Source organism: Corvus moneduloides, chromosome 15 (assembly GCF_009650955.1).
Source record: "Corvus moneduloides isolate bCorMon1 chromosome 15, bCorMon1.pri, whole genome shotgun sequence".
NCBI classification, from domain to species: Eukaryota; Metazoa; Chordata; class Aves; order Passeriformes; family Corvidae; genus Corvus; species Corvus moneduloides.
The window spans coordinates 9,201,952-9,272,951 of NC_045490.1; the positions used below are offsets into that span (position 1 = coordinate 9,201,952).

Below are 71,000 nucleotides of genomic sequence, written 5' to 3' on the forward strand. Positions count from 1 at the left end.
CACAAGGCTTTTTTTAGCAGCTGAACACATATATTTAACTGGAAAATGGCACACTTTAAATCACTGACAGCTAAAGATGCCTGAAATTACACCCTGTTGTAATTAGGAGGCTTACTGGTGTATCCATAGCTGAGCTTGACCTCTGTGATAATGCCAGTTGTTTAAGTGTGTAATAATTCCTTTACATCAGATCCTTTTTTTCCATTAAAATGTTGGTATCTGCGTTTTTTTACTTCATCAGATGAGGAGGCCTAAAATAAACATTCTTCTCTATGCTGACACGTGACAGTGTTAACAATTGAAAATAAAATTGCACATAATATGCTCTTTCAAAGAATGTCCTCAAAGTTTCTGGAGAAAATACCAGCTGTACATAGCAGACTAATACTTAGCAGCTCAAGTTATCCCTTGGGGTTACATCTGCCAGATATAAATATTAATGAAAGGGAATTGTGACAGGAAGATTAAGATTCATTAATCATTATTATTAGCCATCATCAGGTGCTAACGGGGAAGATGCTTGGAGTGAGACCCCCTCACGTTCACCCAGAGCACCCATTCATGAGGATGCCATAAGAGAATGAGGAAGGGATCAGCACTCTGCTGCCAGAGGAAATGTACTTAGGGAGTAAATACAAAGCCTGGTGGCTGTGGGTGTGAGCTGGGTCCCTGAAAGGATGTGGTGGGACGAGGGGCACAGTCTTTAAGGGAAAATACAGCCAGAGAAACCAGGAAAAACTGCAGCTCCCATGCTCCAGTGGGATATAGAGGATTTCACAAGCTTCCCCATCTGAGGCGTTGTTCAAACACTCTGCAGCTGTCAGACCCTATTGTTAGGTTTATATTGTGTTGGGGTTTTGATGTCTCAGCCATCGAAGAGCTTTGGAGTGGGAAAGAGTTCACTACCTCCTCCCAGGCAGGTTGATGTCTATTTTCACAGCTCTGGTCAGCCAGGCAAGCTTAACTCCTTGCTCTCCACCACGCCCCCTTTGCATTGCTTGTGTTGCCAGTTTCCGTCAGGTCTTGCTCCTGCAAGAGTTTCCAGTTTATCTGTTTGCCTTTGATAATTTTACTCAGTACAAGCCACCAGTGTGGAGTGTGCTTACTCCTTGGTGTAATTGCAACAGCAGCAGCTCTGTGCCACCTCTAGGCTTTGGCATTTTCTTTTCTCAGCTGAAAACATGAGAAGGTGGCCCAGTTTCCCCCCAGACCACAGACAGTGGCCAGGCAGGTGGCTGTGCCCCCATGCAGTTACTGATGCACAGGAGTCAGGGAATGGGAAGGGACCACTGGAACTCATCTTGTCCAACCCCCTGCTCAAGCAGGGTCCCCTAGACTGCATTACTCAGGATTGTGTCCAGGGGGCTTTTGATATCTCCAGGGAAGGAGACTCCAGAGCCTCTCTGTGCCAGTGCTCAGTCACCCTCCCAGTACAGAAGCTCTTCCTCATGCACAGAGCTAGGTGCTCAGAAAAGCAGAGCACAGTCATTCCCCTGCACAGTGGATATATTTCAAGCATGAGTTTGGAGGAGTCCACAGCTCAGGTGATCCTGATGTTCAGCTGTCCCTGGGGATGCATTTCTCCATTTATATTTACCGGTAGCAGAAATTAAGCCCAAGAACACCAGCCTTGACAAAAGGCTGCAAACTAAAATACATAGCTCATGCATTTTTCCACATGTGAAACTCTTAATGATTGCTGCAGAAGTCAAGGACTACATAATTTGGATCAGGTGCTGGCATTTCTGCCTTGCCCACACCTGCAAATCCCATCAACTTGCGTTCCTGGGAAAGGCAAAAGTGCCCCCAGGAGCCTGGGAGGAGTTAATGGGAACTGGTAGCACTGGGGTAGGGACAAATAGATTTATGGGGGATTATGTAGGTCAGCAGGCTGTTTGCTTTCTCATCATCCCTTCCCACCTGCATCGTTAACTGAGAAAGGGTTGAAGACAGGGCCAGCCTGTGCCTTCACTCCAGCCCACCTTTTCATATTTTGGGGAACAGCTGCTCTGGGCAAGTACCTCACTTGGGTCCAAACATGTTCATTCTGGTGAGATTTAGGATATAGCTCTAGGTCGACACAGAAACATGTCTGTGTGTCAGGACAGACTAATGGAATCCGTTCCAGGGTCCAGATGTGACAGAAGCACAGCTGCTTCCCCTCCTGTTGCATCAGCTTCCCTGTGGATAACCCGACCTTGCATCCCTTGCTTCTTCATTCCTTCCTATTTCCATGTGTTCCTGCTGATGATCAGCATTCAGCACAGCCCTCAGGCACCACCTTGAACCTGTCCCTGCTCTGCAGAATGCAGTTGCTCATCTCTGATGCGGTTCCTAAATTGCATTGGCAAAACACCGGATCCTGGATTAGGCTGTCCCAGCAGGAGAGCTGTGTTGTTCCCCCATCCCTGGGCTTACCCAGTGATGTGTGTGTTCTGGTATTTGCATGGAGGTGTGTATTCAAGGTATTCTCTAGTCACTCACCATAAATACAGTTCTGAAAGGAAGCCAAGTTGTTTCCTATTAATGACTCACTTCCATTCCTTCCCATCATGTTGCTGGGCAGGGACCTGTTTAAGCTTCTTTGTTTCATGCTGAGTTCTGCTTTTCTGTGATAAATGCTAACTTGCCAAAAGCTTCCTTTCTAGCAGAGTTCAAAATAAAGTTATTAAGTCATATGCATTGATACAGTCCAGATTTGGGAGAGGAAGGAGAGCCCAGCTAACCCCAGTCCTTGGGGCAGGGTGCACACCAATACATTTAAATATTGGGGAACTAATTTTCACCTAAAACAGCATTTAGTGGGGTTCAGCTTTATATAAGGAACATGCTGTTCTGTTCCACGTGGGGTAACTGGAGGCCCAAGCTCCACCTTGCTGAGGCTAATGGAGTTCTCTAATTGATTTTAAGAATCTTTGGGTCTAGTGAGGCCTGCAGTGTTTTACTAAAAAAAGCCTCTTGTACCTGACTTCAGAGACAAATTCCATGCCCCACCATATCTCTGTGGTCTTTGTATTGACTTTGAAGTAGGTTTTTCCCAAGGCGTATATAGATCAACAAATATTGTGGCTAGAGTCCTTTCCCCCCTTTCCAAATGAAATCTGACATCAACTGTTGAGAAAGAAGAATCTGTGTTATCAGAAATCCCCAAAGACATCTATGATCATCACCACTTTTTTTATTAAAGGGCATATTTTGCCATGGTTTGTTTGGTTTGTTTTATGAATTAACTTTGTGAATTCATGAGATTAAAAGCTTAAATGGGATCAATGAAGATGACACAGCATGCATCAAAGTAATTGGGGATTGTTTTTCAAACTCCAGAGGACTGTGAGTGTTTAAGTACTGAAGGTTTAGGGCAGTAATTATGAATTTTTCAAATAGAGAGATGAAAGGAAATACATTATCAGTACACAAGGATGAACCAAACTGTGTGACTGGGACCACTCTTGGGGTGAAGGCACATGATGTCCTCACTGAGGCAGGAATCTGATCCATGGAGCAGTTTGAGAAAAATCGTTTGCTGCCTGTGTACAGGATGTTAACTATGTGGAAAAGTAATAAAGTAGCATAAACCTAGAGAGAAACACAGAAGCTTCCAGCACTGCCCTCCATCCTTTCCTTTTTACCTCTGAGCAAGACTGTATGGAAAATACATTAGAATCATGAGTTTTGCTCAGCTCCAGTTTCAAGATGGCAACATATGATATGATATTTGCCAGCTTTTGATTAAAATTCGGCTTCTCTGATCCATAAGCATAAAGCTTGTAATATTCTCATCTCCCAAATCCTTGATTTCTGATGTTCACTATTCCCATAAATTATCAAGTACAGCCAATAGAAAGCTGGCTTTCTATCTAGTAAAAATCAGGCAGATTTGTGGATTTGATACTACATAGTTCAAAGTATTTAAATATGCCAAATTTATGGAAATGCTGAATTTAATATTCTCAGAATAATCCACACCTGCTTTTCAGACAGAATTCCTTCCCTCCTCTGCCTGATCCCTTGAGTTTTGATAATCTCACTCTATTTAGCATGGCTTTCTTTCAACGTACCCAAGGCGTCAGCCTTCTTTGTGCTTAAAACCAGGGGCTGTTTCATACAGTGTGACTTAGTTCATCTGGAATCTGATTTACCTTGTTTTTCAGTGGGAAGGTGGCAGGATGGTACTGAGGTGCCCTTGGGAATGCAGGGATGCCGAAGGCATGCTGGTTGCTTGACTTGCATTCCTGATTCCAGCTGGGGCAGCTGTGTGAGGGCACTGGGATTAATTTTCACCAGTCTGGCTGACTCCAGGTTTTTTAACATATTTTTTACAAACCTGGGGGTGAGGCACCACTTCATCCTCAGCAATGCCTATAAGAAAGACTGGGATCAAAGCTCCCATCTGGGAGCTCTGCTGGTTTCCAGCATCCAACCAAAATCCCTTCCCAACTGGTCAAAACCCACCAAAGTGTGGTGTAAGCAGAAATTATTACTAAAACCATAACGCACCTTGCATGGCTGTAGGGTTCCTGGTCTCAGTGTCACACTTACCACAGGGAAAACTGGTCTACCTATGGAGATGTGAAACAGTGAAATGTGATGTGTTTTTCTTCTTCAATCCTTAAAATAGGTAACACTGGTACATTTAGACACAGCCTGTCAATACACTGTCATACCAGTGTGTAATCATTACAGAAACACTTGAAGATTTACTAAGTGGTTGGAGTAAACACATCTATTTTGAGCAGAATTGGTCTGTGCACAGTGCAGGGATGGGAAAAAGCCGTGTTTCATTGAGTCGTGTGGTGTCTCGAGGAGGTGACATAGTTGGCAGTAAGGAGAGGATGTTGCAAGATTTCACAACTGCAAAGAAAATACTGAGCTGACCCTTTTTGGTTAGATTCTCATCTGGTGTAAATCAGTCAAGATTCACCAATGCCAAAATATTTCTGGATGCTATTTCCCAGTTTTCCAGCATCAAACTGATGTTTATAGAAGCTCCTAGTTGCACATATTAAAGTAATCAAGAGTATTTTCATTACTGACTGTGCAAGTGAAATGAAGACAGACATAATGGAAACGTGCTCAAAAAATCATATTGACAAAGAATTTAAATAAAAATGGGGGTTTTTTTCTCCTGTGTATGGCTGTTGTGCACAGTAACCAGGTCTAACAGATGCCAGTAATACAATGGAAGGATTGTAGTGAGGAGGAAAGGAAATGTATTTCCCAATCCCAATTGGAAATTCTGTCTCTGTTTAATTCCTCCAAGCATCTTAGGTTTAAATAATTCTCTTTTTTTTCCTATTGGCCACTTCCCATAGCTGCGCATCCCTCGAGTGAGTGTCTTGCCTTTGGTATTAGCTACAGAGAAGCACAGTTCTCTTCCTCACCTCTAGAGAAAGTTTATTATTTATTTCCCCAGTTCCTGTTCTGCTTCTTTCTGCTTTCATAATGCAGTCTGGGATTTCACTTGTTGTTTTGTTTGAGAGAATGAATATTTTTATTTTATTCAAATTCATGCAGATTTTCGTGTTGTCATAGGCTTCAAGAGTTTCTCCTTCACATCTGCATTCACAAACCCGCTGCTTTCTTCTCAGGACACCAAGCAGCTGCCACAGAGATTCCAAACATTCGGTCCTCCCCTTTGTCCTCCCTCTTTGGTCTCCAGACCTTCTGTCCTGGTGAAGGACCCTTTTCTTGGAGCTGGGCCAATGCCTGCCTCTGTCCTGTAATAAGGAAAGTACCCACTGGAGGGAAGGGGCTGGTTCAGGTGTGGGAGCTCACTGGGGAGGGAGGCCAGGGGCAGGCAGAGTGCAGAGCTGCTGGCCCCCAGGAGCTGCTGGGCTGGGGGCTCTTCCTTGCTTGTAGAAGAAATTGTCCTCTTGATCTGCTCCACACTTGGCAGGATGCTCTGAAAAACACATGTCCAGAACCAAGAGCTGAGGTGTCAAACGAGGGGATGTTGGGAGCAACGCTGCCTCTGGGAACAGAGCAGGGCCCTGCAGCTGTGGGACAGGTCCCACCCAGAGGCAAGAGTGTCCCACACAGCAGGAGTCTGGGGCCCACACGTTGTTTCAAGGGAGAGGGACCTTGAAAGGACTGCCTCAGGTACCTCCTCCTTACAGATAGCTCTGCTCCTGCATTGTGTTTTCAGAGCACAAGTCACCATTTTGTTCCTAAAGGCCTAATTTTGAGTAACAGCTTGGTGTAAGATATGCCTGCCTCTCTTCTTGCCTTCCTACCCCTTTTAGAAACATTAAAGGTGAGTCCACCTGAACCTAATTTGCAGGTATTTAATCCCATTTAACCATATATGTAGTCCATATGTGAGGGTCAGCCAAGAAGCTCTTTAGATATCCCACAGTATGGAAAATACCCTGTGGAAGTGGCTGAATAACTCACTTTCTCATTCTGCTTAGTGCTAGCCTTTCCTTCATTGGAGCTTTTTTCTCTTTCTGTGCAGATGTGAGATGCTGGGCAGAGACAGACGGGGGATGTTCTGTAGTAGGGCAGATACTCAAGGTCCAACAGCTGGGAATCTGGGCCAGGCTGCTCATTGCAAACCAGGAGGTTGGGATTCGAGTCTTCAGGGCTGTCTCTGGTCAGTGGGATGTTTTCCAAGACTCCTGGGGAGGATGACGGGGCTGTGTTTTTGTTCTGTCTCCACATCCTGAAATAAATTTGTATTTGATCAAACATGATAAAATTATGCTATCAATGGGCAAGAGCTACAAGCAAAGTCAGTCCCCAGTGTTGATCTGTCCTGCTGTACACCCAGGCCATGGCATTTCGGCCACAGCTGAGAGAGAATCAGGCCAGGTAAAGACTGAGGATTGTAAGGATTTCACATTGTCTTTCAGCTCTTACTTTTTGAGTCTTGAAATGTTTTCTCATGTAGCATTTTCAATTAAGTTTAAATACCAGGTTAGTTCCTATACTCTCAAGCAGTCTTTAGTAGTTCACACAGGAAAAATAGGCAATTCGATGTTTTCTCCTTGTTGATTAAGAAGAGCAACAACAAAGCTCAAAAAACAAACCCCCAGTCTCACTACCTGATTTTTCACAGGCTACCGTTCAGCACTGTGTAAAACCATGGCAGAGAGAGTGTTTTTACCTTGTTTGAGGTTAAACTTACATCAGATTTCATGAGTTGCCTTGGAAGATTCCAAGCCAAGGAAAAGGACTCCCACAGGCTTGGGCTATTTAGGGTGATTTATGGTCTTCTGAAAATCTTTGTAGATCAGCAGTGTTTATGAGCATTCTGGAAATAGAAGAACATTAAAATTTGGGTAGAGCCTTAAAAAAAAAATTGTAGAATCCTCCTCTCCTCCAGATATTCTTTTTGAGTTTTCTGTACAACCAAAATGGGCATATGCAATTCAGGTCTTTAAAAGAGTTTGAACTTGAAGTTTCAAATCAATTCTTGTCATAGCTCTGTCTTTATTTGAAAAGCTAATTTAACAGATCACTGCTATTATAAGACACTACTGCACTGGGAAAAAAAGCTCATCTTGCTGTTACAGATAAACACAAATACTTTTGCACTAGAAAATTTGTCTGCTTGGCTATTTGCTACTCACATGCTGTTATTTCCCCATCCACATTTACTTTCTCCTACTTCTTCTCATCTAAAGCCCCGTCTCCAAGGTTTTTTGCATTTTAAGGGTAAATATCTCATTCAAATGGGCCTGAACCTACACATTGGGTAACGTAACTGCCACCCACCTGTTCACCAGGGTGAGACAAAGGATATTTTTATAGTTACCACGTACTCAAGAAGAATCCAAGAACGGGAAAGCCGGCAGGGAGAGCATCATCCTCCTGCATCTCTGGCTGCCATGGTGATGGGGTTCTGGGGGAGCATCACAAAGGGAGAACACCCCACCCACCTCAGCTCCCTGCTGGCAGAGTTGTCCCTTTCCTCCTCCCCAGTACAGTCCTGTGGGCGTCCTGGCTTTACTGGGATGTTTACAGATGGCCTGGCCAATTACTAAAGAAGCATCATTGCTTTTGTCCCTGACAGTGAGGTAATGCGCTGCTGAGACAAGCCCTAATAAACCAGGGATCACCTACCTCTACCTCCTTCTTCTCTGGTGTGGGACAGAATGTTTGATGGGCTTCCAACCATGTGACCAGCAGGCAAAATGACTCCTTCAAAAGGATAAATTTTAATAGAAATAGCATCAGATTAATGCATTTCTTTTTTCATTTTTATGCTAATTGTTGCAAAGACAGTGATAAGTAATGTTCCATTTTATTGCAACATAATCACAGAATCACACAGAGATTTGGGTTGGAAGGAACCTTAAAGTTCATCTCGTTCCAACCTCCTGCATGGGCAGGGACACCTTCTACTAGACTGGGTTGTCAAAGCCCCATCCAAACTGACCGTGACACTCCCAGGGGATGGGGCAGCCACAGCTTCTCTGGGCAACCTATGCCAGGGCCTCACCACCCTCTGAGTAAAAACTTCATCCCAACTTCGCATCTAAATCTCTCCTTTTTTAGTTTAAAACCTTTCCCTCTTGTCCTATCACTTTTGGCCTGTGCACGAAGCTGCTCTCTCAGTATCTGCCCTTATAATAACACATTTCTGGTTTATAAACATAGAAGAAAGCACGAAAATACCTCAGTTGTGCCTTTTAAGGTATTTCTAAGTCATTTATTTCCATACTTTAAAAAAAGAATATATCCTGTAAATATATTGAAACAGACAGACTTAATGATATGTCACACTGAAATAGTTATTGTGTATTTTCCTCCATTTAAACTTAAAATACATTTTGCTACATTATAGATGATTTTTCATATTACTGCATCAACACATATGTATTTCAGAGTTTAGCTGGCGAGTGTAATAGAGTAGAGCAACTCCTCTGACAGTACATTAAAAAATGCTCATAAATACTTGGGTAATGGAGAAATTCTGAGTAAGATTCATTCCTGCATAGTATTTGATCTATTTACTGAAATTCCAGAGCTCTAACACACAGGAACGATTTTGAATGGACTATTATTATTCATCCCATATATTATCCTGGTTGCTGCCTGCAGTAAAAAGTGGTTTATTATAATGTGATTTCTCGGCTGCATCAGTATGATATACCAGCAGCTAATGAAGTGTTCAAGCACCCAAAACCCCAGCATCATTGAAATTCATTACCACGAAGATTCTGCCAGAACTAATTGCTGTCAAGGCTGCTTAGGCACGTCTTAGTTTCATTTCACAGAATGACAGAGCTACTGCTGGTACAAACCAACAGGAACAAACCCCTCCAGCCTGCAGCGCACCCCAGCACAGTGCTGGAGGTTGCTCCGGTGAGTTGACACTCTGGCAGGGCCAAGAATAGCCTGAGGGTTTGGATGTGCTTTTTTCCCTTTAAATTGAAATATGGAATTTGTGTGCAGAAGAAATAACTACTGAATATGGAAGGGATTTGGGGAAAAAATGGGGAGGTCTCTGCTGCCTCCAGTGCACCCTGAATCACTGGGCTTTGGGCAGGGCATGGGCTTTGGGACAAAGAACAACTCAAAGACTCAGACTTGGGATATGCAGATAAGTGGGCAGGGGTGAGCACCAGCCCACGGCTGCTGTGGTGTTCCAGGCCCTCCTGCACCCCTGGATGCTGAGTTCCCACCTCCGGCTCCCACTGCCCTTGCATCCTCCCCTGGCCAAAGCACAGATCCTCCTATGCCCCCAAATTTATACCCACAGGCTGACATCCACACACGTCCTGAGCTGCAAAGGCTCTTTTGCAAAATGAGTGCATCTTTAAAGGTTCTTTTATGGCAAAAAGCAGTACAATTATTGAATCATTAATGTTGGAAAAGACCTTCAAGATCATCAAGTCCAACCTTTGACTGAGTAACCACAAAACCATACTGCGAAGTGCCATGTTTACTGATTTTTCAACACTTCCAGGGACGGTGACTCCACTATTTCCTTGGGCAGCCTCTTCCAATGTTTAACCACTCTTCCAGTGAAGAAATTTTTCATAATATCCAATGTGAACCTCCCCTGGTGAAACTTGAGGCTATTTCCCCTTGTCTTATCTCTAGTTCCCCAGGAGAAGAGGCCAACCCTCACCTTGCCACAACCTCCTTTCAGGTATCTGTAGAGAGCAATGAATGCAATTTTCAGGAAAGAAAGGAAGTTTTGAGCTCAGCAGAAATTTCTGAACCCTGGGACTGCCTGAACAGATTTGTTGAACAGCTCCGTTTACATGCTATTTGCACATTCCTGTTTCAAAAGTCAGCCTACACGGATTGCTCCTGATACGCCTTGCCAAAATACTTGGGAATGATCCAAGGGAACGATCTTGACTGTTGCAGGTGGATTGTGGACCCTTGAGAGGTGCTGGAGGTGTCAAGGAGCTCATTAACTATGGCTCATTACAGCATGGAGGGGAAGGATGTTCTCATCATGGTGAGTTTTGGTGCTTTAACGGGACACCTTTCCAAACACCTCCTGATCTGGGCAAGGTGAGCAGCCTTGGGGGTTCTCTGTCTCAGCCTCCTGCAGTTAACGTTTTGCTGCTGAGATCAGTGGGACCAAAGCTGCCCTTTTGTGGAGCCCTTTCAGTGTTTTCTGCAATGATTTCCCTGTGACTTCAGACCTCTGTGACTTCAGACCTCTGTGACTTGGCCAGTTTGTTTCAACAAAGACAATTTTTATTATCTCAGTGAAAAGTCTGGATGTGCTCATATGTTGTACTTGCTATATACACATTTTCAAGCATTAGTCATGCCATAACATCTGCTTTTTATTGGTAATTACACTATCCCCATTTTAATAAGAGGTAATTCTTAAATTTCTCATAAAATACACATGACTCCAGGGAAAGAAGGTGAAAGGTTTTGCAAGCCTCTCACAGCCACAAGACGAAAATGAGTCAAAATAAATCCTTCCTGAGCAAAACTTGTCCAGCCACTCATGACAGCACAACCAGGGATGCCTGTGTGACTCACCATCCCTTTTTCTCCTAATTGTTCATGCTCTGCAGAACAGACCTGCATAGTCTGTGCACCACAGGCCTGATAGGTGCTGTTAATATGCTCAAAAATGAGAACCTGGTCCTAAAATGGCACGTATGTTGCTACCTCCTGGGTGTAACTCGACTGGAATTAGCATGAAGGGGGTTCTGCGAGATCAGGTCTGAACTGGGGAACAGGAAAAGTTTGTGGCTTGTTTCCAAGCATTTTAGACACTTTGGAATTGCAAATAGGTGTCCGGATTAATGGACCATAGCTTGTTTGCATTCATGTTTATGGTAGACTTGGTATAATAGTGTGCCTGAAAAATGAGTAACATCTGAAGTAGAAGACCAATATGCAGATAAAGAACAATGAAAAAGAATATTTTGGGGCTCCATTAAAAGCTTCCAGCTCCTTACTTCCCACTGCTTCTCCGTAGCCAAGTGCTGCTGTGCTGCTTTGGCCTGTGAGAACTGGGCTCTGCAATTCCATAGCCTGTTTCCAGGGATTTTCCTCGTGATTCTGGACAAGGAAGGCAGTGACAAATGATACTTTTACAAGGTCATCCCTAAATCTTTGAAAACCAGGGAGGTTTTTCAGTGGCTCCTGCCCTTCACTGAATGCCAACAGCCAAGCCCATATGGAGCATTGTGCGCTGAGCTCATTGTCGATGCAAATGCACACAACTAGTTTTGATTAAGAACAAAATGAAGAATTGACTCAATCTGCTTTTTCTTTGTTTGAAATGCTTCAAGCCTCTCATTATCATCAGGGTTTCTTTCAGTGCAGGAAATCGGAATTTCCATAAAATAATGCTGAAAGGCACAGGGTGAAGTCAAAGAACACTTACGTTCCTAACGAATGGATGGATAAACATGCAAAACAAATTTGGGGACACTCAACTAAACATTTGGGGGCATGTTATGGCATGTGGATTGTTTAAATTATTCAATATATATTAAGCAGCCACATACACAAATGGTAAAAGGACAAAGCAGGGGGTTTGAGAGAGGCCTTTTCCCGTTGCACAGTAACTCACAGCTATCCAGAGTGTGATTATTGCATTCAACATCCAAGGAGAGTTTGCATGGTAGAGTGCCCAAATTGCAATGTTTCCATGGGGGGGTTGGATTAGATGACCTTTAAAGGTCCCTTCCAACCCAAACTATTCTATGATTCTGTGATTTATGGGAACAAGGAGCTCCTTCCAATGCAAGGAAGGTCCCATGGCAGCATTTGTAGCCTTGGGGTCACTGAGGTGGGATCAAAAAGACTTTGTGTAACCTCAGGGCTGTGTTTGGAAATGCTGATGCTTGGAGGGATGTGCAGCCGCTGAGCACAGCCAGCACGCAGGTGGTCCAGCACCATTTCCCATCCTCAGGATATGCTGGAGTATTGGAAAATCCTCGTGCCAAGGGAAACTGGAAAGTGGCAATCACATTCCTCTCTCTTTCAACATCCGGATGGATCTGGCCAGAGAGTCCCTGCATTTTTTATGGGGTTTAATCACAGCCAGGGCTGGCAGTGTTCCTTGCAGATCCGGGTGTTTGGTATTTCCAGTGCAAGATCTGGCTATCCCATGTATGATACTGTAGGGCAGTTCTTCTGGGAAGACGGAAATAAAGGGAAGGACATTTTTACCAAGGATGGCATTAAACAGGTATATTGCAAAGACAAGCTCTCCAAAATAAGAAAATGGGGGAATTGAAGGTGCTTTTTCCCTATTTCTCTGCATGGCTCATCATGAAAATATCAATAACAAAACCAGCTCCTGATTCCTTGTGTTGCCTGCCTGCCTCCCCCCGGTGGCATGCAGAGGTCAGCTTCCTTCCATGTGGCTGGAGAGAAGGAGAGCTGTGTTCAAGGCACAGCTTTGCACCTGTGAGCAGGTGAGGGGCTGGCAGGTGGGTGGCCATTGCTTCACTCTGTTCCCAGGGGACATTACTGGGAAAGAAATTGTCTTTGAGACACTTACAAACATGGCTGCCATTTCCAGGAATATCTTATAAATAAGGAACCAAAAAAAAAGTCTTAAAGTCTATTAAAAGCCTAAAAGTAATAAATATGAGGGAGATTAACCATCCGACTGTCTTTTGGCAAAGTTGGTGATTACTATGTGCTGTCTTAACAGCAAATGTTCCCGGTGTAATGTTTGCTTGCATCACCTGGAACACCCCAGTTGAACTATTGTCCTAAACAACACACAAAATACCCCTTTCCTTTGGTTTGATGACTCGAACAACAGCTCCCAGCTTTTTGTGTTGTGGACCCAGAAGAGGTCAGAGCATGGGATAATCCTAGAGACAGGAAAATATTCCCCACAGGAATACTCCCCACCATTTGGGAGCTGGGGGTATGGTGTTAGGGGACCCAGAAGGCAGATTACAGGGTGAGTTTGGGAAAACCTGGATTGAAAAAAAATGAAAATTAAAATATATTTTGTTGTGGTTTGTGCACCTCAATGAAATATCTCTTTAACTGTGCAGGACAACCCCAAATACAGGAAAAAATTACAGCTGGCAACATCTGGGAACCAGAAGAAGCCTAAAGCAGAAAGCAGAGAGGGAGGATGTGTCAGAGATTGATACCATTAGGTTTTCTGAAAGCAAATCTATCTCTACCCTCATAGTGGTAGGTGGCAGTGGAAAGAAAACTCATTGTGTTTAAAAAACAGGTCATCTTCAAGAAATGTCACAGAAACCTTGAGTAGACACGAGCAAACAGCCCTGGGGGAGTCATTTGTCTTTGCTGTCAAGAGGAAAATTAAAACTCCAGGGGACACAGAGGCTGGGTTTGATGGATGCTTAAAGCAGAAGGCAAGCGGGTCGTCATTCCTGTCCCCCAGGGAAACAGGTTCTTCCCCTGGAGAAAAGTGACTGTATCAGGTGTACACCTGTGGGAAGGAGAGAGGCAATGAGAAGATAAATGGTGGAAAGTCTCTGAAATCTCATTTGGTATTGACAGCAATAACCTCACTCATGAGCTGGGGGATGGTTGTTGCTGCCTGACACATTTGTGGGCAGAGCGGGGATGATGGCTACATCAGCATTGCTCTTACCAGTGCCCATGCTGGGGGTTTTGGGGAATTGGTCTCAGTTCTGAGGGGTTTTTAGTGACTCGTGCAGTTCATGTGCTGCAGCTCCACACCATGGCACAAACTGAATTGCCCTGAGGGGAGATGGTTGGGAAATTGGCTTCCAAATTCTGATCCTAACGACAAACCTTACATAGGTATAGCTGGGTACAGCACCTACCTGTTAGGAGGACATTCCTGTGATGGATGATGCTATGCAGCTCTGCAGCCCCCAGACCATACTGTGGGAGACCCAGCCCTGAGAAGGAAGAGAAAATGAAATTTCTGTTTTAATCAATATCCAAGAAAATATTACCTCTTGTACATCCTTGGAGCTCTTCTATATCAAGCATCTTGCCATCTTCTTAACATACAGATATGCAGAGAAGATAACTGCTGATTAATGACCTCCATTTTAGGATCCATTTTAGCTGATCCCTGGTAAGCTGTGCAATATGTATTTCTACTCAAAACCAAAATTTGACTTCTATAAGCAACCTATTTCCATCAGTGAGTTTCCATCATGGTGAATCATGACACTAGTTTTACTAGGGGGGTTTTTCTGTTTTCTAATCAGCCATAAAACAGAATCTGTTGATTAATGTCCAACAGCTTTCATCTGAGCAATCTTTGCTCTTGGGTTATTAATACAAAGAAATAAGGAAAAAATATTCTGATAATATTTCAATATTGTTACCTGCCCATGCTGGGAAAAAAAGCTGCAGACATGCTCCAAGTCTTGAGGTCATCTTAAATAATATTAAACGTTTTCAACTTTTTAATTAAGTTATTTTTCTTAACTACTTTTTCAGTTTAGGCATTGAAGATGTACTGAAGTCTTTAAAGGTACTTTTCCTGCAGTTCTCACATAATCATGGGCTGCAGGAGGGGAGAAGCACCGCAAATAATGAGATGTCCTATTAAGCTGCACAGTTTGGCAGGCACGGAGTTCTCTAAAGAGACTCGAGGTGTTTATAGACATTTCAACTACGTTAGATCTTAAGGGCTACGCTTTAAATTCTCGGCATCTGCAGCTGTTTCTGAGCAGGTAGAGAAGAAAAGGTACCAGTGACACAGAGGGAGGACTGGAAAAAATTGTCCAGACCTGAATAGCAGTTCCTGATCATGGCAGTCACCTCCATCAGTTAGTCCCTGGGAAGGGGCAAGCTCCTGATTGGCAGAAAACCTCCTCATTATAGTGTCCTCTTAGAAACATTAAACTTCCACTGCATCCTGTGACATCCAGCCCTGGAAGGGGAGTAAGAAAGGAAATTACTCCTTGGGTTGCCACCTACATATCCACCTCTGTGTACACATGGCAGTGACCAGGGGTTCATACTTGATGGTTCTGTTCACCATTCAATTTATTTTAGGAATATATTCTTCACTGAGCAAGCTGGACTAGTGGAAGGTGTCCATGTCCATGGCAGGGGGTTAGAACAAGGTGAGCTTTAAACTTCCTTCCAACCCAAATCCTTCTGGGATTCTGTGATTTGGCATCTGTGACTGTTTCCTCAGGGAACAATCCGTGGGTGCAGCAGCAATCTGGTTTCACTCAAGCTTCACTCCTTTGCCTCTGGCAAAGTTTGGATGGTGCAGCTGGGAATTGGGTCCACTCCTGCCCTCGGGCAGTCTCAGATCAGCTGGGCTGGGGGGTTTTGACTTGGGTGGCCCATCCATACTCACTATTGACCACAGCAGCAGCTGCAGGCAGCTGTGCTCCTCCGAGAAACAAGTCCTGGTCCTGGTCTTTCTGCAATTCCCCCATCCCCAGCACGAGGTGTCCCTTCAGAGCAGGCTCAGCCAGCAGAGCAAGGGAGGATGGTCCCAGCAGGACCAGGACAGAGAGCTGAGGGAGTTGGATGCAGCACATCCAGGAAACACATTCCCGGGACATGACGGCACATCCCAGGGGCCCAGGGGCTGCACTTGTGCTGGGAGGGAAAGACTGGGCTTGCATTCAGGCTCCCCTTCTCACTGGGGAACAGGGTTTGAACACATTTTCTAAAGCTCCTTCTGTGTTTTTCCCAAACTGCTGCCTCAATACTTCCACTGTGATTCTGAAGGGAAAATAATCCATCATCAAGGGTCAGCCTGCAAACTGCTGAGCACCTGTGTCACAGCCAGGATCCCCCTGCCTCACTTGTGTGTGTGCACCCACATCTCCCCAATTCGGGGGAAAAGCTCTATGGAAAAGGGGCGTTTTGTCCCACAGCAGCTAACATGTGAGCTGTCCCCAGTGAGCCACAGCATTCCCAAACACCAGGCTAGCACACTAAATAAAGCTCCAGGGACTTCCAAGGAGGATGCTCCCAGGTGCAGCCTCGCCACGGTCCCAGCTCCCAGGTAAAGGAGCCGATGTGGATCGGCCGCTGTGTCCTCTCCTTCTCAGCAGGTGCATGGTCACATTCCTCATGTGATGAGGACAGGCAGAGCAGGGCCAGCATATCCAGCCTCATTTTAACTGGATATACTTTGCCTGCAGTTGTGCTCACTTTTGCCCAAAAAGGTGCTTTCAGGGAAGGAACTGAGTTCACCCACACAATGCTCAGGTGAAATTTGGATTCACCTGTCATGGTCTTCTTGCTCCAAAAACCTGATTTCAGTGTTCACACTTATACAACCCAAGACTGACAAAATCTGCCATTTGTTCTTCTCTGCTGAGCTATACTGGGCAGCACAACCAAACTCTTCAAAAGCATGAAAATGAGACTAATTATTTTAAGTCATGGGTATATCTGAACATATATTAAAAGAAAATGGCAAATGTGGGACAGAGCCAAGAGCATGATCACACCCCAAACAAGATTTGGAAATAAACCATCTAAATGGATGCAGGCTCCCCCCTGATGATGGGCTTGCAAGATTGCAGAGGAGCTCTGGGGCTGGAATTCGCTGCGAGGGAGCTGTGGTTGAATTTCTTATTGTCACTGTTGTTTTGCAATGCCGTAATAAATGTTGGTGAATTTGTAAATCATAAAAGCAGGGACCATGGGTGAGTGCTTTCATCTAAGGACTAGAACAAATATTTTTGGTGTCAGCCCATTCCAGAGAGATTTTCAGTATTATAAATTAACAACAAGGGGGAAAACATTAAAAAGCTAAACAAGCAACAGCTGTTTGGAATGGAGCCCTAAACCCAAAATACATAAATGATGTTCAGACACATGCTGAGAGACAGTGACAAGAAAATGCTCAGCACAAGAACTGCAGGGTCATTTATAGCTGTTCTGCTCACAGGGCACTGTTTTTGTCCAGCCACAAGAAATAAGTCATTTTCAGTGCTCTCAAGAGGCTTTGGTGACCCAACCACTTCCACATTTACCTGGGCCGCACCAGTCAGAGCCCCCTGTGACAACTTTGGGATGTATCCCTGGGGACCGTACAGGGATGTGGCACAGCCTTGCACAGCAGAATAAGAAACATTAAAAACAGCTGAATTAGGAAGGTGTCAATAGAAATTTTAACACTGGGGATAGCAAACCAGAGGTAATAAGAGAATACATATCAAAAGAAAACAGCAACTGCCATTGAAGGCCTTCTATAAGGAGATTGTAGACATGTACACTCTCCGAGATGAATTATGAGAGTTTGTTTGGAAAGGTATTTGCCCTTTGGACAGCCATATTTTTGTTTCGAGCTTCAGAAACATAAATTACAGTAATTTAAACCCCAGGCTTACATTTTACTTCAATGACGTAAATGAGTTCCCAACTTTCAAAGGCCAGCTGTCCCTTACAGCAAGAGGTAGCAATTATATAAAATTCTTTTATTGCATGGAGGTATTTTCAGTCCTTTAAGTTTATGTGCCCCAGGTGAAGCAATATAAACAAACTATAGCTGTCACAATTGTGTTAATAATGGAAACTGCATTTGGGAAGTTTTAGGGATAAAACCTATAACTTTATACTGCTGAGGTGTCAAACCTTTCCAATGTAAAACAGAAGTGCAGCTGTGTAAGGCGCTGAGGAAGGTTTCTGCAAAGCCAACATTCACAGACTCTTTAGGTGTATAAAGGTGGTGGCTTCCAAGCCACAGTCATTAATCAGAATTGCTGCGAAAAATAAGGTTAAAAATACATTTAAATGTCTCTGGGTTTTTGGTAAACTTCAGATACACAAAGTTAAATCCACCCCTAATCTAGTCGCACTGAAATCCATGTTTTACAAATGTGCTTGTGCTCATGGCTGATGGCAGCAATGAAATGCTGAGGCACAGCCTGAGTGTGGACATGTCAGACAGTCTGGCTCTTGGCTCAGAGAATTGCTCCTTCAACCTCAGTGCTGGAGTTTTCTATTGTGGATTCGTAAACATCAAAAACACACCAGGCAAAGCAATTTATTGCAACCCTGCAGGTATTTGGGTTTGGTTTTTTTTTTCCCCTAACCCCAGTAGATGAATAGAGAAATGCTACAACCTTACAGGAACTGTTTGAAGGTTCAGAGCCAACAAAAAACACACCAAAAAGTGTCAGTGTGCCTATAGATGGCTCCAATTTGCTGCCCTGTCCCCCCCTGAGAGCAGAGCACAGTGCAGCTTCCAAAGGAACATGGTGTTCCCAGCTCTGCATGCACCTGGATCTGGGCTGATTCTGATCTCCAGCTCGTTGGCTTTGTACAACAGTGACATCCTGAGCTACATGGAAGACAATAATTCTGCTCTTCAGCAACTTTTAGAACCAGCTTTCATTCTGCAGAAATACTGATTTCCTTTCATGGAATCACAGAATGATTTGGGTAGAAAGGCATCTTAAAAATCATTTTGTTCCAACCTCTACACCGTGGGCAGGGACACCTCCCACTATCCCAGGTTGCTCCAAGCCCCATCCAACCTGGCCTGGAACACTTGCAAGGATGGGACACAGCTTCTCTGGACAGCCTTGTCCCAGGGCCTCACCACTCTCACATGGAAGAATTTCTTCCTAATATCCCATCTAACCCTTCCCTCCATCAGCTTGAAGCCATTCCCCCTTGTTCTGTCACTCCAGGCCCTTGTCCAAAGTCCCTCTCCAGCTCTCTTGGAGCCCCTTTAGACACTGGAAGGGGGTCTAAGGTCTCCCTGGAGCCTTCTCTTCTCCAGGCTGAACACCCCCAGCTCTCTCATCCTGTCTCCAGAGTGGAGGAGCTCCAGTCCAAAACCATTCATACCCACAGTAGTGAGTTCACACTCACCCATGACAAAGTCAGAGCATTTGCTATCAGTCAGTCTTCCAGCAAGGCAAGGCAAAGGTTTGGAGGCAGAGAGGGAAGGTTTGGATGCAGTTCACGTCTCTTGCTTGGTGAACTGACAATGAGGAGAATTGAACTTCAAAGACTTACATTACACAGTCGATGACATTTAGGAAGAAAAGGAAAATTACCGCTTTTTTAGAAGATTTACAAATGCCATCCATGTCCATGGGTGTAATTTTCCACTGAGGAAAAAGAATTTCAGAAGCAACATATGGACCATGCAGTAAAGAAGTTTCCATAGCAACCAGCCTCCTAAAAATCCCTGTATGTGTATACAGAAACCAAATGCATGTAATAATTATGGCCACATATTTAAAGTAATTTATGAGTTCCATCTTCCTAGCTTTTTTTGTCTATTAAAAGTCTAATTCATGTTTTGAATATCTGCTTGCTCTGCTGCCTCTTGAAGCTCCACACATTTTACAACTGAAAGTCAAAAGCATCACAACTGACAGCCACTGACAACAGAGTGAAATCTAATTTAACTAATTCAAAATGTATGCTATAAGCATAAAAGAATGGTTATAGGACCAGAATGATTTAAGCTGTGGGAATACAACTGAGATGACATTTAAGTTCAGAAAATGTTAGCTGTTAAAAACAAACAGATGAAGGAGTTTGAATGTCAGAAGAGAATTTCAAAAACAGGGCGTTTTACCGGGGAGAAGGGAATTTGGGGTGCTACAGCTCTCCCTTCCTTCTGTGATCCCTGCGTCAGGGATTATGCTCTCCCCAGAGCCCTGGTCCTCCCATCACAGTGAGCTCATGGACATTCACTTCTGCTATATTTTGAAATCTCTGGGGGAATCTTAACAGATTCCATGGCTTGGCACAGCATGGTCTCATATTTCTCTGTGCTCTGGCATTAGGAACCAGAAATATTCCTTGTTGTCTGCTGGATACTCTGGAAACTTAGCAAAGATGGATTTCCTAGATGAATACAAAACCTCTGCTGTTGAGAGTAGACTGGGGACATGGAGTCAGTGCCAAGAGAAGATCTCCTGACTCTGGGACAGGAGGCATCATGTGCATTGAAATTTTCTTACAGATCCTGCTTCCAAAGATGCTGCAAGGAAACATTTCACCCTTGCTCCTGGGGCACCAACCTGTCCTTTTGGCTGGCTGGAGTAAGGAGAGTTAAACTGAATTAAATGTAAATTTTACAGACTGATGTCACAGTTCACAAGCAGACAGTCCCAAATGTTGAGGTCAGTCGCAGCACCCAGGAGCCCCAAGTGAGGTTCAGGTCCCATTTTGTTCTATCTTCAGCCAACTGCATAATAAATGAACAGACTCTCTACCAGTGTTCAGGCTCTCAGTGAGCTTTGACACATGCTCTAACTCAGCAGTGTTAAGATTAGCCTGTTAAAAGCATTTTTTCATCACACTTGGCTCTTGTTCCTGCAGGTAGGAGCCACCTCTGCCTGTGCTGTGCCAAGGCTACACTCCTGTTTGTGAGATGCTGTGTGCAAACAAGGCTCCTGCTTCCTTCTCAAAACAAACAGTTGGAACTGTCAAGTGAGTACCTGTTTGTCACTGGGACTTCTCACATCCCCTCCTCGTCCTGACTGCTGTTCCCCTTCCTGCTCTGAGCATCAGCTGCTGAAGACTTGGTGCCAAAGGAGCTGAAATGCAGCCTTGGATAGGTTTGGTGCAGGTTGCCTCTGCTTCCATCCTTTCCCAGCCCTTCCAACTATCTCGTTCTTTCACCCTTCCAAAGCAAGTTGAGCAGCTGGTGAGACGTTTGGGAAGAGCAAGGTCCTGCGTATGACTCTTCTGAGGGAATGCATTGTTAATGCTCTTAAATGGATGTTTATCCTGCACTGAAAACTGACAGAAAGTTAATAAAATCACATTTCTAGGCCCTCGAGCATTTGTTCCTGATGAGAGTTATTTCTATCACAAGTTTTAGCTCTCTCCCTCTGGCTAATTTGTGGCAAAGTTGCTCAAGAAAAGACCAAGATATTGTTACATGAGCAAAGATGTATTTGTTCTCCCTGAGTGGAAATCAGCACTGTTAGAGAGCCAGAAGAAGACCTTGGCTGAACTTAAATCCTTTCTTTAGAATGAGTGGATATAAAACTAGCTTTGCTCAAATGTCATTTCACTCGGGTTGCAGAGACACTTGATTCTGTCTTGCTCCCCCAGAAAATAAAAGGCATCTTTGGACCTTTTATTTATTTACCCGTTTTCTGCAATGTCTCATGGGTCTGTGACACTTCCCTTCTTCCTGCAGTGGGGACTGGGGTTTTTTTTTTCGTTTTGCTTCATGTTGTTCTTCTGTTTATGTGTCCTGGGGCGATGTTACGAAGCCGCTTTATTCCTCAGCCCTCCGCTCCATGCCCAAGGGCGCCGTGCCTGTAGGGCGGACCCGGGTGCGGGCCGGTTCAAGGGCCGGGCCCGGCGGCCCGGGGGCTCTGGGGCTCGGCAGGGCTCGGCAGGGAGCGCGCCGGCAGCGCTGTGCTGCTTTTTGGGTGTCTTTTGTGTTCCAGATAGCTGGGAAAAGGTTCTGTTGGTTTGTCTGGTTCTTTTTCCCTTCCCTCCCCCCTTGCCTCACTGCCTCCCTTCCCTTCCCTCCGGGCCGGGGAGCCTGCGGAGCAGCCCCGGCGGGCCCGAGCCCGTGTGTCTCTTCCCTCTCCGGGAATTTGTTGTATTTTGAGGGTTTGTTAGTTTGGGTTTTTTTCTGTTCTACCCTGTTTTGTTTGGTCTTGTCTTACTGGTGGAGGAAAAAGGGAGGCCCTTTTCCCTTCGGAGGAGACACTCATTCTGGAGTGTTTCCTCCTGAAGTTTTGTCTCCAAAACCGAGATATTAGAGAAGAAGGGAGGTCCTCCTAAGCCAGGGGGCTTCGAAGTCCACATCACACCCGGACTGAATCACTCTGGACCTCATCTGCTGAGGAGGAGAGCTCCATATGTTACCCCCGTGTGACATGCTGAGATTACAGCTGCTGCCTGGCAGGTAAATGAGAAAGAATCCCAAAACTTGGGGATTATGGGACGATATTCCACCTTGCTGCTTTGCTTGGTGGCCATCTCTGGGAGCCATGGTGCCACCGCCCTGGCTCCCAGCCTGAGAGGGGCCACCCTTTGTAACCACATGGTAGGAGCAAGGTATTGTCTCCTGAGATGATAACAGCTTGTTGCAATAGTTTTTCTAGCTCACACTAAGTCATAAATGCCAAAACAGATGACTTTTAGGAAACCTGGACCCGTGTTTGCTGGCTAAGGGAAGGCCACACTTGTCACTCTCAGGGGAATTACAGTTCCACCCTCATTCCACGGAGAATATGTGGGTTTATAGATGATACAAAGTTTGGTAATTATTTCTTCGAAACGTCCCTTCTTTTTCCTTCTGGACATAGAATATTCTTTCTGGTGGCTGGACACATAATAATTCTTCTTAATACTTTCCCCATAAAAATTCAATTTACAGAGGGAACTCCCCATACCTTTAGGACTCTGAGGTACACCGATCCTGAGTAGGGTAGAAACACAGCGGCATTTTAAATTCCGGCAGCAATAACAAAGAGCCAGCCACAAGCAGGGTGCAATGAGCAGTGTCTTAGGGCTGGGTATTTTGCTTCTCACACTGCAACACTTGATCTTGCATGAAACACAGCAGTCTTGGGTCCTTAGCTTAGCACCCATAAGAAGTAAAGATAAAAATGTGTCTGCACATCCCCACGTTTATTGTGAGAGAGAAACAATTTAGAGGCACCAAGATGTGGAATCTGCACAGGTCCCTCTGACACAGAGCACATAGACCGAAACAGAAGGGACTTTATTGTCAGAGAAATTATTGTACACACAGAGATGGGTTTTTTAAACTCAGGCACCTGAAGATGAGCTCCATGATGTGCAGGTAGCATGCCAAATGTGAGCTTTGAATGACTTTGTTGTTGTCGGTCCTGCATATCCCATTTTTTCCTGGCAAAGGGGAATGTGCCAAGGCTGATGCTGTGATCTGTGGGTTGTGTGCTGAGAAGGCAGCGTGCGAAACCTGCTGCCTCCTCCTGACCTGCTGGGCAGAGTCTGTCCATCCTCAGGGCACAGGAGCCTGTGGGTCCAGACTTGCTGGCACTATCAGGCATCCTGGCACTCACAGGGTGCTCCTGTCTCTGCCCAAGGCAACACAACAACTTATGTCATCGCTCCTGGCTGCTGTTCAGGAAAGATCTCTAGGAAAGAACTTACATTCCTTTGAAGTGAGACTTAAATACACGCTCCTGGAGCAAAGGTATCTATGCACATGATAAAGGTGAGGAGGTGGCACAACTCCCCTGGCAAAGAACAGGCAACATTCTCACAATCTGCCATCTCGTCCTTGCCAGGCCAACATCATGGTGCCCCAGATTCACAGATTTACCCCCCCAGGCTTGAAGAGAGGCCGCTCATGGGACAAATTCTTGTGACCTTTCTAAAGCTCTCCCCAGGCAAGAGATGCCAGGCTTGAAAAAAGTCATTTGCCGAATGATTTCTTAATGTTTGTGTCTTCAGGGGAAATTTCTCATGCTTTTAATTTATTGCAGAAGAAAAGTGGAAACAGGGAAAGCTTTATGATTTTTAAATGTTCTAACATTTATTTTGGTGTTTCAGTTTTTATTACAATTATGCTTGTGACAAAGGAAATTTTTCAAGACCAAGAGCTAATGTTTGCTCTCAGCCACTAATGCATTTTCAATTAATGTCAGAATATGCTAAAACTATTCTTTTGCTGCCTCAGAAAGGAAGAAAAGCCTCTGGCACGTGAGTGTGCAACATTGTCGGTCCCATTACTTGTGAACACTGCTCAAACACACCTTCCTTTTATTATCCCTTTGCCTTTACAGGGTCGTGATTTTCCTCTGTGGAATTTCTCTTGAGCTGGATTTCTCTCTGCAGACTTCTTGGTGATCATTGTGCAAAAGACACTTCACTCTCTTCAGGCTGGTGTGTGAGAGGAAATCTGTTCTTTTCACGATGTTCTGATCAGAAATGCTGAATACGCAACTCTTGCAACACTTACTTTCCTTTCCTGCAACCACACCAGTAAGTGCCACATTCCCTGTTAGAGGAGTCAGAATGGTTCCAGTGATGTGCAAACTGCTGTCTACACAGAATCATAGAGTCACAGAACCGTTTGGGTTGGAAGGGACCCTAATGATCAATCCCCCTGCCACGAGCAGGGATGACACCCACTAGATTGGATTGCCCACAGCTCCATACAACCTGGCCTCATCCAGGCCATCAACTGGTCTGGATCTCATTTCAAGGCTCTGTGTTCTTCCATGAGACATCTGAATCTCAAATAAAATGTTTAATATAGTCACTTAACTCCTGATCCCTGGATTTCCTACCTCAGCATGGTTAATAGCTTACATCCACTTCTGGCATTATATGATATTTATTATAGCTGTGGAAGTCACGCCAGCCAGTGAATTAGATCACGTTATGACACTTCCTTGACCTCTGCATCAGCACAAGCAAAGCAAACAAAATGATTGTTTAGGTGCTGTTCTTTTACCTTTTTGTGTTTCAAGTAGAAAACCTTGCAAGAATTTCAGATCTCAGAAGATAAGTACCAAGAGAGGAAAGGTGATTCTCTGTGTTCTGAAGTTTTGCTTGTATAATGCTTCCCCAGTCAACACCTGTTACTTAAATCCTTTATTTTTCAGCCCAAGAATAGCTTCCTGATGCCGGAGAGGTGCAGCTGCGTTGTGGTTACCTTCTATCGTGGCGGAGGGCAGGCAGTGCCTGGCGGAGGAGGGATACACTGCCCCCCCAGCAGATGTGCACAGCGCTTTGATCCAGCCGATGCCGGGATCCGGCAGCCCTGCCCGCCCCCTCCATCTGTGGATCCGGGGCTCTGGGGATTGCGGATGTCAGACCTGGCCGCACAACAGACACTGCTCCGCGGAGGGAACGGAAACCCGGGAGTAAACAGCTTCCTCATGCTGCTCCAGGATCACCTAAAATATTTTGGCCCCTAATATTATAAGTTAAGATGTGATTATATTACATACAATGAAAACATGTGGTGTTCTCAGAGGTGCAGGATGCAGGCACCACATCTTGACCGAGTTAGGTAGAGCTCAGTGTCTGTACATGGTGCATTAATTCACAAGCAGCAAGCTGGGAGGGAGCCCTGGACTGGGATGTGCACTTTGATCTAATCCTCTCTGGTGCTGCAGAGCCATTTGCTGCAATATACAGCCAGACAGATTGGACTTGCAGAGGGTTTTTCCCAGGCATGTGGACTGGGGTAGATAGTAGGAGGCAATAACACTAAAAGCCTTGCATGAGTCCCATCATGTAGATAAAGAACATAGGGACTAAGAGGGGGATTAAAACAATCTGAGGGTGGAATAGCCAGGATAAGGAAAATCAGGATGGGGAAAATGCATTTCATCTTGGCAGTAAGACAAATGGATTAATGTAAAAATGCAAGAAAGGCTGCAGTGGGGCACTGAGTGTTTAACTACCCTGGGAGCCTGTGGTCAGCAGCAGCCAACACCACATCTGAGGACCACAGACCTGACTGCAGGAGCAAGGCAAGTGTGTGCCCCCAGTTTACTTTTCCGGATTATAGGAAGGGTTTTTAAAAACTGATTTATTTCAAAACCCTACATCCTTTAATCTGTTGTGTTCTTCTGCTTCCTAAAAATATCTTGGGTCATTTCATTCACCAACACTCTCAAAGGGGAGACTTGCAGGTGGGATGAGCAGCCCAGCTGGCACCTACTCCCATGCAGGATAGCACGGCATGTCCAGACTTTGTTCCCTGTGTCTGGTGGCAGAGGGAGGGAGCTGTGGGGCTCAGGGACAGCAGCATTAGTCACCTCCATACCAAGGCCCTTGGAGCTGTTTGCTGTTTGTGAAATGTTGCGAGGCGTGTTTGGTTTCTATTGGTGACATAAATCAATCTCACTGCTTTGGCACTACTTCTCCAGAACAAAGAATTCCCAGAAAAAGGGAACCCCACTGTTGGGTTGTATAATATGAATGTGTGATCCTGTTGGCTAAATGGTATTTCCAATACTGAATTTTTTTTCTGCAGGATGCAACCAGGATTCTAATGAAAACAACACATGGAAGACCTCAGGATAAGCCCCAGTGTCTGCTGTAGAGTACATAGCTCTGGTCTGAGTCCTAAAGCAAATACAGATGCATCTAAAACAACCATCAAAGGAAAAAAAAAGTGAGGCAAGAAGGAAAGTCTGTAAGTGCCTGCAGATTAATGTCTGTCTTGTCCAGGTTGTGGGATTAAATTCCAAGCCTTGCATATGAAGAAGCAACATCTAGCAACAGGAATGGGAGTGTGTCCGGAGAAGGGCAATGGAGCTGGGAAAGGGTCTGGAGCACAAGTCTGATGAGGAGCAGCTGAGGGAACTGAGGGGGCTCAGCCTGGAGAAAAAGAGGCTCAAAGGGGACCTTCCTGCTCTCCACAACTCCCTGATAGGAGGGTGCAGCCAGGTGGGAATTGGGCTCTTCTCCCATGTAATGAGAGATAGGACAAGATAAAATGGACTCAAATTGCACCAGGGGACAGTTAGATTGGATATTAGGGAAAATTTCTTTGTGGAAAGAGTGGTCAAGCATCAGAACGTGCTGATCAGGGAAGTGGTGGAATCACTGTCCATGGAAGTGTTCAAAATATTTGTAAATGTGACACTTGGGGACATGGTTTAGTGGTGGCCCTGGCAGTGCTGGGTTAATGGCTGGACTCGATGATCTCAGAGGGCTTTTCCAACCTTTATGACCCTGTGATTCTGTAAGCTGAACATACAAGTGGCCATGGAGGGAGTGGTGGGTGTTGCTTTTCCAGCTGAGAACAGAGAGGAGCTGCTGTTCCCTGGGGCTGGGGAGAGCTTCTTCCCATCCCCGTTTTGTTGGCTGATGAACCACAGAGAATTGCATGAACCTTCAAATAGCCAACCCCAGAGCCCTCCTGCATCTTGGTGCATTGAACAGCTCCCAGCAGAGAGGTGAATTCTGAGCACCAGAACTAAAATGAGAAGAAACCAAAGCCTCCATTCCTCAAACCAGAGCTCTCAGTCCGGAGGTATGTAAGGAGCAGCCTGTTTCTCCTACTGTGAAGGCTGAGGCAGCCCTGGGATAAGGTCTCCACTAACACCATTAAAATATTTTGACAGACTTTAAAGCAAAATTTCTGAAGGGAAAAATTCTTTCTTTCAGGTTAGATCACACAAGTGACAAACATTTTTTCTCAGCTATAAAGCTGAATATTTCCTGTAGTTTTTTGACAGGCAAATTCTATACTGATCATGACAGAATACAAATAGAATAGGTGATAGAATACAAATATCCAGAAACATGTCCAGGCAGACAGATTAGAAAAAAACATGATTTTGAGGGGGGTAATGTACTCAATGGAGAAACTAATGACTGAGCAGAAGAATACCTCAAGAAGAAAGTTTAAAAGCAAATCCTTAACATGGCAGAAACCTTCCAGCCCAGTTTCACACTGGTCAGTGTGCTGGTGGAACACATACCCCATCCCTGCTCCAGCAACATCCTCCCAGATTGCTAATATGAGATTAATTATATCTTTTGGGTCTGATTCCTGCAATTTTTTCAGAGGGGAGCACTAAAGAACTGTAAGTGGACAGGAAATCATTTGTTTGGGAGGTTGGGGTTGGTTTTTGTTTCTGCCTGAAAATCTCTCTGGCAATGTATGAAGTACATTTCCATTGACATTAGCCATTCAGCACATTCTTATGAGATTTCATCTTGCCTTGTGATATTTGCCAGTTTGTTCCATGGAAAACTATTTTGGGGCACACTGTAGTAATACCCAAGAATTCAGAACATGGATTTCAACATCCCCCAGTTGGAAGAATCTTGGAGTGACAGCAGAGCTGTTTTCCAGTCTACACAGTAAGCAGCACTGCTATCCTCCAGGCAACACCTCCCTGCATCCAGCCTTGTTCTGAATCAATGTGCAGAGCAGAACAGACCTCCATGAATTCTGATTTCTCTGAGTGTATTTTCAACTTTTTCCAGTTTCCCATGAAACCCAAAATAAAATAAAAGTACCCAAAAGAAAATAAAAGAGCAAGTGATTTACTGAATCCCTGAGGCATCAACCTTTGGAGACACACCTGAGAAGGGATGAAGAAGCCATCCAAGGATCAGGAGTCAATGCCATGAAATTCAGTATTTTTTGGGAACGAGTCTGAAAAAAACATAGAGCTGAGTACTGAGTTTAGCACATTGGGATTTATCAGGGTACAGTCACTGGCACCTGGAGCAGATCCCGGTATGGATATGCCAGGGCAGGACCAGGGCTCTGTGGACTTAGGAATGAGGTGCAGGTGGGCAGCACCCCCCATGTCACCAACACCACCAGAAAGTGACAAAAAAATGTACCTTTTTCAAATCTCTCAGAAGAGACATTGTCTCCTCTGATATCTAAATCTATGAGAGTCAGGCATTCAAATCCTGAGGATTTTCTAATGCCCCACAGTGTATGTGTGTACTTTCTGACCAGATTTTGAATATCTGAAATAACTAAATATTAAGAGCAGGGAAGTAGAATGAATAGAGACATCCTCGCCTCATCAAAATCCCTCCTGTGCCTCTTCTACCCAAGAGCTTTACCACCATATAGCTGCTCTTTTCTTTAAAAAAAAAAAAATCTGTTCCCATATTTAGGTTCATCTCTTCCTGTGAATCATACTCAGATGATTTTTGAGGACCTTTCATTCTCTCTCTGCTTTACATGTTAATCCAAATCTCCTTTCCTAATTAAAGTTTTATTCTACAAGAGTCTTTAACATTCATTTCTAAGTGGCAAAATCAAATCCAGCTCCTCTTGATAAGGAAAACCCATTCCCGGTTGATTGACAAGTGTAATTAAATACCAATATTTTCTTTTAATTGCTAGATTATTACCAAGACAGCAACTTCAGGGATTATGAGGGATGCACAGGGAAATGACACCTAAAAGCTGAGCTGCACAACTATTTCAGCTTTGCTGCTTTCCCTTTCCCAGAAGGGAGTTTATCTGCTTAATGTTACCTGGAGGAGCAGGGTATGGGCAGGCTCTGAGCTCTGATCACACATGATTAAGGCCATTGACCTTTCTGTGCTTAACTATGGTTGGAAAAGACCTCAAAGATCATCAAGTCCAACTGTTCCCCCCAGCACTGCCAAGTCCACCACTGACCCATGTCCCCAAGCACCACCTCCACACACGGACATCTATATGGTTAGGATTCCCCTTTCTACTCCCTTCAGCTACAGCCCCACTGAGCTGGCTGGGCCTTGGAGCATTTTCAATTTGCTGAGATACAAGATGTGAGCAGCCAAGCTGTGCCAAGCCTTGGTGTAGATATATCTCTCTTTGCACTGAAAATTGCAATTAATAACCAAGAGAGGGCAGGATGGAAATTGCATTATGACAAACATCCCATCCACGTTCCTGGGGCTTCTCCATATTACAGTGCCCTGCACTGTTGCAATACGGTGTTCATCTCTGGAGAAAGTGGAAAAACCTGCTTATGGGTCTATTGCACCACTGTGTGTGCCAATAACCATTATCTTCCCAAATCGAATGTCTAGAGAAAACAGGGTGGATGTTACAGGCCAGGGATTCTCTAATTAATTCCAACTTCATTTGCCATGAATCACTGCTTATTTCAGTTGCAGTCTGCAACTGAAACATGTACATATGTGAAGCCTTATTTTCAAGGATTTATTCTTGCCACTGGTTTTAATAAATTATTGGTGAATAGTAGGCAACTACAACTTTTTTTATTTTCCAGGTAGTAACATTAACTTTGGTAAATTGTCATTACAGAAAATAACCTAACCATAACAAAAGAGGCTAATAGTTTTTTCTTTCAACAATCAACTAAGCCCTTCCCCTGTTGTACCAATCTCATCTGTGAAATATGAGTCAGACCCTGTTTTTCTAAGAAAAATAGAGGAACAGAGCTGATTCACATGAAAAGTATCATGGTAATGATCTTGGTGACAGGATAAAGCCCCGAGAGCCAAGTCAGATAAACTTCCCTAGCAAGACCTTCTGCTGTCCTCCATAAACCAGATAATCTGTGCTCAGATAGGAAAGCTACTAAATAACTCTTTCAAAGAGCAATTTCATCCCAACACTCCTTATCTTGACAGAGATGTTGTCATGATGCCAAATTACTCATCACAGCCTATTAAGATGTCAAAGCTGGAAGTTCTCTTTAATTTGTTTATGCATCTTAGGAAACTGTTTATGGTTTCCCATCTGTTAAAGAAGTACTATTTAATATGTATTAACAGGGCTGTAATTTTCATATGGTCTCTGCCATGGCTTTGGTGGTATGGATGGGTGAGATACATTGAGGTGACTCTGATCACTGATCAAAGAGATGGAGGGCCCTTGATACCTTGCCCAGGCTTCTTTCTGACCAGTCAATTAAAACATCAAGTTTTGATGTTCATTGTTCATGAGTTCACTGGAGCAGGACCAGTACTGATCACTAAAAGCAAAAAAGCTTGGCCGTCTGACAGGTTCAACCCAATATGGGCTGGCAGAGGAAATGTCCAAAAATACCATTCCCTTAAACACAACTGTGAGATCTACATAATTTTTTACACACTTATTTGAAGGACAACTTAACCAGAGATTTTCAGTTATGATTCTCACTGGGCGCCTTCATCAAATTTGCATCAACATTAGTATGTAACTGTGATTAGGTAATTATTTAATCTTTTCTTGATTTTCACAAATGAATTCAATGCTGGCAAACAATTCAGATACTCAAATATTGCAAAACTAAATGGTCTCCTACCCTTCTTCTGAAATCCTAACATGGCCATAACTCTGGGCAGTTTCTCCGTGTTAGTATTACCCACAGCTCAGTCCTCTTTGTCAAGCAAACACCACAGGTCAGAAGTGCTCATGAGAGTATTAAGTCACAAAAGCGTAAGATAAAATCAAAATCACTGGCCATCAATAGTTTCTACCAAGGGCAGTAGCACATGCAGTGCAATGTGAGGGATTCCAGCTATAACACTCCCATTAAATTGAACAAAAGACATGAGACTGACTCTCCACATACATCACAGGCCTTATGTTGGTCCAGAGGCTCAAAATTCAGCTTTCAATTCAGGTGATTTATTTTATGATTTATATTCCCCATCCCATAATTCCATTAATGTGCCGTTGTTTTTCTGTTTCATACGCACTCTGGGTTGAGCTGTTGAGTATTTTGGAGTATGAGCATATGTGACATGCTAATGGGATGATCTTCATACAACCAAGCTGCTCTTCCTTTTTTCAACAGATTTGATTATTCCTTCTCCAGTACTTAAAACTTCCTTTTCATTGCCAAGAAGAGATTGGCTTCAGCATCTCAAGATCCTTTTTCTCACCCAACTTTCCCTGTTTCACTGGTTCCTCAGCTGGCACCTGGGGTGGAGGGTCCCAGAGGATCATGCTGGCTCATGGGCAGCTGCGTCCCCCTCCCTCACCACGGAGCCAAACCCACCTTGCAACCTCCAGACGAAGGAAATGTGCACATGTGGATGGGAAGAGGGTTATCCCCACCGAGTGGGATCAAACCTGAGCTCTGGCTCAGTGCTTCGAGCAGTGAGTGTGTGGGAGTGGTATCTGATCTGCTAATTAGGGTCAATTGTTTCATTTCCAACATCCTGTTATTTTACCTGCGTGCTGATTTACTGATGTAAAAATTTGGGTTGGCAGGTGGAGTCTTCCTTGTTGCTGGTAACTGCCAGAAAGCAAGGTGCCTTGTTTCTGGTTTTAAGAGGCTTTTTGTTTTTCTTTCCATGGATACTCTTTTCTTTTTGAATATACTTTCCCCTCCTTGTGGCTTTTTTCTTTGCAATTCCTATATTTTCCTTTTTTTTTTCCCTAATCTCTGACTTTGGAACGTTTCCATATTTGACTGTCACTGGTATTTAAACAATTTCCTAATCTCTAGGATTTCCTTTCTTCTGTAAATCACCTTTAAAAACCCAGCAATCCCTTGTTATTTCCCATTTCATTTTCATTGTTTCATCTATGACAAGCAGCATTCAATCCAGAGAGCATGTAAGACCAATTTCAATTCCTGCATGAAAAAAATCCCAACATTTTTTCAAGGCTGAAGCAGGATTTTTGCCAGAGGGAGTATTTGTTCTCTCTATTAACAAGGTGACATGGTGCCAGTTTGGTCTAATTTCATGTGGGGCCAGGAAGGATTCATTGAAATGGCTGCAATATTCATTCAGCATTTCTTTCAGAGAGTGTCCTAAATAAACTGAGAGCTGCGTGATGTCCACGGAGCTGTTTCCTTCCTTCCAGGGATATAGGAGGACTGTGCTTATTCTCACAGGTAACAACAAAAGAGACCATCTGCTTGGCTATTTTATAATCAGCTTATTTATCTGCATGTGGGCACTGCAGGAGGCTTCAAACCTGCCCCCTGACGCCCATGGCTGGAGGGAAGCCGCAGTGGCTGCGCGTTTTTTGGGGCAGGGACCAGACACCTGGTGGGTTCTTGGGGTGTCCTGTGCAGGGTCAGGAGTTGGACTTCAGTGATCCTTGTGGGTCCCTCCCAATTCTATGTTTCTGTGATTCTGTGGTCTGCCCCTGAGCAAGTCCCCATGAGCAGCCCTTTTGGCTGCACTCCAAGCTGCTGTTATTTACACGCATCATGATGTGCAAAAATCCAGCTGAAAGCCAAAAGGGCAACAGGTGGGGCAAGAAATCAGCCAAGTGGGCATTGCACAGGGGAGAGACGAGGGCAATGGGTTCTCTTGGCAATTTGCTGCCTTCAGCCTTCAGAGGTGGAAGGAGTCCAGCAGTGACAGTAATTGCAGTAATCAAAGTAAATCACATCTTGCCACTTGCCTACATGACATTTTTCTCCCTGTACATGGGAACAGAAATGAATTTTCTGGTTGTGTGTGAAGACAACATTTCAAAGATTTTACAGAAGGATTACTTACACATTTCAGCTTTCAGTGCTGGAAAAGGAAATTCAGGCTTTTTTGTCAAATTTTGAAGAAGGCTGTGGAGAGCGTAAGTCAGAGCAAAAATGGACCCCATGTACATCGGATTGGTGATATCCTTAAATGAGCAATTGTGCTTTGAAGTGCAGTAAGAAAATAGAGATTTTTATCTCAATGAAGTAGGAAGATAATTGCACTCAGAAGCTTTAATCAGCATGCTTTGGATTTAAGCAGATACACAGGGCAAATCTGTGAAAGATGAATTATTTATTTTGGGCACACTAAAACTTTGTCTCTTAAAGGTCATCAAACTTTCAACAGAGTTGACAAAGTCTGCTGCATATGTGAATGAGATTAATCTTCTCATTAGTGAGAGGCAACATTTTCTTTTGAACTTGATATGCCTGGTAGGGGAACAAAAAAACCACAGAACCAAATCATTTATGGAAAAGTACAGCTGAAGAGCATCTGTTCATCTTACAGCAGTGGTTCTGCCCAATTGCTCAAAAAAAATTAAACTGGAAACCTTAGAGCAAAATAATATGTTCTCTCCAGCAGGCACAAATATTTGACATATCTATCATTCTTAACAGGATTATAAAATTAAAAGCCACCCCAATCAAGCAGCATTTATCAATTAGTGTGATGTCCCTGTAGTGGCTATGGGATTTTGGTGTCAAAGGCAATAAAAGAGTCATTTACACCCTGTACCAGAAATCAGCAGTGAATAAAGAAGAAAGAAATGCCATCATTCATAATTGACTTCAATGAGACTGCTCACATGGGTGAGCCTGAACGCACGCAGGAACAGCTTAAAATGATTTACCATACTTTGCATTTAAATCAGACATGAGTCAAAACTGGGCTCCCAGCTTGAATTTATCCATCTGGATCCTGATCACTGGGGCCAAATTTTTATTTCTGAGGTTATGTTGCATTTCAGACAGCACAAGATGGTTGTCTGCAGAGGCCTGGGACCACGGTTACACTGCCAGTCCTCCCGGTTGGAATTTCCAGGGGAATTCCACACGAGTGAACTCGATGCGTGCCCATGTGCCAAATGGGTTTATAGGCAAAGGCAACTTAGACTCTTCCAGGCCACCACAGGAAATCAATGGAAAAACTAAAGAAACAAACTGCATTATTAATGGAGATAAATGGTAAGATGAAGGGTCATGCACAGTTAAAATACTGTGTTGTTCCGTGGAGGAGGTCTCCAGTGGGCACACTGTAATATGGGACCACAGACGGGAAAATTGGGCAGCTGAACGTATGTGAATATTAAAACTCAGAGATTCTTGTAGGATAGGAAAAATGCACTTGAGATCCCAGCAGTCACTCAGATGCCACACTGAGTTAATGACACAGACTTGAGTTGATTTTTACTCTTGGAGCGGGGGCAGGATAAAATTAATAGTTACTTTTGTGACTTTAATAAGAGCACAGAGAGTTCCTTGTGCTCAGCAAACACAAACATTTTAACAATCAATACCTTTTTTTTTATTTAATCACCCTTACTACCTCAGAGCATGGCATACACGTTTCAGTGTGAGCTTCTCTCTACTCAGGGAAGTATTTGAAGATGCACAAAAGTCCCTTTTTTAGTCAAGAAGTGAGTGAAATAAAAAGTCTCAACCATGAGCCAGCTTGTCTTTCATAAATAGCTGCTTTGTAATAGTTTCTTGAATGTAATTGCACAAAAAATGCTGCAGCAATTTCAAAAACCTGTATCCAACCTAAGTGCTGCCATACAGACAGCTTTGTCTGAAATCCAGCCTTCTAAGAGGAATAGGTCACAGAAGTTTTTGGATTTCAACTTAAATGAAAAGCCCTTGGGCACTTCATTTGCAACAATATAGTTTAGTCAGGGAAAAACCTAATCAAAGAACAGCAACAGCCTGAGCACCCCAGAGCCAGGTCAAGTCAGGCTGGTGTCAGCTTGTGATGGTGTGATGCAGTCTGGGGACTTACACACATTCTGATGACTTAAACTAGCCTCAAAATGACAAAGCTGGGAGAGCTGGAGCATCATTTCCAATGGAAAACTGGTCTGAAAGTTGGATACTGAGCACTCTCCAACCTGGAAATCCCCCAGCTCCATGGCAGGGCATCAGGCAGGGATCTCCCTCACCTCTTACCTGTCCCATGACTATCCAGATCTATTTTCAGCACAAACCTAGCACAGAAATCCTCCAATTCAACTCTGGGATGCTGTGCATCTACCAGGACCACAGCAGTAACTAAAAAAGGGAAAGGTCTGCTGCCTACTATCCCAGTATGGTGGCTTTTGCATGGTGAGGGCTGAGCAAAGTGAGGCTGTGTTCTGTGCAGGGATTCTCTTTCTCAAGAGAAGATCATAGCCAAACTACCCTGGGAAGAAAAGGGCCTTTGAACAATGTACTTAATAAAATTCTAAATTTAAATTTGAACACACACACAAATCATTTCTGGATGTTTATTTCATTTCACATTGGGAAAATCCCCCTTCCTTTGGTTGGAATTATTACCTTTTAATGGATACCAGAAGATTTACTCACTGACATAATTTCTCCCAGGATTTTTCTTCCTTTGTGGGTCCATAGTGTTTCCCTGTTTTGCTCTTCCCAGGAACATGCCCTGTATTCAGTGGGACAAACAACTTGGTGATTTCTGCAGTTCCCGAAATTTCCAGCCAGGCTGGAGTAGGCAGGGATTTTAGACTGGAGATTAGAACTAAAATAGAGTGACAAACAAAGGAGTAAGAGCTAAATGGTTGATATTATTAGCAATTTCTTTGCTATAAGGCACTGCACGTAACAGAGAGTGACTTTATGATTTCTTGGCAGTTTGGAGGTGCCACATTTGGGATGTCTGATGTTCCTCTCTTAAAAAGAAAAGACAAACGGGTGTGAAAATCAGTGGACTGGGGTGACATACAATTCATGATTTCTGGTTGTGTTTTTAGCACAGGGAAATGTGTCACGTTCCTGGTGTGGGCATGCAGATCCCCCACGTTGGAGAAGACGCTCAGCTCTGGGTAGGGGCTGGGAGCAGGATGCAGTAACACAGTCCCTACGCCAACAAGGGGCTGAGCTGGGAAGCCACACTGACTTAATTTATTGCATGGAGGAAGGTCTGGAAAGTGGAAAATTACCCAAGACTGAACAAAGAGGCTCATCTGTAGCCATGGGGACACACAGAGGGGCCGAGCACCACCCAGGACGACTCAGTCAGAAGGAAGGACACACAGAGGAGCTGCTGTAGAGGGGGAGCTGGCTCTGCTGTCACTGGGGACCCAGCATGGTTAAAGCATGCTGAGCTGGGCAGGGACAGAAACTTCCAGCTGTTCTACAGAGAAGTTATAAGATGTAGGATAAATGTCTTGGACAGCCCTAGATGGGTTTGACCCCTATGACTACAATGCGTGCATCTGTAGTGCCATATCTAGGCAGCATAAGGCTGCTCAAATTTACCTCAGCCTCACAAATGACAGCTGTGGGGAGCAAAAGCAACCAAGAGAAGCAGAGGCAGATATGAGAAGCCTGGTGTAACAGCCAGGACCTCTTGTTTCCTTTCATTTAAGTGAAGTAACTCTCTTAAATCCCATCCTCACCTGTCTCATGGAACAGAAAGGACAATCCCATTTTCTCTTTAAAAAATAGTCTAATACCTTAACCCTTATCTTGGTGCCCTGGTCAACCCCAACAATGTTATAGGATTTCATTGGGTTGCTGGAACTATTTTATTTGTTACTGGTAAATCAGACTTTGGTTTACCAAAGACTTAGTGCTCCACTTACTACCTGTTACCATCTGTCTGACACAACATTTTTTTAATCAAGAAATTATTTTTAAATCACTTTTTGCTCAAGGCTGTCATTGCTTAAGAGAGGCAGTTTGCAAATACATTGCAGTTTCAAACAGTTGAAAAGCTGGCAACAGGAGATTAACACTCTGTAAAGATGAGTAAATGTTTGGGAACCTGTTAAAATGATAGGAAATGAGGAATTGTGAAGACATGCCCCAGTAGAATCCTGAAATTTGTTCATAGTCTCCTTTCATCCATTTTAGTGAAGCCTCACTGTGTCGTGAACCCTTCTGCACTTGCACAGAGCCCCACTGTGGAGGGAGAAATTAATTTTTATGGAATAGGAACCAATTCCCAGCCCTGCTTTGAAGTCAGCCGCTCTGAGTACATCCACAGAAGCAGCTTCCATGGCCAGCATCCCTGCAAGCCATTAGAGCACTTGGGATCTGGAGATAATCTTCACTGCCCAGACCCACTCCCGGCTTCAGGAAGACTATGCAAACATCATCTGGTTGATTTTATCTGCTCATTTTCACTTAAGGGGTGCAAGAAAAGAGGACACCAAAAAAAAGCCTTTCAAAACCTTTCTCTTTTTTGGTGTGGCTACTGTCAGAGCCTTACATAAAACGGTATCAGCCTACATAGAAATCTCAGGCATATATTATATTTTGCATATATGTTATGGAGAACAGCAGCCAAATTTCTACTCTCTGCCAAGCTGATGTAAATCTGATTTTCTGTAACTAAACTGTAGGAGAAAGAAAAATTCTTTGCATGAATGAGCTTTATTTACACAGGCAAATAGTGATAGGACAAGGGGGAACAGTTTTAAACTAAAAGAGGGGAGATTTAGATTAGATGTTAGGAGGAAATTCTTCCCTTTGAGGGTGGAGAGGCTCTGGCCCAGGTTACTCAGAGAAGCTGTGGCTGCCTCATCCCTGAAACTGTCCAAGGCCAGGCTGGATGTGGATTGGGGCAATATGGTTTAGTGGAAGGTGTCCCTGCAGTGCTGGGTGCAGGGGAGAAGGCAGTGCTGTTCCTGCAGCTCCATTTCTAGGAGATACATCCCAAAAGTAGACAAGGAAAGCTGAGGGAAGGGAGGGCACTGCAGCCTGCTCATATCAAAGGGATCTATGAAACTTGGAGACCAACACAAGAACCCCTGCCAGGACTGTGATGTCTCCAAAATGACCAGGGTTAGTTGGCTTAGTCCATAACCCACAACACAGCTCCTTGTCCCGTCTACAAGGCACCAGGATCTCCCCACGGCTTCAGGGAGCCGGCAGCCTGGCTGTCAGAGGAGGTGCATTGGCGGAAGGACCACATTTGAAACATATTTCCTGGAAAATGATGATTCCCAAATGGTCTCAAAAGCCTGGAGAAGCTCCCACTCCCACCTCTCCTGTTCTGACAGTGCTCTCGGGCTTCAGCATGGGCAGCACAGGATGCTGAGCTCCAGTACCTCTTTGCAGGAGCAGGATGATCCCAGGGGAGGAAGCAGGCTGGGGGCAGGTCCAAGTGGGGATGTGGGACAGACCAGTGGGACCATACAGCAGAGAAGCCCATGTTTGTAGCACAGCTGCCGAGACGCCTCCTCGCTGCGAAGGTGACAGGGAGGAATCCACAGCAGACACATACATCTTTCTGCTGGAGCATTCCATGTCTTTTCTCAGGCACTGTGACTAATTATGAGAATTTAAAAAACAAAACAAAAAAAATTTCACAGATTTTGCCAGAAGATGTTAGACATAAAAAAAAGGCAACCTACCAGGGGACAATTCACACGACTGACCAGTAAAACCTGGTAAACAGCTGTGCCTTAGCATCTGTACTGTGGAGTCAGACTCTGCAAAAAGGAGTAAATGACCAGGATAGAAACTGCCAATAGATCCTCTAGTCAAGCCTAGGCCATGCTCCAGGGAAGAAGGAAGCCAAGAGTCAGGCAGGCTCCTCTCCTCTCACAGGACAGAGAGTGGCTCAGGTTGGGATTGGTTAAAAGTGAAATTTCTACCACATCTGTCTAGAAAGGTTTTGAGTACAAATGCAGAGCTTCAAGCTCTCTTTGTTCCATCCCCCCTCTGCTGATACCTCCTAGATGGATCATCCTGGTGGGGACGTGGTGTTTTGACCTGCCACTAAAGCCATGGCAAGTGCCTGTAATGTTTTTATCTTAAATTACAGAAATGAATACTGGCATCAGTTTGCTTCTCGCATCTGCCCCTGTACGCAAGATGGAAGGGAGTCCAACGATGAGCACTTTAAGCAATCCCAGAAGATGCTCCTTACTTGTAGGAAGCTTCATTGCTTCACTGGATCCTGGTCCAATTGCAATCAGTTACAGTTGTTTTTAATTTCTCAATCTGGAGTAATGAGATTAGACTAGATCCTGTGTTCTCAAACCCTTTGGTTGTACAGTGGAAATCTAGACTTCCTTAGCCTGATGGCTCAAAATCAAAAGACAACCAACTTCTTCATTTACTTTCACAGTTATTAAACCCATCTTATGACAGTTAGGATGTTGCGGTGGCTAAGTCCACTTTACACCCCCCAAGTTGCCTTAAAAGTGGTCTCTCCTTACAACACTGTGCTAGAAGGTTCTCCATTTGTCTAGATCCTGCTGGTCACTGGCCCTCTCCCCCTCCCATCCCTTTTCCCATTGGCCCCTGTTATGCCATTCAACCTCGCCTCTGCCCCCGAGCCCTCAGACCATTGGTTTTGGATGCTCTGCCCGCCTTTGGGAGTTTTCGGGATAAAAGTGGCTCGGGCTTTCCGTTGTTGTTCTTTCTTGCCTCTGTTGCCTTCGGGGTGTTTGAATTGCATGCAGAGAGCGCCTCCCGCCTCTGTGTCTCCGGTTCGTGCCCAGCCTGTGGCTGTGAGCGGCTGTTCGTGACCACCTGCGCAGGTGAGGTTGTGTGCACGCGTAGGTGCCAGGAGAGCGCCGCCTGAGCGCTCCACGAGGGACCCGGCAGGGACAAACGCGGCATCCATCCACTGAAGCCCTCACTTCTTTATTAGGGCAAGACTCCTCAATTTCTAATATTTATGCTTTGTTTTGCTACCAGGAAAATAGAGAAGAGAAGCTCATGGATCACTGGCTCCTACTGCCTTTATTTATAGACTAAGGCAAATACATATTTGCAGAACATACTGATGTGACTAAAAATGATCCATATCTTGCCCTCAAAGGGTTTCTTAATGCTGCCCTGAATGCCTGGATTTTTAGAAAGCCAATTGCAATTCCCACATGCTGAGGCTGCATCCTGGGTGATGCCACGTGTGGGGCAGCAGCATTGCTCCTGCACAGTTGGGATCCCAGGGATGCAGGGACTTTCTCAGTCACATCCCTCACAGCTCTGAGCTTTGCCAACACCTCTTAAAAGAAGGTATTTTTAAGCATCCAAAAGAGGTGAAGGCATATTTAGTCCCCACACACTTCTTTCTCTAATTACAAAAGTAATGAATGCCCTGTCTGTTGAGACAGAATGAAATTACTTAGCTGAAAACTGCACTTTAGGCCTATTTGAGGTGAGATGAATTAATTAAAACACCGAGTAAATCCAAACAACAAACATACACAGAATTCAACCCAAAGTGATCGGAAACAGCCAGTAAATAGCTTCTCATTAGCAGTGGGGAGGTTTTTTCTCAGACTTTTCTGAAATGGTTCTCAAAAATAGATTAATATATTCAAGTAACATATTAATGTTCACTTGGCAGTATTTCTAAAAAGAAGTATGAGTATTTCCAAAATCACCTATGTATTTTTTTCAGCATTTCCTAGAAGAAATAGTTTTAAGGATTTAAGTAAAATAAATAAATATTTCTTTTTCTTTCCTTTTGCAAAGGGAAAAAAAAAAAAAAGCCTAATCATTTGAAATGCCTGGAAACAATTTTTCAGTAATGTTTTAGATCTTTCAGCTAAAAGGAAAAGTTGCTATTATCTTCACTCTGTCTCTCTAGAGAATGTAATTTGATATCGTAGTTTTAAAACGTGGCTGAAGAACAAGCTACTGAGTTTGCCTCAACATCTCAGGTTTCATAAATCAGAGGAGACCCATAAAAAGGGACTTGGTGGTTTGCACAAGCTGTGAATCTGTCCCATTTTTGCTATAAATACGTGCACCAGAATGTCACATACACTTCCGCATGCTAATGGCAGTGTCATATTAATGCTGTGAAATCACACTTGTGAGACACAGATTTAAATGTTATTTGGTTAAAAGGATTTTAGAGCAGAGCACGTAAGTTTTGAAGCTTTTTTTGGCTGAAGGGATAAGGAAAATGGGACAGCCCTTACACTTTCATTTGTGACTCCTCTGTCAATAGTGACTGGCTGTGACTTATCACATAATACAGCTGGCAACTTCTCAAACCCCAGTGAAACCAACAGAGAAAATCACCATGAACATTTTGGGGCTGGAATTAGGATTTTTGGTAATGAATATTTTAAGCTCCTTTTGTAGCACTCATTCCCAGGGCAGAAATGGATTTAAAAGACAAGCTGGGGATCCTGATGGGCTCTGACATCACTTGAGCTGTCGTGCTCAGCAAAACCATCTAATTACATGAGTTCTAAAGTCCTGAAAAACCTGCAGTTTCCATGGGTTGATCTTAGGTGTTGATGCAAGTCTCTTCTTTAGATCATCTCTTGCTTTGCATTTTTCTGAAGTGCTTTTTGTTGTTCTATATTTTGATGTATTTAATTAATTAATCCACTAAAGTGCTGTCAGCTTCATGTCAGATGGAGCTCTGTTGTTGTGAGATGTGACTCAGTTGTGCTTCTGTGTCCATGAGCAGTGGTCGAGGCTGTCTGGCTGTCCAAATTTTGGCTGGTTTTCGTTATTCCTCTGATCCACTGATATACCTAGAGTGGATCTTGGAGTTGGCCTCTCCCACAGAGTTGCTGATTGCTTTGGTAAACCTGCATTGGCCCCAAAGGAGAGACTGTATCTGATATCTCACAGGCTTTGCCTTCAATCTCTAATTTTACCAACTGTTATGCCATTTTACATCATCATCATTAAGTTCCTTCTTTTATTTTTTTCCCCACTTTGTGGGCTTGAAATTAAGCACCTAAATTGATATATGGGCTTTTAAAGGCATGGCCTGATTTTCAGAGACCTAAGTACTGCAATCTCCATTACTTTTCACTTTAGCACTCTGAAAATGAGTGGCCAAGGCCCCTTACTCTGTATTGCTCTCTTGTCTTATTTAGGAGTGAAAGCAATTGAGAAAGGAAATATCTGTCTACTTGCATAACAAAAACTAGTGCAAGTAACTTCACCATATCTGCACTGATCCTTCCATATTGCATACATAACCCACATTTACCACATTTGCATGGATTTTTCTGTGCCTAAAGCTCTGCACAGCTCCCAAGCCCAGTGCCTGCTTGCTGCAGGTAGGAAATAGTAGGAAAGAGCATTCAGGCTCATGAGCCTGCATGCCCCAGTCCCCCTGATAGCCCAGAGCTATTGCTCTGTCACAACATGTCACCATAAAATAGCAACGGAACGACTGGGAGTGGGCGAGGTGTTTATGACTTCTGAGCCTCAAACAAGACCAGAAAAAGAAAATGAACTCAAAATAGAGCTTGAGATGCTCCTCCTGCAGAGATGGGGAGATGTTCCTCCCTGCAATGTGGGGAGTCATCCAAATGTTGAGGAAGAGACCCTGCACAAATCTTTAAGGTGGAACTAATCTCATGTTTCCACTCTGTAATCTAGGACCATTAAATATTTATACTGTTGGAATAAGCACAAAGAAAAATTAATACCTGTTCAAATGAAAGGATCAAGCTAGGATGGATGCTAAAAGCAAAAGAGAACAAAATAATCAAGATGGATTTTCTTTCTCTTTTTATTCTCAGCTCTCCTTCTGCTAATGTGTTATTTCACCCTCAATACCTCCGACAGTACCAGCTGCTTTGATCCCTAAGGCTTATTTGCTCCTAAGTCAGCAAGTTTTGCAATAGCTTAAATAAACTTGGAAAGGTTCAAAGCCCAACAGGAGAGAGAAAACATACTTTTAAAAGACATAAAGTCAGGAAGGCATGTGTTACTTAATGACTTTCCTGGAGGCATTATCTCTTCTTCCCCCACGCTCTTCCTCCTCATCTACCTTCCTTCTGTTTTCTGGCTTAAATTAGACTATAAGATCTTCTGGAAGTGAACACATCCTTCCTATGCAATGGGCCATGATCTTCACTGGAGCCCCTGGTAGTACTGGGACTCATTTTCCATCTGCTGTCAAGGGTACTTTTTTGGTCCATTAACAAATAGCAAAACAAAGAAAGCAAAAAAGACCAGTTTACACATGATGAATTAATTCCCATCTCCACACTGCTCATTTCTTGTCTCCAGACACTCCTTTTAAAACACAACAGGTATTTTCTGTGCATGCCAGTGTAGTGGACAGGCTGTGGACAATCAGAACAAGTTATGGAAACTGCAAGAACCACTTCTATACACAGTGTAATTTATTACCTGTTGCAATCTGCTGGTGGCAGGATTATGTCTGTCACAGGCTGAAAGGAGGACTGAGGAGGTGCCATATGAGGAGAATATCACACATGTTAGTGTCCTAAAGCTGCAATTGTAAAAAGCAACTGAGTGTAGGTGTGGGGAAGGAGGAACAAAGGCACTAGAGATGAATTGGTTTTCTTTGAACGTAATGAGGGATTTTGTCTGTGACAGCAGTGAGATTAAGGCCATGTTTTACCTTGAGTTGTGGCCCCTTTTCACCCTCTTTTGGATAGTGATGCAAATACTGCACTTCCATATATTGCAGACTTCTGCCTTTCTCCAGGCTTTCTCAGAAGTTGAATGCTGAGGACATAACCAGACAGCTTTGCCAGGCTCCTGGGACTTCAAATGCCTCAAGCAAGGCTGCACAATCTTAAAACACAAATTCTCCAACATTGCCAAACTTAGCAAAATGCCCAGGGAGGGTTAATGCTGTGAGAAAGTCAGGACTGTAACTTTCCCACTTAATGAAGGGAAAAAAAAAGAGTTGAACATTGTGTTTGCTGCCAGTACTCAAGCCTGGCTTAAGCTGCTGTCCACTTTATCTCCTACCCTGCACACAGTGGCAGAGGGACGGGCCAGGCTGGACTGGTGGCACCAAAATTTATTCACAGTGTCACCAGTTGGGCAGCAAGATGCCATAATCTCCCCAAGCCCCTCACCAACCTCTGCACAACAGGCTCCACTCTTCTTCCAGAATTTTGGAAATCTGGTAGACATTAAAATAAATTCTACTCATTTTCTCACTAGCAAATCCAGGAAAATTCTTTGTTTCATTTCCTGGCAGAACATGGTTTGTCAAATTATAATTGTTTGCATTTCAAGTAAACTGGTTTTATGGAGAGAGTTTGCTCTTATTCCTGAAGGATGATGGCGTCTTCCCGTCTCCTTGTTGCTTGAGGAGAGTGGGGAGTCTATGTCACCTCATCTGGCATCCAGCATTTTGCCACGTAGCCCACACACATTGCTGGCTACTGCTGATTCATTTCAAATATAACTTCTGCTCATCCAGTTTGCATAAAGGAAAAACACTGATGCACAAAGCTTTGGCAGGCAGGGCAGGGAGAGAGACGGGGAGACCAAACACAAAAAGACACAAACCTTTTCAAAATCTACAGAAAATTTGGTGTATTCATATCTATCCCTGCTACACCCACTAAGGGAACAGTCACAAGTCCATCTGAAATCATTACAGTCATGTCCCCATGTGCAACCTGTCAGGGGGTTGGAACTAGGTGATCTTTTAGGTCCTTTCCAACCCAAGCCATTCTATGATTCTATTCACAAGCATCTTCATCAAAACAGCCTCTAATTAACAACCTTCTGCACATAAAAGTCTGTCCAACTCTCTTCTAGAAGCAATTCCTGGAGCTGATCTTAATCCAAAGCCTTCCAGCAGTAGAAAGTTACTGTGTATTAGAACCACATGTAGATCATGTCCAAAAATGGACATGGGAACAGCAAACATTCACATTCAACCAGTAGCCACCAACTTTGTTATAAATATTTATATAGGAAAACAGGCACAAAAACATTGTTTACTGCACAGCAAAGCACTCAAAATTAAGGGTTTTTTTTTTAAGTGCATATATAGCATTTGTTAGCTGAAAATCTGTTCTCGAAGTGACAAATCCTGGGTTTAGTTCCAGTCAGACAGTTTGATTCTCCTGAAGTGAACTCAAGGACTCCACATCTTTGCTAGCAGCAAAAACAAGCTCTCATGGTCCACTCCCAGCAGTGGCCAAGTAAATGCACTAAAGGCTCCCAGCACATCTATTAAGTCAAAATCTGACTGCACAGCTCCAGCTTCACCCAGTCTCATTCTTTGGTTTACACTACATTCACATCACAGTTCTTCAGAGCAGACCAAAAGATCTTCATTGGCTGGACCATACCCTTTCTGATATTTTCATGAGGTGATGGTGCAGAAAATAATGGTCCAGAACAGAAAAGGAGCCAGAGCCAGCAGACACTTCCCAGCTTGCATATTTTCCATGTGCATTGCACAGCCTGGCTGCTGGAGCCAACTTCTGGGGCAAACACAGCTCCTCGGGATCCTGTTGCTTCTGGTTTGTGCCACAAGTTTTCCCTCAGGCCAGGGCATTTTGGGTGTAGCTGCCTCCCTTCCTTTGCTGCAGGGCAGGAGGAAAAAGCCTGAGGACCCAGCTTCTGATTCCAGATTTGTAACGGAGCTGGAGATCAGTCAGTGGGATGGCAGGAATGGGCACCACCCCAATGACACAGAGTCAAGAATAAATTATTCCTCATGTCTGTGGGCTTTGTTGGTTCTCTCCCTTTTCTCAGTCTGTTGGTGAGATAGAGAACTTTGTAAATTTGTGTTGGGATTTTTTTCCAGGATCCTCAAGGAGAAGAGATTGGGCAGCAGATATGATCAGCCTGCCATCCGTCAACCAACTGAGGGAGACTAAGGATTAGTGATCAACCCACAGATGGACAGTTGTTCCTTGAACCATCAACATTTTTCATCTTTTGTGCAGCAAGATGCTTTGGCAGATCCCAGTTTTACCTCCCCAAGCAAAGGACGTGGGTGCATGCTAAAGCAAGGGGTTGAAGCAGCCTGTCCTGTGGGGACAGGGATGTGCTTACAGTCACAGCCAGGGTGACCTGGACAATGCCCTGGAGAATGAGGTGAATCAAGAAATTAGACTTCAATACCGACAAAATTAATGGAGAAGGGAATATTTTTTAACCCTTCATTCATGACAACACAGTGCTTTTTAATGGATGGGTCTCCCCCTGAACACAGTTCCCAGGAAACAGCCAAATGAACTCAGTGCTTGGAAAGAGAGGGGAGAACACTGATGAACATCTGATCTCACATAGGGACTGGCTAAAACTTTTTTCCAATGGAGAAAACAATGAACTGTAAAGAACATAAAATAAGCTGCAGATGATCAAATCTGGAATATTTCACATTATATGTAGGAGAAAAGGTTTGCTAAAGGATTTAACCTTTCCTTAGTATCCTGTCCTACCTACTTACTTTCTCTATTTCCTTCGGATTTCATAATCTGATAATTTTCCTATTTTGGATGCAAAGAAAGAAATAATAGTCACTTAGGGAAAACTGTATCAAACATGGGAGAGGATTTTTTTCACTTCTGCTGCTTAATAACTTTAGGAATGTGGGTAAAACTATTTCTTTCTCTACTTCTGTTGCATTTTGACACATGTAGATTGCAGAGCTCCATTCGCCCTGTTCCCCAGCATCTTTTTAAACTGCATGAACTTAAGGCAAGCTTTATTTTGAGACACCCCCAAAACAGTGTTGTATACTGACTGGCATGGGATTAGGTCATGCTTTGAACAGCTCTTGAGACCCTCAAGCCAGAATAATACCACAAATCTGAAGCATCACCAGTCAGTTACCCTTCCTAATCCTGCTGTGAGTGTGGGATTTGGAAGACTTGCGCAGAAAAAACCTTTGAGCATCCAAAAGCAGCATGTAGGAAGGAAAGGAAGAGCAGGAACACATACAAAGGTAGAAAAGAGAAAAAGAAGCTGATATTTCTTAAAGACAACCAAAAAACCTTTCTTCAGAGGGTATCCAAGAGAAAGGCACCCAAGGAGGCACTGGGCAGGATAGGAGCAAGCCACAGACTGCCTCCTTTCTGTCAGAGGCAGCAGGGCCTGGAAGGAAAGGGAGCCCCTCATAGCATGCTTGGAAGTTAAACCCATAGGATTAATTCCCACCCATGTAAGAACCAGCTCCCTCTCTCTCCTTGCATAACTGTAGGGAGTTTTTCTATCAGAAATACATACTAATCCTCAATATTGCTAGTCAAAGGATGGTCTTAGAGTAAGGAAAGAGCTCAAATTAAACTCGGCTCCCAGCCTAAGCCAAACCTTGGGCAGAGGGACTGCATCCACTGGATGCCACTGCTCAGCCTAACTCCTGGGGACCACCCCCTGTAATCCCTCAGAGCAAACTCAAAGCTTTATCCTTGTCCCACATGGCTGTGGCCCACCAGCACCCACTTGACCGCCCCAAATGCTCCTCACAGACAAAAAGGGGAAGGCTCTTGCATTCCCCTCCCCACAGATCTTAGTGGCAGTGGCAGAGTGGGAGCCACAGGGAAACATTCAGTGTGTGCCTTCAAAGTGAAGTGTACAGTTGCTGGGTAATTCAGTAACTCTTGGCCTGATTCCTGACAAATGTGATCTGGCCAAGTCCTTCCATGGTGTAACAATATGTTAATGAAAGAATTATAATCAACCAGCTCTCAGGTTGTCTCCTTTATTTTATAGTAGAATCTGGTAATAGACACAATTACATGTAGATTAACCTTTGGCATAGCTTCAGCATGAAAACAACATACCAAGGCCAAATTTTACTCCAATATATCTATTGCCCTGCCTGTGTTTCTATTTATTTTGCTTGGACTGACAAACTTTAATTCAAAGAATATAATTACAGCATAACTTGCTGCTAGGTTTTTTCAAGGCTATAGTATTCATTTGAAGGGAAAGTAAGTTTACTTCTCATTGAGTTTAACTATGAAGGTTAATTTTCTTTGAGTTAAAGGAGTTCGGTTTTTGACTTGATTTCTATGCATTTGGGGCAACCAGCACAGCTGTGAAAACATAATTGTTCTTAAAAATTTCGGGATGCTCATCCTCATTTTCAAAATTGCTCGCTCTTTTGTGTGCTTTCCTAATTTCAGCTTGCTGAAGCGGCCGCTGATTAGCAACCACAGGTGCAATCCTTCTGGACTGTTCGCTACCTCCAGCTCGAGCATTTCCAACCACATTCTGCATTGCAGAAAATAGAGACAAAAAGCTGATCTGTTAAAATAGCAGAGGGACCAGCTAGAGAAGCAGGGAGAGTTATTTGCCCCATCAGAGTCAAGGGAAATTTACCCTTACATCAGCAGGAGAGGGAGCAGGGAGATGCAGAGGACGTGCAGCTCTGTGGAACCCATGGTGTCAGGAAGTGAAAGACTGGCAGTAATCTGTTATTTATGAGCCATTAGTATAACTAATAATTGTACAGCAGCAGCATCCCCAGGACCTCACCCCTCTGCAGCCTTGGGACAGGACAGAGGCTTTTCTCTATGAATACACAGGGGTGAATTGATGCCCCCGTGCGGGTGTTTGAGGCTTTGGGGGACACACCAGTGAGGCACAGGGCAGTGTCCAGAGCTGTGGCTGTAATGAGCACATAAATCATCCCTAACGACCCCTGAGCCAGCCAGCCTGTGTGGGGGACAGCGAGCTGGCCCATGCCGCTGTGGCTGCTGGAGAAAGGCTTCGGGTTGCAATGAGCACAAACGGCTCTTTCACACGTCTCAGCAGATGTTACTCATTTTCTCCTCATCTGACTTTAAGATTTGGCTCCATTCTTTCCCTGTTCCCAAAGCCCATCAGTTGTCCTAGAAACCTTTCCCGGCTCGTCCATGGGCAGTGGGCTATCCTGGTGTTCAGCAGGGGCCGGCCCATCTGCAGGCATCCAACTCCTCCGAGTTCTCATCCGGATTGCTTCTGTCTTCCCTGCTGAACCTCGCCTCATCCACTGGCCATTTCCGCTGCTCCACTGCGCATGGTGTTATTCATCAAGGTGCTTGTCCTCCTGCACAGCCACGAGCTCTCCAACATACTTAAGGACATTTGCAAAATTTGGATGGAGGATAGGAATAGCAAGTGGGACCAGATGTTCACTGGGAAAGACTAACACTGCATCTCTGTAACACAGTGTCCAAGGCTCACCCCTGGACCACAGGAGGATGAAGAGCAGCCAGCAGGGACAGTGCAGCTGGTCCTGCAATGGAGATGCACAAGGGCATCATCTGCACAGCCCTGACAGCCACGCAGCTTTGCCTGAACAGTCATCCAGGTGAGTAGGAGTCTGTAATTCACAATTCACTTTCCCATAAACTATCTTTTAATTTCTTCTAAGGATCCCAGGGGAAAAAAAAAAAAAAAAAAAAAAAACAACCAAACAAAAAAGCCTCAATAGATGCTTCAAATTTTTTGCTATGTTGATACCTTAAGCTGTATGGCACTTTGTAAAGGGAAAAGTTAATATGAGCAAATTCTTAGAAATGGATTGCTGACAATACATTTGCGTGTGGTTTAGCTCAAATCTATATACCAGTTGTGCACCACACGACATAGGAGTCACTAACCAATCTATAACTCATGAAAAATAACATTCTCTATGGATTCTGCTTGTTATATTAAGCACACAGATCACCCAAAGTCACCTGTCACCACCAGCAGGAACTGACTTAAAATAAATCATCAGTGAGATCTGCTCAGACTGGTGAGCTCAGGGTGGGTGGAAAGAAGATCTGATTCTTCTTGGTTCAGGGAGCAAATGTTTGCCTGCGTTGGTACTTGGACCCCCCATGCTCTCATCAGCAAAGGGAGGGGACTTTCCTGGGCCTGCAGCATCCCCAAGCACATTCTCAGCAATCCACAATTCACAAGAAGTCTTGAGAGAAATAAACTCCACAGCATGGTGTGTGCATGGGAAAACAATTAAATGTAACACGGAAGGAGGAAACCATCCATACAAAGTACGTGTTTTACTTCAGCTCTAAGTTCTCCAGAGGCAAACTGAGAAAAGCCCTGGGATCCAAAGTAGTAAAATAAAATCAAACAGAACACAGTAATCAATATATAACTCAAGTTGCAGCAGACACGTTCACATGGAGGAAGATGCTTACAACAGTCCTTTTGTTATTGCTACACTCTTGTATGAATGAGAAAATACAGCTCAAGAATAGCTTCAGGTAATCAAACCCCAGCTGTTAGAACTAAAAGCCGTGTCCAACCAGTGATTTGTTTTTCTCTGGGAAGAGATCTGTGGTGATCCTCAACACAAGAAATGTGCCCACCAATTACTGGATTTATGAGCAAGCCTCCACGCCATCAGAAACCCTGCAAGCCACCAGTGAGGGACAGCACATCCCGCTTTCACCTGTGCCATATTTTAACAACGAAAACACTCAGCAATACCTTGTGGCTGTCATTTAAAGAAAAGTTGTGAATATTTCACAAGCAGGGTAGTAGATGTTGGCCATACTCCAACCCAGGAGGAGTAGGAATGCATGGAGGGTGAGAAGAGCCACATACAAGTTCAGAAAATTACCATGTGCAAATGTAACTGTTCTGCTCCAAAATCACCAGTTTTTGATGACAACCCTCAGCTCTGCTGTTGCCTACAGAAACTCAAAGAATCATAGAATCATTAAGGTTGGAAAAGACCTCCAAGGTCATTAAATCCAACCTTTGACTGAATACCCCCATGCTCACTAAACCATACTGCAAAGTGCCACATTTACTCATTTTTTTAACACTTTCAGGGATTTTGATTTCACCACTTCCCTGGGCAGCCTCTTCCAGTGTTTAAACACTCTTTCAGTGAAAAAATTTTTGCTGATATCCAACCTGAACCTCCCCTGGTGCAACTTGAGGCCATTTTCCCTTGTCCTGTCGCTGGTTGCCTGGGAGAAGAGACCAGTTCCCGCCTGGCCACGACCTCCTTTCCGGCAGTTCTGGAGTGCAGTCGGGTCTCCCATGAGCCTTCCTTTACTCAAGACTAAACAACCCCATCTCCCTCAGCCACTTCCTGCAGGGCTTGTGCCCCAGACCCTTCACCACTTGATCAGATCCCATCACCTTACCGCACCAAGGCCCATTTTTCTGCGGAAGCACTTCCCGCCAGCCCTGCGGGTGCGGCACCGGCAGCTGCAGCCCCAGGGCAGGGAAACGCTGCCAGCGCACTTGGTCTCTGAGCAAAATGAATTAAAAGGGAATGATTTCCCCAAACAGAGGCTGGGGGAAACCATCAGAAACAAATTAAAATCAAAACAACTTTTCAGCAGGAAACAATGGAACAGATGGAATAATATTTATTACTGGAAACTGCTAAATGTGCCAATTAATTTTGAAGGGGCTTAAGTGAATTAAGCACTTTTTTACTTAAAAAAATGAAGAAGAAGTCATGAATCGCAGCAATACCTTCAGCATTGTCAATGTATTTTTCTGGAGGTCTGTTCAGAAATCAAAGGAAAAAACAAATCTGAGAAGTCTCAAATTGGACAATAATACTTCTGTTGCATAAATAGTATCAGTGTCCCCATTACCATGCCTAGAAATATTAGGGGGAGGCAAAAATCAAACCACTGTTTCCACACGTGAAGTTGGTTATTTTTGCCTGAACCAGAAAAGCATTTGACGGGGGCCAAAATTAGCCATGATTTTGTGATGCTCTAAGCACAGAAAGATTTTCGAGTTCATTTGTATATTGAAAGTTGTACAGATGATTAAATGCTTAGACAGACCAGTGTGTAATCCAACCCTGTTACCACACAGAGATAGTATTATAGAAAGTAGGAAATTAGTGTGCATCTTTATTTGTTTATTTTAGCACAAGAACATGGAAGTCCTTTCCCACAAAAATGTGTAATGTTTTAAAAATATTCATTCCGCGCTAGGACATGGAGTAAAACACAAATAAAAAATCTGTAATAATCCAATTCAATTTTAGGAGCACTTAGGGTGAGGGTGTTTTAGTATTTTTACATGCTTGCTTAGAAGACTTTTATCCACATTGCTTCCTGCCAGAAAGAGAATTGAGAAGTGCCTTTCTGGTAAGGCTAGGAAATCAATTTAATTTTTCCAAAAGGAAATTAAAAATACTTCTCAGCACTGAAATTTGCCCATTGCAAATATTGATTTTGCAAAGGGACATTCTCCTTCACAAAACTATCCAGAAACATTCTGCTCAGCTCCACTTATCATCATTGCCTTCCCTTCCTTTCACATTTTATATAACACTTCATGTTTTCTTACGCAAAATTGTCATGTTCCTCCCAAAATAGTGCTATGTTTAGAGAGGTTATAAGGAGTTACTAATAAAATTGTGGTTATTTAAAGACTACAAGATAAATATGACACACACGCTTTCACAAATAGGAAGCAGCTGGAAGAAACTAACAGCATCAGGATTATGTGTAAAATCCATTTTCCTATCAAAAATTATGAAAACAGAAAAAAAAAACTGAGAAAAAGTCACTGTTTGCTTAAACTTAGTCTTATTGCTGCTGATTCTGGATATGGCTCGTACAAGAGACAAATTGCTTCATGTTTCCAGGCTTTGCTGCTCTGATCTCAGCAAGAAAGTTTCTGATTTCTTCCTTAGTAGCTTGAATGTATTTTCTTTGGCAGATCCATTGCAATTGTTAAAGTATTTTGTCCCTAAATGTGAGCAGGTTTTCTTTTCCCCGAAGTGGCCCAAACCCCTGAGATTTTGACCTGTTTATACATACTGAATAGTTGCTCAGTGGGAACTTTGGCTCCTTGAGGAACCTAAGATAACACTTTTCACACAAGAGCATGGTGGTAGTTGAGCTATCTCTGCACAGTCCTTCAACAGGAAATGAGGGGGGACACCTCCAAAAACTGATCCATCCTGAATGAGGTATTTGGGAGGGAAGGAGGGTAGCAGGACATAAGTTCAGTCTTAACTTGTTCATTCCCACCTGAAGACAGCCCTAAGTTCCAAACATTGCCATCATGCATCAGCCACAGGAGCCATCCTTGTGGAAAGGGTTAAAAAAAGCCCTCAAGTAATGAGACACGAGCTGCCTCAGGGCACTTCAGCTGTTGAAGTGCAGGTGTCACGTATGGAAACCTCACAAAACACAACCTTTTTCCTACCAGTACTAAAGCCCACAAGGAATTATTCTCACACTTACAACCAGATGCTGCAATCAACCGCACTCGGAGAATAGGGGGAAGGATCCAACTCATCTCTCAGTTTGGCTTTCCTCAGGCCAAGGACACTGGAGCCACTTCACACTCTGGGTGACACTGGCCATGCTGGAGCAGCAGCAAGGATGCCAAAGAAGGAGCTGCCCACCTGTCTCCTACAGAAAGAGGGAGCTCACTGAGCCAGTTTGCTCTTACTTAGGGACTCCACCAGCAGCCAAACCCATTTAGTCCTATCCCTTCCTTGCTTATTAAATATTTGACTATTAACTCTCAATGCCTCGACTATAAGACTTTTTTTTAAATTTAAACATAGCTCAAGTTCTGAAACTGCTGAAAGAATTTCAAGAAACTCTGACAGCATGGGACATTACTCATCACCTGCTTTCTCTGGGTGATGCCCTGTCTCCTCTGCCCTCCTTCCAGCCGTGGGTGAGGCTACAACATGTATTTAAACCCCAGAGGTTTAAGTACTGCTCAGGGGCTGCATCACTGCATATGACCCCACTGAGCAATCCATCCTTTTGCCCCCTCCCTGGGCATCAGGCACAGCAGGGCATGGTGCTGACCTGGGAAGGGAGAGGAGTGGCAGGTAGAACACAGTTCAACAGTGTCCCAGCATCTAGACATCCCTCACTGGGCACTTTCTGGATATTTAATCGGGACAAATGATGCCATGATGATTTCTTGCCTTTTCTTTTATACCCCTTTTATACACCTTTTTATAGCTTTTGTATTCTTAGTGTTTTTTAGCCTACATTCTTAGACTTACTTGTCAAGCTAGGAGACTAAACATCTTAGAAGCTTTGTAGCTAGGGATCAGTGTGCCCCAAACCCCAAGGTCCTCTCCAGAACACATTCTGTAAACTAAGATAGAACCATCCAGGGAAAGGTTCCCTGGGGAGGGGGGCTCACTTGAGCCTCTCACTGGGGAATCTTTGATGGATATGCTAATTAGTAAGACGTATAATGTTATGCCTGATCTATCGTGTGTGGGCATTGTGGTGTGCATTGAGGCGCATTCCACCTGGACATGGTGCACCTAAGGATCCTTAAAATAAATACCAAGGTAAAATCCCTTTTTCCCTTCTAAGCATGCTTGATTCTTGATTTTAAGACCAGGAAAAGGCATCACTAATATCACTGATAACCAATAACCCCATTTTCACAGGTCAGTACACCTCCATTTCCAGCCCATTTATACCCCTGTGCCCATGACTTCTCTCAGTTATGTATGCACCAGGTACAAAGCTGAAACAAATCTTTTCATTTAAAGCAAGATTGATATTGTGTGCCCTGTGCCCTTGTATTACAAAAAGGCGATTCAGTACTCCTCCTGCACTGCTCCTGGCTCAGCCCTCTTCCTCCCAGGTGATTTGGGAAGGGTGCAGCCTCTCAGGCCCAGGAGCCCAACCATGAAACCTTTGGACCTGCTCACAGATGTCCAGAGGAGCAACCCTGTGTGTGATGTTCAAACACTCCAGAAAGACATCTTGTTTTTCCGTATCGGTATCGCCTCACTGGATAAAGAATAAGACAGCAGATTTCACAGGAATGAAGGAATTACTCTGGTTGAAAAGGGTAATAATATCCATCACCATAAGCTAAGATTCAAGCTGACATTGTTGCAAAGGCAATAAGACATGAGCTGTTTCCAGCCCACATTTCTTAATGCAAACACACAGCAAGGAGCATGGTGAGGAGGAGGGGGAGAGGCTGACGATGCCCTTCACCCTCTTCTGCCATGTGGTGCCCACAAGATGGGTGTTCACAGTCCTTTGCTCACATCATTCCCTGTTTTAAGGAAGGATAAATCCCCCACAGAAGCCATGAGTACACGGAGAGAAACAAAGCAACATGATACTCGTTTGGCTCAGTCCCCAGAGAGGCTGTGTTTTACTAAATTAATAATCTAGTTAGATCTGTTCAGCTTCAGCTTCTTAAGAAACTAATCCAGACAAGCCCAGAAGTACTAATAACATTTCAGTCTGGGCTTGAAGAGAGATTAGAGAACATTTATTTTGCTTCCAGTATTTTCTGATTGCTCCTAACCTTTCCTTGCACAAGCATCTAAATGAAGAAATATGAACAAAATGACTAAGTAGTAGGGCTTATGTTGAATTAAACACCACTGAGAAAAAAAAAATCAAGGCAACCACAGTAAAACTGAACCACTTAACATTCAACAGAATAAATATACAGGAACACGCTTGGCCGTGCATGTAGAAAATTGGAGATTTATAGGTCCATATTTCAAAACTACTGCAATGAACTTCTTCATCTGCCACTTAAATCTTAGCTCCCGGCTTACCTACAACTCACAGAAAATTGTCAGACTTGAATTTTCCTGCTTTGATTGTTTCAGAGGGGTTTTTTTGATGCCTCAGCACGAGCATGTTGACCCAGGTCACAGAAACTCCCCCCTAACCTGGATTTTTTTAACCATAAAAAAACCCCAACTTTCTCATAAAATCCTATTTTTTTCCTGAAATCCAGCAAAAGTAAATCAAGCCAAAGGAAAGTGAGAAGGCTCAGAAGTGCAGATCTGTAATTCAGGTCGCTCTGACTGCTCTGCCCATGCTCAGGCTCAGGGAGAGGGCACAGTGGTTTGTTACCGACAGGACAGGATGTGAATGAGGGTGGTTGCACAGGAAACATCTCAAGGTGAGAACAGCAAGTGGTACTGGCTGGGAGAATGAACCTTACCCAGGTTCATGGCAGGGAGAACTGGGGCAAGGTGTGTTTTCTTCAAGCACCACTGCAAAAATAGATTGTTTAGAAACTTCCTGAGTGCCACAGCCCAAGCGCAGAAAATCAATACCAGGAACCAGCAAATCCACCGTTATCCACTGTTTGGTCTTGCTCAGATTTATGGGCTGATAAGTGGATCATGCAAGTGGGTATAAAGCTGTAACGAGATTATACGTGAATGATAAGGAGGGTTCAGTCTCTAAGGAAGCACAGGGCAGCCCAGGGAAGGGCTCTGGTGATTAATGGCAGGGAGGCACAGCAGGGACTCGCACAGCACTTGGCAGTGGGACAAAATGCAAAAGCTGGATGAGGTTGCGTTAGAGACAGGAAAACAGAGGTGTGGGGCCAGTTTCACTCACCCTACAGTAGAGTGAGATAAATCATGGATGTCAGCACCCACTGAGCCCTGGGGCTCTCATCTCTCTGCTGACCCTCCATCGGCTTTTCCTTGGCTGGTGCCTCCTCACAGACCTGCACAGAGGAGCTGCAGCTACTGCGTTTCATGGGGACAAACCCACAGTGTGTGTAACTCCTGCATGCCAAAGGATCAAAAGGTTTACTGAGCCTATTACACTGATTACACAAATTTCACCCTGTATAAACAATTTCAAAACCTTAAAAATCCACAATGGGATTTTTTTTAAGGAATCAGTTGTGTGACTTTTGTCCCCACAAACTCATAGTACAGGATTCAGGAGCACTTCCCAGCCCTGATATAAACATTTCACCTTTGCTTCCTTGTCCCCACATACCTTGTTTTTCACTGGGAAAGAAATCCAGACATGAGCTTTGGAATGGAACTGCAATACCTCTATATATATATATATATATATATATATGTATGTATGTATGTAGGTTTAATCATACATTCATTGAATCATGTAGATTAGAAAAGCCCTCTAAGACTACTGAGTCCAACCCTTAACCCAGCACTGCCAACCCCCATTAAGCCATGTGCCCAAGTGCTACATCCACATGTCTCCAAAATCCCTAAAGGGATTGGTGACTCCACCACTGACCTGGGCATCCTGTTCCAACCTTTTTGGTGAAGAAATTTTTCCTAATAGTCAATCTAAATGTTCTTACTATAATTCAAATAATCTAATAATATTAATATTAGAATATTGTGAGCCTATGTCTTGGAAAGCAAATGCTTACTTTTACAAGGAAGGTTCATGATAATTCTGATTGAATTATATTGAATATTTATATATAATAGGTTACAACCTTTGAAGTCCTTAACACTCCACCTGTTTTTGGAAGTTAATTGGCACTACTAATTTGCAGGCAGAGAGAGAAAGACAAGTGAGCAGCACACATTTTTCACATTGAGCCACAACCTGGGAATGGAAAGCTGCAGCCCCAGGCTGTGCTCCAGGCTGGGTGTTTCCCCAGGCTCTGTGCTGCCAGCCCAGCAATTGTGTGGGCTGGAAACAGCCCCAGGAGCTTCAAGAACCTGGCAGTGACATGGTGGAGACAAGCAAAGAGAGATAGGGTGGACAACACCCTGGGAATAGAAGAAGAAAATTCTTCCAAAGGGGCAGGAAAGCACAAATATAGGCAGAAAAACCCCTTAGGGCTGTTCCTAGTGCCTGCATCCCACATCTCTCTAAAGGAAAGCTCCAGGCAGGGCCACAGGCTCTACTTCAAACACCTGTGGAGGTGAATAGCCATGTGCACAACACAGCCATTATCAGACCTTCACATCTCCAACATGTCGCAGAAAAAATCAGTCAGATACAGATGCCTAGTGCTGTCACCTGCAACCCATCAGGTATAAGCCCTCTGTTAAGTTAAGCTGGAGATATCTATAAAGTTGAAATATTTATTGTGGGAAAAGAGAGACAAAGTGCAATCCCATAACCTCATTTCTGTAAGCACATGGTAAGAACTGCTCTCGTTATCGGGTTACTAAAACGTTGCCTCAATGCAGGATGCCTTCATCATGCCTCAAATAATTGCACATTTGATCTGCTCCAGAGAGGCAAAATTTATGGAGGTATTTAACATTGCTGACATGTGTCTTACTATATTATCTGATGGTTTTTAATAAATCAGGCTCTTCACTCTAAGACACAAGTCTTAACATGAGAAACTGATGCCTTTTCCTGGTCTTAAAATCAAGTCAAACACGGTTAGAAGGGGAGAAGGGATTTTACCTTGGTATTTATTTTAAGGATCCTTAGGTGCACACGTCCAGGTCAAGTGCACCGCAATGCACACCCCAAAAGATCTGGTATAACATCATAGGTTTTAATAATTAGCAGATCTATCAAAAATTCCCCAATGAGAGGCTCAAGTGAGCCCCCCTCCCCAAGGAGCCTTCTCCTGGATGGTTCTATCTCAGTTTACAGAATGTGTTCTGGAGAGGACTTTGGGGTCTGGAGCACACTGATCCCTGGCTACAAAGCTTCTAAGATGTTGAGTCTCTCAGCTTGACAAACAAGTCCAAGAATGCAGGCAAAAAGCACTAAGAATACAGAAGCTGTAAAAAAGGTATAACAGGGATATAAAAGAAAAGGCAAAAAGTCTTCATGGCTGAGGTAAGACATCCACATGGACTCCAGCTGAGCATTTATCAAGCCCACAGGGACCTGGGCAACAATAGCCAGAGCTATCAGCAACCTACCCATCGTCATAAACAATGTTTTGACAAAAATGAATACAGAAAGGGATTTGTCAAGTTAGTTTTCCTTCATGGGTCAAAGCCAAGGGTGATTTATAGTGTGCATCTTGAATGAATTAGAGAAAGACACAAGATTTGGCCAGTGAGTTTGTTATAAGTATGCACTGAAAAGATGCAGAATATTCTATAGCAGAGTTTCAGCTGGAGTTACACTGACTTATATGTCCTGAAGATCTGATACGTGGTTTATACTGTTCAAGACATTCCCCAAACAACGCGCAGTACCCTGTCAATCCCGTCAACCCCATGTCCAGCAAATTCCACCAGGAAAATCAGGGAGGGGAAATTGCTATTTCTACTTCTCCTTTTTTTTTTTTTTTGCTTAGTTGGCTTCTGTCAGCTTTCAAGCAAGCTGGATGAATCATGGTGACATGAGAGAGGTGCATATTGATATGTAAACAAGAAACTGGTTTTACTGCATGTCTTTTTTTAGTCCTGGTAAGGAGCAGTAGCAAGTGATCTTTGCATGTCCAGAGAAGAGCAACGGAGCTGGAGCAGGGTCTGGAGCACAACTCTGATGAGGAGCAGCTGAGGGAGCTGGGGTGTCTCAGCCTGGAGAAAAAGGAGACTCAGGAAGGACCTTCTCACTCTCTACGACTCCCTGAAAGGAGGTTGTAGCCAGCAGGGGATCAGTCTCTTCTCCCAGGTAACAAGTGACAGAACAAGAGGAAAGAGCCACAAGTTCTAGGTTGGATGCTAGGAAAAATTTCTTCACCAAAATGGTTATTAAGCCCTGGCACAGGGTGCCCAAGGAAATGGTGGAGTGACCATCCCTGAAGGGATTTAAAGGCTGTGTAGATTCATCACTTGGGGACATGGTTTAGTGGTGGCTTTGGCAGTTCTGGCGGAATGGTAGGAGTCAACAATCTTAGAGGGCTTTTCCAACAGAAATGATTTTATGGTTCCGTGATTCTAACAACTCAAAGCAAGAGCTAGGCCTGTCAGGTGGCCAGGAGAGCACCTGAGGATCCTTTTGAAGAACAAACACACTAAAACATGTGTCTGCCCTGTCCTGCCCTGTGTGGACTTGAGGGGTTGGGCTCCCTGGGCTGGTGCAGGGGTAGGATCTCCCCACTGTGGTCTGGGCATGCAGGAGCAGACCCAGCTGCTGCCTCAGTCATTAGGATTATTATAATTTGCACCACAGTTGTCATTTTGCTTCTCTTTCCACTCCAACTTTTCTCCATAATTGTAAATCCAGCTGCCTCACCCTGGAAGTTGTCTCCTAGCAGCAAAGAACAGAAGCTAAAGAATGTTAAAAGGCAACTTGTTTAATCATGCTTTAGCTCTAGATGGATTTGTGCAGACAGAAGCACAAATTACACCTTAAAATGGTGGTTGGCATCGACAAAGAAATTACTGCACCTTTTTCCCCATCTGTTCTCATCAGCCAGATTCTCTGCAACTCCAACTGTTACATCCAACCAAATTACACGTGAGGCCAGGAATGAAGTACAGGGCTGTAATGGAAATCCCTGGTGTGTGTTATATTCAGTGGACAGAGGTCAGCCCAGAGGGGATGAAAGCTAATACAACAGGCTTTAAAAGTGACATGGGTGTGCTACATCTGTGAATGGCTGGTGCTTCTGCATCCAGAGTTTACAAAAGAAACAAAAGAAAAAATTCCGAGAAGCACCCTGAAACTTCAAACACCCTTGACCCTTTGGACAAAATGATGGGCTTGAACGGAAGGCGAAGGAGATGGTCCTTTAGCTTGAACTGGACCATTTTAAGAGCTTTTTTAAAGAAAAACAAGACCACCCTGTCCTACACATACAAGTCAAATTAACAATAACATTCTTATCTGATATAACCCTCCTGACCAACTAGCACAATCATGGACACAAGATCAGGCCAGGATTGTGGGAAAGGCAAATCTGTCCTGGATTTTTCCTTCCTGCATCCAGCCTTACCCAATAGCTTATTTGGAGCAATTTACGTGCTAAAGAAATTAATACATTGGGTACAACGTGGGTTTGTTTGGGTACAAACACATCTAAAGGCTGCGTGGGCTGCTTCTCATACTTAGAAACTTTATTTGCTCTTCAAGAGCATTAAAGAATTCAATTTTCACTTCCGGACAGCATTTCCCAGGTGACTTTCTTCCGCTGCCCTGCTCCGGTGAGGAACATCAAGAACCACTGCAGACCTTTGAAGAACTGGCCAATAATTTCAACATCTCCTTGGCAAAAACAGACCCTGCAAGGCAGCCGTCCCACCTGACAGCTCTGGAGCAGAGGGGTGGGCTGTGCAGGGAGCAGGGGCACAGCTGCATTCGCAGCAGAACAGCCTTTCCCAAGCCAGGCACTAAATGCAATTAGAGAGAACAGAAAATCTCAAGGATATGATATCAAAACAAAACACGTTCAAAGCCTGGAAGCCGAGCGTGGGGCAAGGCTGGGATTGTTTGGAGCTGGCCTCCTTTCTGCTGGCACCCACTGCACAGAGAGCAGTGCAGTTTAAAAGCTTTTTTTGTTTTGTTCTCTGTATCTGTGGGGAGTTTCAGTTTTGGATTTTAACTGCCCGTTGTTAAAGCCAAGGTATTCTTACTGCTAAAATGGGGCTCCTTTGTCATCAAAGTGCCCTATCTATGGGGAGTTTACTATGCCAAGGGGAAGAGACACTGCCTGGCAGAGCCAAAGTCATTGCTGGGGGAAAGAAAAACCCATTCAGACACCTGGAAGGGAAACCATGCCTAATCTAGCTGATATCACCAACAAACATCTGCAAAGTACCAGAGATAAAAATGCTAATGAAGAATTTATAAAGGTAAAGATGTTAATTAGAGAGACATCAGTTTCAAGAAACTCCCAAAGTAGCACAAGGACAAATCATTCATCTTGGCCTCTGGCAGCACTTGCCTGCTACCAGCCAGCTGGTTGGAACATCAGACCAAGGGCTTGTACATCAGGGAGGGAGCAAAACTGGAGTGTTTGTGTACTCCCAAAGAGAAGGTGGCTTTGCCAGCAGTGTGTGGCTGCAAAAACCTTGAATCTTGGCTCATCAAAGGCCAGTGCTGGTTGGAGCTGATCACCAACTACTGACTGCTGGTGCCCAGAAGACCCGTTTACCCAAGAACACAGAAAGCACCTTTTCAGCTCCCAGTGCAAGAGTTTTCCCATTGATTTCCAGCTGGGCAGAGGCTTGGTGGTTGCAGAACACAGAGAGCGTATGACCCATACACAGCTCAGCAATGACCTGGAGCTGTGGAGTGGGCACAGCAAAATTCTTTAAAAGAAGAAGAAACAAAATCACAGCTCTAGGGAAATGCAGGGATCAGAGTTACTGCTGGGATGACAACTCATAGAAAGTACTTCTTTCTCTGAGGGCAAGTCACTTGGGACACGAAGTGCCAAAGCCCACAGCTAACCTGAAGTCCCAGAAAGGATCTGCTTTAAGGCATGAGGCCTGTGACTCCTGAAGCACCACTGAAATGCTGGAAAGGAAGGACAGAGATCCTTTTCTCTGTCCTGGTTCTGAGCATCTGCCACACTGCTGCATGAACAGCCTGGAGAGGGAGGTGTGTGCAGCTCAGGCTCCCCGAGATGCTGAGAGCAACCGTCTGGTGTAGCTGCTCCGATGTCCCAGGACTTACAGCTCCAATAACCCAGCCCTCAAGCCCTGCGGGAAGCCACGCTCTGGCAGATGCCACAGCTCCGTGTGGTTTCTGAGAGCACCAGGGGAAGGCACATCCGCAGTGTGCCACCACTTGTACCTGAAATTGATTGTTTACTTTTGAATCCCTGCAGGGGGCCAGCCTCTATCACGGGTTTCATCTCTGCAGTCATGAGTTATCCAAATCTGTTAAAAAAATAAGAGAATATTTGATCCCCTGAAGGGCAAATTTTCCCAATTCATCATATGAAATAAACTGTAAAGCAGCAATTCCTTTGATTTCTCATTTCCTTTTATTTTTTCCATTGATCTCATCACATTCTCTCATTGTCTCATCTTATAGAGCAAGGCAAGAGGACAGCTAATCTGTTTTCCCTCTGCTCTTCTTAATGTCTTCTTGATTAAAATTCACGTTAACTCTTAGGCACCCCTATCTCTGAGAGTATCCATAAAGCTACATCCACTTCTAGAAAATTCTGCTGCTCTGAGACTTCTCTTTCAAGCTACTGAGCTCTGGAGAGCTCTCAGGAATGGGACAGATACTTGCATAATCTTTAGCAAGCATCAAAAGAAATGCTGGCTGCTGAGTTTCTCCAAAATATTCCCGGGTACAGAGCATTGGGATGAAGAAGGACAGAGGGGGACTTCACACCCATCTTCTCCTTCCAAAGATGAGCTGCTAGCACAAAGCCAGCCCTATCCACAATGGAAACAACCTTGGGTGCTGATCCTCTCCTACAGCACTGGGGCCCCAGAGCACCACTTCTGCCTCCAAATCACTTTAGCAACAACTGCCTGCCTTTTCAGAAACAGCCAACTGCCAGGAGAGGCTGCCAAAGGCCTTTGGAAGGAATCACAAGCCGGACATATTTTTGTCCTCAAGAGTGAAAGCGGCAAAGCCCTGGATTTGGGGAAGACACCTAAGGCAGCCTGCAAAGAGCAGGGACTGCACCACCAGTTTGGCAGCCCCCTGTCCCAGCCCCATGCCATCACTGTCCTTGGCATTTATAGACTTTATCAGCCCTGTCTTGCTCTCTAGCTGGTTGCTTCTTCAACACATCAATTCTGCAATGTGCCATCTTCGTGTGATTCTTTTTGGATTGTTAACAAAAAAACCAAAAAGTTCACTTCTACCTACTGAGGGGTATGACACTGCAGCAAAGCACAGCATGAATTTTCTGTGCTTTAGCTATTCTTGATGCAGGCACCGTCAGCATGGCCAAGCAGGGAGGGGTTACCAGCATGTAATGAGGAGGGGGATGCTGCACAGTGGTCCCTGCTGTTCCCTTGCTGGTCTCTCCCTGTGATGATCTGCAAGTCTGGCCAAACCACCCTGCTCCTAGGGAGTGATGAACTCCGGAATATTTGCTGGCAAAGTGGGCTGTGCTTGGCCCAGCTCTTTTGCAGCCCACCCAGACCACACATGAAGAAGAGATGTGTGGCAAGCAAGTGTCACGCTTGAGCATGTAACCAGGTGGAAAACTTGAGAAAAGTGGGCAAATGCAGCCTGAGGGGGGTTCAGAGCAATGAGGCGCCCCACCAAGTCCTTACTGGTTATACCATTGCCAGGAGAAGTGCACAGCTTGGTTGTAGCAGTAGGATGTCTGTTGGTTTGCTTGCAGAAATGCTGGCTGGTTTATTTGCAGAATGAACTGATTTTCTTAGGAACACTATGCATAACAACTACCTCCCTCTTCCCACTCCCCAAGTGCTATGGTAATTAAGCTTTTATCTGAGTAGATAAAATAATTAACATATTTATTACTCAGAAGAAAAAGATCTTTTTTTGATTGATTGCAGCCTACTAATGTTCCATCAAATATTCAAAGTCTGCATTGTTAAGCCATTCATTTTATTTATTTTTAAAGACACTACATATGTTTTCTATCCCAAGGGGAGGAAAAAAATCAGTGTACGAAAAATTCCCATCATTACTAGCACACAGCTCAGCAGAAAATGAACAGAGATAGGGAGCACCCTTCCTGTCTGCAGGAGAGTGGGCTTCATTAAGCTTGCAAGGGATTTTTGCACATTACAGAAAGCACTGAGGGGGTGGGAGAAGCCCTGCAGAGCCTCATGGGCACCTACAGATGCTGTGGCTTCGTGCCCAAGCCAGGCTCAGTGTGTTGCAGTGCTTGGTCTTGGCACTCCCATCCTTGCAGGCACCCACCTCCGATGGCACCCCAGGCACTCTTGCACATCACCAAGGGAGATGCTGTGAGATGATTTCCCTTCATACCTAATCACTGTATGATGACCATTTTTATCTAATGGCTTTACCTCTTGGTGCTGGGCAGTTTTGTTGCTGTGGTTACTCTGTGGACAAATGTAAACAGCTCCCAGTCGCTGGGAACAAACACAAAAACAAACCTCCCAAAGGCTGTTGAGAAGATCTTCTGTCGAGTGCTGTATCCACACACCCACAGACTTTTGGGTGTTGGGTTTTTTTGGAAACACGAAGCCACAAGTCCAAAAAAAAGATGCCAGGAGACACCAGAGAGAATAACCATAGCATACATCAAGGTAATCATGGTGTCTTCCAGGGGGCAGCCACCCCTTCCCAGTCATTTCCTTTTGTGTAGGATCCCCAGGGCAGCTCCATGCCTGGATGCCACCTCCTGGGTCATGGAGCAGGACATGAGGTGCAGCAGAAAGGTGGATCCAACACCCTGCACGGCTCTGCCTCTGCAATTTTGTATGTATCCATCATTTTATGTTTTCATCTTTTTGCTTCAAAAGCTCTCCTAAAAGACAACAGAAAAGACCCTCACTCCAGGGCTTTGCAAAAGGCCTTGAAGAGCTGCAAATACGTCCCTGCCACCACATCTGCTGTCACTGCTGCAGTGGCCATCAGCCTCCAGGCACTACAGCTCCCACCCAGAGTGCCAGCAGGGCACATGGGCTCTGCTCCTGCTGCTGCAACTCACGGTAAATAGCCCCATACACACCAAACATCGCTGCCCTCTCCCCCACAGTCTCAGTTTCCTTGTATTAAGGCCCGTAAAACCATTGCAATGTGGACATTTCAGCAGGTTCCTGCTTACCAGCTCTCCTAAGTGACTCTCATCCCATGGAACCACTGCTGGAAGCAGATGTGCTGAAGCACATTCCTGCCATTCCTGGAAATGTTTGAAATTATGCCCAGTTCTAACAAGCTGCAGAAAGGAGAATGGGTTTTCTCATGCCTGAACATTTGTGGATCTTGCTGTCACAGCTCTCCACCTCAGCAAGCGCTCACCTGGGACTGGATTAGAAACTTTTCAGGTGCTGATCTCCTTTGGTCCTATTGTCTTGCAAAAGTACAACACCTTGCAGTTCAGTTTTCCACATTCCCTATGCTTTTGAATATGGATGGCTTGGCAGCAGAGCCACTCCTTTGGAGAGCAGTGGCATTAATTGCACAGAGAGAGGCTGCCTGTAATTCATTACATACAGTAACACCCTATTCTACTCCTAAAGCCTTTCACTGGAAAAGCTGGCACCCACAGATCACCCCAAACTACCCCCACACAAACAGCGATGTGATCAGCAAATCAGGATGGCACAATGTGTTTCCAATCCTGGGGCAAAAAGGAGGGGTTTCCATCCAATGGCTGTTGTGTTGTCCAGTGCTGTGATGTTCTAACTGCACACAGGGGCACTAACACCATATCTGCACCCCAGTTCTCTCAGTCTGACATCAAGAATTAAAAAACAATTGGGAAAGGGAGAACACACAAACAAGGATGGGACTCATGCCGTCCCCTTCCTTGTCCCAACCATCTGTCATCCCATACAACACCATGGAGACTTCCCCAGGCTTTGGCCAGCACCATCAGGAATGTGAATCAGATCACACAAATTGCCTTTCTTACCTTCACATTATTACCTCTACACTATAGCAAGCATTGGGGTGGATAGTAAAGTAAGCCACCCAACTCGTTGTGTGATTAAGCACAAAATAAATACCCACAGCCATTCACAGTTGAAATGTCTATTAACAAAACTGTATAAAGTGCAAACTGTGCTTGCACATAAAAACCAACAGTAAGTTGTAACACGCAAGGAAATGAGTCAGTAGGAAATTAAACACAACTTATTATTTTCTCAATGTATAAAGTCACAATTGGGATTAATCCTTTTGTGCATATCTAGAGGTGACTCTCAAATCACTTACACAAAGAGCCAGTTCTCCCTTTTGCCATCTTATTGCAGGCCTTTTTAATGATTCATGACGAAGAGCTTCAAAGAGCTCCAAGCCATGACAACAGTCCCAGATCCGACCTCCTCGTTCTCATCTCAGCAAAAAATCCTCCTCAGTGAATAATTCAGGTTTAGGAAGAGAGCTGCCTTAAAACTACTCCCAAGGGAAGAAGCAGTGTCTAGAATTTAATCTCATTATGGAAATAAAAATAAAAAGAAAATATCAAAAGAACACAGTGACTGCAACAACAATACAAGCCTTATTTTGCAGAATTCATCCGTTGTGAAACTCCACAGAAGGGAACACAGCTGTTTTCCCTGAAATATGTTTCATGTTTCCAGAGACCAAAGATGAAATCCAATGCTTTGCCTTTCAACTTACGATAGACGAATACATGCAAGGATGACACAGCTACTGTTCAGGGCTATTGAGGAAAGAAAAAGGTCATTTAGAGCTAGAGCTGAAAACACAGGCTTGACCACAGGCTGCAACACATCCTCCACTAAGTTCAGCAGGGCGGGAGCAGGCTTGCGACAGCCTCCCAAAATCTGAGGCAATTCACCCCTGACTTCAAGCTTGGAATCAAGTTTTATATTTCCCCTGTTGCAAGGGCTGAGGGCCCATACAGGATGGTTACAACACCATAAAGGCATAAAAAAGGAAGTGAAGCACCCAGAAAAAAAAAACAAAAACGCATACAACATGCATCACATCTGTGCACCTCCACCTTAATGCTGAAATTTCTAGTGAGCATTTAAGTCTAATTCCTCCCCCAAATTCCTGACATGATATGAAGGGATTTTGTCACGTCACTTCAAATGTTTAATCTTCTCCTTGACGGGCTGATAGGGATATTCTTAGACATGAAACTCAGATGAGCCATTCACAGTTTGCCTCAACAGCAATAAGTAGCTTCAGTTTCATGGCCATTTTGCAAAGATTTCTCGCCATAATGAGCATCTTCATCTTCCCTTTGTGAAACACTGTGATATTTGGAAGGACAGTTAATCCAAATCATAGATTGCCCTATGCTTGAAATAACCAGCATATCCAAAGTCTGCTGAATACTGAAATCTTTCTAATAATGGGGATGGCTGTAATAGTGTATATCCTGGTCCCCGGGATGCAGATGAACACCTGAGGGACGCTGTATGCTGGCTTAGGAAGTTGTGTATATTCACAGCAGGAGGAAAAGCCTTGCCTGAGGCGAGGTCAGGGCATGGACCCCACCCAATCTTGTTTGAGCACAAAGACGCAAATGTCCTTGCCCTGGCAGATTCAGCAGCTCTTCTGGAGCCCTCCCATTTTCCCACCACGACTATATATTTTGGGGGTGTACTGCCCCATTCCAGTAGCTCTCCCTTCAAAGGCCAACATGCATTTGGAGGTTGTCCCCATATCTACAAGCTCAAATATTTTGCTCCAGCTCACCTACGTGTTGTGCTCATCAATGTATGATTTCAGCTTCCAGGTGGCCAAAAATGGTGAGGATTTCACTTCAAATGGTAGTCCCTTTGCTAAAACTCTCCTTTCTTGCTTATTTAGGAGGACACAACCACTCATCCATGCTCTCCATATTGCAAAGCAGCCTCCCAGGGTGGCAAATCACCTCTGGTCCTACTGGGTCTCACCCTCAGAGGCGAAGCCGGGCTTCAGCCTTGGTTTTCTAGAGAGCCTTATGCTAGGGCAGAGGCCTGAAAAGATCAGAGGATGAGATGAAATGAGATCTCTTTCAGCAGCAACAATGCCCCTCTAATTAGCCAGACAGAGCAGGTGACAGGCTCTGTGCACAGGTACAGTGATGCTCCCCTGGGGACACACGGCTCTCTGAGCATGTCCCATCTGCAGAGCCGAGGACAACAGCAGGGCCCTGGTGACTGTGCCTGCTCTGAAATGCTCCTTTTGTGTGGGGCAAAACCCAAGCCCTGATCAATTACTCTGCAGCTGGGTGGTTTTATGAGGGCTGAAAGGGATGCTTCAACCGCTTGCCCTGTGCTCACCTGGCCAGCCCTCCACAGCCTGTGGAGCACCAGGTGCTCGCCAGAACACATATGTGGGGCTTAGCAGATCTGCTGGAGATACCCCAGGCACACCAGTGTATGCTGAGCAACTCAGCATATGATTGCACAAAGAAAATATATCTGGATTATCAGGGTTTCTTTTGGGGCAGAACATGGAATTCCGTGTAAGTTTCTTTTTCCTCAAATCATTTGCTAAAACTTCTTCTGTGATTGTCATTTGAAGACAGAGCAGGTGTCAGAGACAGCTGTACATGGCCATCAAAATCTGTCACACCAGGGAAGAGACACCTTTGAGCTCTCAGAAATAATTACTGTCAAAGACAGTGCCTGGCATAAAGACACTGAACTGCTCAGGCACACAGTGAGAGTCACCATATATGTACACACATGTCAAATACATTCATTTCTGCATGAAAATTGGAAATAAAGCAGCAGTTTGCTTACTCCATACTTAATAAACTTGGCTCTTTCAACACAAGAAGGATCATGCAAGAAGATGGGATTCACTTTTGGAAAGCACGAGAATTTCCTTTCATTTTTGTACATGAGTTCCCTGGTTTGGGGAAAGTTCAAATTGCCGTCAGCTAAAGCTGCACCCAAATTCTTATTAGCAGAGGGGGAGGGAAAAAGATTCTTCCTTACCACAACTCTCCCTGAGGCTGTTCCTGCACACAGTGCAGAGAAAGCTGCAGGGAGGGAATTACCCTAAGATGCAGCAGGGAAGGATTACAGCTCGGGACATGGATGGTTTTCAGCCAATTCTCTCCTGTGCCCAATGAGCATTTTCACCACCAGCTGACAGTAATTCTGAAAAAAGCCTTTTGTACTCTCCTTGGGGTTTTTTTTTTTCCTTTTTTGTGTAAGAAATTGGGAATTTATTTGAAAGGTTTGAACGGAGACCTGCCATACCTCAGCTGCCTGTTTTTATCCCAGGTTCTGGAACAAACCTCTCTCTTGAGTCCTGTTGGCATTTAGTAACAGCCCACAAACCATTCCTAGCAGGGTGCAATGAGAGCCACTGGAGCTGGTTTAGAGCTGTGCAGCAAAAATACCCAAAGCACAGCAGAAACTATATCATACCTTCCCCCTCTGCCCCATTGCATCAGCAGCAGCCTCACAACTCCAAAATAGGTCTTTTGCCCCAAAAGCTCTGTGCCACATCAGCCAGTGCCCACAGCTTTGTTCCCGATGCGCAGCCCCCCCAGCGCTCCCCCATGTCAGGCAGGGCAGCGAGGCAGGGCAGGGCAATGCAGGCAGGGCAGCGAGGCAGGGCAGGGCAGGCAGGGCAGGGCAATGCAGGCAGGGCAGGGCAATGCAGGCAGGGCAGGCAGGGCAGGGCAATGCAGGCAGGGCAGCGCAGGCAGGGCAGGGCAATGCAGGCAGGGCAGCGCAGGCAGGGCAGGGCAGGCAGGGCAGGGCAATGCAGGCAGGGCAATGCAGGCAGGGCAATGCAGGGAGGGCAGCGAGGCAGGGCAGGGCAATGCAGGCAGGGCAGCGCAGGCAGGGCAGGGCAGGCAGGGCAGGGCAATGCAGGCAGGGCAGGGCAATGCAGGCAGGGCAGCGCAGGCAGGGCAGGGCAATGCAGGCAGGGCAGCGCAGGCAGGGCAGCGCAGGCAGGGCAGCGCAGGCAGCGCAGGCAGGGCAGCGAGGCAGGGCAATGCAGGCAGGGCAATGCAGGCAGGGCAGCGCAGGCAGCGCAGGCAGGGCAGCGCAGGCAGGGCAGCGAGGCAGGGCAATGCAGGCAGGGCAATGCAGGCAGGGCAATGCAGGCAGGGCAATGCAGGCAGGGCAGCGAGGCAGGGCAGCGCAGGCAGGCTGTTCCCGACGTGTCGGCACGTCCCGCATGGGAGCCGCGGCCAGGAACACGGCAGCTGCCTGCGCGCAACGTGCAGCCTGTGTGTGGTAGGGCTGTACTCGCAGCCTGCCAACACCCGGGCCGGGAACGCAGCGGGATGGCCGCTGCCAATGGGAGCCGGCAGGAACGAAGCCATGTGGGAAACTTAAAATGCAAGTGGAGCTGGGAGTGCGTGGCGAGTCCTTCCCAAGCGCTGCCTGAGCTGGCGGGTGGCTGGTTTCGGTCGGTTCCAGTAATGGGGATGGGTGTGAGAGCGGGGAGCGCGGGCAGCGTGCGCTGGGAGAGGGGCTGGGATGAACCAGGGACCCGCAGAGGCGTTTGGCTGCGGCGTGCTTGGTATACACTGCTGTGAAGGCGATTAGACCCCACTCTGATCTCCATCGGTTTCATTTAGACAAAAATCTGGAATCTGGATTTAAAGATGCTCTTTTAGCTGTTTCAGAAATCAGAAACAGACTCTGCAAGGGAGGGGAAACATGTATTTGCATCCATGAAGTCCTGCGTGTTGCTACCCTGCTTCGTGGAGCAGAATATTGTTCGAGTGTTCATTAAAGCAACGCTAAACCGATCTTATTTCCTGAAGCATTCCACATGCTAAACCCACCTAACAATGCTTTTAGGA

The 71,000-nt window shown here is 44.6% G+C and overlaps 2 long non-coding RNA genes across 3 annotated transcripts; one reads left to right on the forward strand and one right to left on the reverse strand.

Moving 5' to 3' along the window:
* Positions 1-3,173: 3,173 nt before the first annotated feature.
* LOC116451677 lies at positions 3,174-14,295 on the reverse strand. Its single transcript, XR_004243283.1, has 4 exons — positions 14,220-14,295; positions 8,065-8,142; positions 7,127-7,252; positions 3,174-6,661 (listed from the first exon to the last, which is right to left on the reverse strand). It is a non-coding gene; the product is annotated as an uncharacterized LOC116451677 (long non-coding RNA).
* Positions 14,296-26,309: 12,014 nt separating this feature from the next.
* Positions 26,310-53,544, forward strand: LOC116451617. 2 transcript variants are annotated; one of them, XR_004243255.1, is made up of 3 exons: positions 26,310-26,467; positions 45,886-49,383; positions 53,220-53,544. It is a non-coding gene; the product is annotated as an uncharacterized LOC116451617 (long non-coding RNA). The 2 variants fall into 2 exon arrangements; XR_004243254.1 differs by lacking the exon at positions 26,310-26,467 and adding an exon at positions 39,826-39,907.
* The last annotated feature ends 17,456 nt before the right edge of the window (positions 53,545-71,000 follow it).